This window comes from Salminus brasiliensis, chromosome 13 (genome assembly GCF_030463535.1).
Source record: "Salminus brasiliensis chromosome 13, fSalBra1.hap2, whole genome shotgun sequence".
Taxonomy (NCBI): Eukaryota; Metazoa; Chordata; class Actinopteri; order Characiformes; family Bryconidae; genus Salminus; species Salminus brasiliensis.
Genome location: NC_132890.1, coordinates 27,002,966 through 27,065,078, shown reverse-complemented (window position 1 = coordinate 27,065,078; position 62,113 = coordinate 27,002,966). Strand labels below are relative to the sequence as shown.

At 37.8% G+C, this 62,113-nt stretch overlaps 3 protein-coding genes and 2 pseudogenes across 4 annotated transcripts; all 5 read right to left on the bottom strand.

The window, feature by feature from the left end:
• Positions 1 to 1,727: 1,727 nt before the first annotated feature.
• On the bottom strand, positions 1,728 to 7,589 carry LOC140574966 (UDP-glucuronosyltransferase 2B31 pseudogene; annotated as a pseudogene).
• Positions 7,590 to 8,954: 1,365 nt separating this feature from the next.
• LOC140574743 (UDP-glucuronosyltransferase 2B13 pseudogene) lies at positions 8,955 to 13,191 on the bottom strand (annotated as a pseudogene).
• A 483-nt stretch (positions 13,192 to 13,674) lies between these two features.
• Positions 13,675 to 15,840, bottom strand: LOC140574836 (UDP-glucuronosyltransferase 2A2-like). Of its 2 annotated transcripts, XM_072694857.1 has the most exons (2): positions 14,308 to 15,782; positions 13,675 to 13,690 (listed from the first exon to the last, which is right to left on the bottom strand). In XM_072694857.1, the coding sequence occupies exons 1-2, from the start codon at positions 15,714 to 15,716 to the stop codon at positions 13,675 to 13,677; spliced, it is 1,425 nt and encodes a 474-aa protein (XP_072550958.1). In that variant the 5' UTR covers positions 15,717 to 15,782. The 2 variants fall into 2 exon arrangements, with proteins under 2 accessions (XP_072550958.1, XP_072550959.1); XM_072694858.1 differs by lacking the exon at positions 13,675 to 13,690 and having other exon boundaries at positions 14,247 to 15,840.
• A 4,651-nt stretch (positions 15,841 to 20,491) lies between these two features.
• On the bottom strand, positions 20,492 to 22,827 carry LOC140575522 (UDP-glucuronosyltransferase 2C1-like). Its single transcript, XM_072695881.1, has 2 exons — positions 22,670 to 22,827; positions 20,492 to 22,105 (listed from the first exon to the last, which is right to left on the bottom strand). Exons 1-2 carry the CDS (start codon positions 22,719 to 22,721, stop codon positions 20,496 to 20,498), a joined length of 1,662 nt encoding a protein of 553 aa, XP_072551982.1. The 5' UTR covers positions 22,722 to 22,827; the 3' UTR covers positions 20,492 to 20,495.
• A 989-nt stretch (positions 22,828 to 23,816) lies between these two features.
• Positions 23,817 to 36,603, bottom strand: chrna5 (cholinergic receptor, nicotinic, alpha 5). The gene is made up of 9 exons (XM_072695886.1): positions 36,455 to 36,603; positions 35,710 to 35,850; positions 29,148 to 29,299; positions 28,962 to 29,006; positions 27,553 to 27,662; positions 26,380 to 26,557; positions 25,906 to 26,238; positions 25,252 to 25,614; positions 23,817 to 24,587 (listed from the first exon to the last, which is right to left on the bottom strand). The coding sequence occupies exons 2-9, from the start codon at positions 35,774 to 35,776 to the stop codon at positions 24,429 to 24,431; spliced, it is 1,407 nt and encodes a 468-aa protein (XP_072551987.1). The 5' UTR covers positions 35,777 to 35,850; positions 36,455 to 36,603; the 3' UTR covers positions 23,817 to 24,428.
• Between the last annotated feature and the right edge of the window lie 25,510 nt (positions 36,604 to 62,113).

Below are 62,113 nucleotides of genomic sequence, written 5' to 3'. Positions count from 1 at the left end.
ACCTATTATCAGAAGCTGATAAAGCATTACATTCTAGTTGTGTAGTGATAATAAAATGTATTTTATTGCACCATAACGTATTGGGTTGCTTAGAGGGGCAATTCACAAAATTGAGAATTCACTTAATAGGGTGGTGTCTATGTTCAACACATTTTTCCATTATACAGTATTTACAATAATACACTAGTCACTGTATTAGCCCCATGCTAATATACACTTACAAGGATTTTGTAATTATATGCTGCTATGCAAAACAGGCCTAGCTTGTTAAATGTTGTACTTTATGATGTGCTATAGTGCTCTATTAATAATTATTAATATGTCAAATCGTATTCGCAAAAAGCCAGCATGGCCTCAGGGTTTCAGTCTAGACAACCAGCAGCACACCTGATTCCACTTGTGAAATCACTTGGTCGGTCATCAAACAACTGAGCACATGTGCTTCTTCTTGGCCGGCCCTTTGCGGATACCGTATGACACCCCTGGTTTAAACATTTTAGACTAAGCATTGCAGTGCATTCACACCTGCCATAGTCTTTACTGGTGTATTGCTGATGTAAGCAGCCAAACCACCAAACAAGATGTGTCAATGTCAGGACAAAAGCAACAAAGCACAATGCTACTAACCCGCTAAGTGTCCCCCTTTAGCAGAGCCCACCCTAAATCTTTGTAGCTACGACTGAGTGTGTGTAACTGACTGTAGTGTGAATGCAGCAGTAAATATGACCTGCACATTACACTGTTATAAATAAAAGGCAGATTTGATCTGTTGTTGCTCTGTAAGTATCAAATGCTGTAAGCTATATTGTTGCCTTTTATATCTATATCTATATATATATTATTAGTGGCTATTATTATATGTCAAATAAAAAGTGAATGAGAGAGTGAATGAGTTAACACCTGTCTAATACCTGTCTGTCACCAAACATGCAGTCACCACATAAACAGGTAAATGGAGTTATAAAATAACTTAGGTTAGATGTTAGAAGGACCACGCTACCCCTTCTCATGGCGAAAATGTACACCCTGCCACCACCCCAGATCCTCCTTCTTTCTCTGGCTTCAGTTTTCAGCTGAAGCCGTCCAGAACTCCAGTCCAAGTCTCTTGAGTTCCCCTCCCATGCCTCAGCTCACAGTGAGTGTGGTCTGTACTTCACAAATTATTATTTAAAGTTAAAAAATGTATTACAATTTATTCATGTGTCAATATTTTTCTACATCAGTACAATTAACACAGTGGTAACAAACCTGATCATTGACCTGAGCAGACATCTTTACATGCATGCAACATAAAAGACAAGACAACTCCACTTCTTCATTTGTGTTGGACACAGATGGAATTTGGCCTCCGCCATGCAGTTTCCATGCAGTGAACACACACATACTCACTAGTGATCAAACACACACAGTGACAGTGAGCACACATGGTGGGCCGTTGGGGCTCAGAGGTTAGAGCGCCGGGTTATCGATAACAGGGTTGTGGGTTCCATTCCTGGGCTTGGCAAGCTGCCACTGTTGGGCCCTTGAGCCTTTACCCTCTCTGCTCCCCGGGTGCTGGAGTTGGCTGCCCACCGCTCTGGGTGTGTGTGTACTCACTGCCCCTAGTTCACTAGTGTGTGAGTGTGTGGGTTTAATGCGGAGGACACATTTCGCTGTGCACTGTACAGTGACAAATACGTGCACCTGTACATGCCCAGAGCGGTGGGCAGCCATCTCTGCAGCATCCGGGGAGCAGAGTGTGTGAAGGTCCTTGCTCAAGGGCCCAACAGTGGCAGCTGGCCAAACCTGGGAATCAAACCCACAACCCTGTTGTACGAATTTGTGTTACTATGGTCAGGGTCCAGAAGCAGTTTTACAATTTATAACCCTACAATTTGTCCCCAGAATTAAATGCCCTGTTTTTCCTTTTATGGTGGGCTCAAGAATAGTTTAATGAGCTTTCCTCTGATTGGCTGATTAACAGCATGGAACTGAGACACTATCATCATTTAGATTTTAGCACTGTAACATTGTGATTATGTTTTTGGAATTTTTGCTCCTTTCAGATTATGCTGCTCTTCTGCCCGGCTAGCTGAATGGTCTTAACTGCAATGCTGCTATTCTAGGGTTAGCTTTTAGTCTTACCAGGAGACCCGCTCGCTTCCCACATTTTCACTCCGTCACGCACCAGTACTGACATCACGAAGAGTCTCTGCCACAAGGCCTGGTTCTCGTAGCAACCCAAGGTTGTCTGTTTTACAATACCTAGCTAGTAGTCTAGTGGTGATTACTGATCATCAGTGTTACTTATGTCTTTGACTAGGGCAAGAACACTGGGGACGTAAATAAAGGAGTCATGAAAAAGTTATGAAACAGTTTGGGGTTATAGAATTAGCATGTTTACCATCCTCTTTTGCTTATGTAGGGTTTACATTTACACAAAAACAGACAACAGTGATTGAGGTTCACAGAATGTCACATGGCCAAGATAAATACAGGTTTCCATTCTATGTCACCTTTAACCCCTTAAAAAGCCTATGGCGAAGTTCTATCACCAAGGCATGTACAGTGTAGAAAGTACAGAAGTCTCTGTAGTTACTGAGTAATACGCATACAAAGTGTGTAATAAGCCTTCGAGTGTTAAGTGGGTCATATGTATTTACATTCTAATCATGTACACTCCTGTACCAGACTGTTCAGCAAACAGGCCCAGAAATCACACTTCTTTCAGAGTTGCATATTGCAACTAGTGGATAAACAGGCAGAATATTATGGGATATGAGCTGTGTGCACAAAGTGCAGCATTTAAAACACATTTTAAATCAGTAATTTGCGAGAAACACTCCAACATAATCCCTCAAGAGTTCCAAATTCCAAACTAGCTTTTAAAGCTGCATCTAGTGCCATTAAAAATTAACTGCTTATATTGTAACAGCAGTCCTTCTGCAAGGAGTTCTGTGGTATCTATTCTTATTCATTTGTCCACTGACAGTCAGAATCAGTCCTGTTTAGTTCGCGTAGTCATAAATGCTCTGCGACAAACGTATCGGATAACAACAAAGGTCAGGAGAACTGTGACTAACAGAACCAAGAGTAAGAGTGCTATCACATCAATGCTGTGGTAGGCATACCAAGGCATTTTATAGGACTCGGTTCGGAGATGAGCAGCACCTTTGTGCCTCATAACAAACTCAATCCAGAAGATGGCGCTGTCAAGTGGAGGCACTGGCTTGTCTCTTTCAAGCTTAGAGAGTCTCAGCATGTTTATCTTGTAGCTTGGCTTATTTATGACTTCCTGCAAAGCCTCTAGTAACACATACCTATTTATGGTGGCTATATCCAGGACCTTTGCTACACCTCTATATTCCATTCTTGAGAGATTGTCGTGCTGATCAAAAATTAGTGGTAAGCCGACTATTGGAATGGCGTGGTAAATTGCCTCCAAAATCCCATTTGTGCCTCCATGGCTCACAAAAGCTCTAGTCTTGGGGTGTCCCAGAAGATCATTCTGTGGCAACCAGTCGACCAGCATTGTATTGTCGCCAAGGGTGGATGGTCTTTTTCCAGTGTGTCGCCAAATCACTTTTTGTGGGAGCTCAGCTAGAGCAGCAGCTATTTCGTCATCTATGTCAGGTGGCAGCTCGCCAACCAGAGTTCCCAAAGACATGATAAGTACACCATGCTTTCCAGAACTTTGAACAAAGTCTTCTAGGTCAGCCGGAAGGGGTTTTGGTGGCTTGCAGTGGAAGCAACCGATGTAAACGATGTTGGGCATGGTTGGGCGTGGGAATTCAAACACAAAATCAACTCTCATAAGCCAAATGTCTGCTGCTTGAAATAATTCAAAATAGTCTAAATCAGGACCAAAGTAACGGTTACACAAAGCACTGTAATGAAGACCTACAGTGCGCCTGTAGAGGAAAAGCCTTACGGTGTAGAAAAGCATGTTATACACCCTTTGAAAAAATGTCATCTTGTCTTGTAGCATAGCCAGAGGGAAGGGAACATATGACAAAGGTGAAGGAGCAATTCCGAAATGTGCCTCTCCGTGAACTGTCCAACGGACATTGAAAACCAGTGGTAACGCGAGATAATGTGCAAGCACAACCCCCCCACCATTCGCAGGGTCCGTTAACATCAGGTCGTACTTGGCTTCTCTGAGAGAACTGATCATCTTTGGATCCTCGATTATATGGATGACCATTTCACATATCTTTTCGTGCATCTCTGAAAACCTGCTTTTCAGTTCCATGTCCAAACTGAACCTAGTCCAAACAGGGCTTCTTTCCCGTCGAATCTGCAGCTGCCTGGAAACAAAGACGTTGAAGAATGCCTCATCGCCACCCGCTGCAAAGTCAACAGTGATAGAGTCGTAGTGGGGGGAGTGCTCTTTGATGTACCAGCTATCAGCGGCTCGAATGACCGTAATGTGGTGACCCTTGTTGTGCAGCTCCTTTATCAAAACATTCATGTTAACCCAGTGGCTGCCATCATGTGGAAACACCAGGATCCTTCCACAGTCAACAGAGATGGTCAGGATGATGACGAGTGCAAAAGCTGATAGGAACATCTTTTAAGAGGGTTCCATCTGAAGTATGCAGATCACAGTCTGAAAATTAAATACAGAAATACATTCATAATTGTTGTTTAATGCAAAATTAAAATCAATGAATTAGTTAATGCACTATTACATCCAAAAAAACAATTGTTCCCTGTACACTATTTGGGCAAAAGTTTTGGGACACCTGTTAATTCATTGTTTTCTTCTTTTTTACTTCCGTTGGAGTAACTGTATCTACTGTCCAGGAAAGGCTTTCTACTAGATTTTGGAGGATTGCTGTGAGAATTTGATTGCATTCAGCAACAAGAGCCTTCATGAGAACTGTTATAATATGTTGGATGATCCCCATTTCACCTCATTCCCAAAAGTATTGGATGGCGCTTCAACCATCATTCTAGAGAACACAGTGCCACTGCTCCACAGTTTAACACTTGACGAGGGGGGAGGCCTTTATATTCCTCTAACCCACATCTGGCATGGGCTAGAGGTTTATCTGCTCTAGAGAGTCCTGTTTCACTCACAGTACTTCTCTACAGGCATTTGGACACAAAGTGTATCTTCATAATTTTCCCCTTTTCTGGCAGTTCTTTACTTTGTGTCAGTTGTTTTGTACTTATTTATTTTTTTTACTTAGACTTCCATTGAAAGTTAAGAAGTCTTTTTCTTTCTCCTTAATAAAGTTAATATTTTAATGTTTTTATGTGATGGCAACAACTTACTAGACCTGGCAACAGTAATGCCGGTTTAGCACTTTCATCATTCACAAATCACTATATGAACACTGTGAAAGAATATGTGAGTTTGTAAACATAGCATTTTTAAAAGGGTAAATCATCTACTCTTCAAAACATCAGCATTTGATAATACTTCTGTAACTATGATCAAATATAAGACTTTGGCCCAGCCAATCATTTGTGGAATAATTAGTGGAAACTGAGACCTGGTACAAATAGCAGGACTAGGTGTTCTTGCCGGTTGTGTTACTCAACATGTGTAAGATGAAACCAAACCAAACCATTTATGGAGTTATGTAATAACTAAAAGTTTGGTAAAAGGACCACGCCCAAACTCCTCCCCTCCTTTACTACACACTATAAAACCGTTCCTCTCCCTTCTTGTTCTCGTGACGAAAACTTGCACCCCACCATCGCCCCTGCTCCTCCTTATCATCCAATCATACTCCACCTCTACCTGGCAAGGGGGGTCTGGCTTCGGGTCCCATCAGCTCAAAGCCCCCCCAGAACTCCATCCCAAATTTCTCGAGTTCTCCTCCTTGCCTCAGCTAGCATGGTCCGCATTCGCAAAAGCCAAGTAAACCAATGCAGTACAGAAACTTCTGTTTAGGAACAAATGGTCATATTGTAAAAGGCCTGGTTTACAGTAAATAATAAAACTATATATTTAATCAGAAAACCAATCTGGCCGCCTATAGATGACTATCACCATGACACCATTTTTGGATATTTTAAACCTCAGGAAATGTAACAGGCTTAAAATAGGTCTGTTGGGAGTACCTTTATTGGACCTAAACAACTCATATCATTCCACATTATGTTCTGTGATTAACTCAAAGACAAAATGAACCCACAGGCCACAGGTTAGCATCATGAACATCCTGAAATCAGCATCTGGGCCACAATTTGTCTTTAGTCCCTTCTGGTCAAACAACATTCCATACAGTGCTTAAGCATATACAACATGTTCTCAACTGTCCCAGTACAAATCTGTTTTTATCAGTGAAGCAAGATCCCATATGTGGGGTGTGGAGTGTATCCCACTAGCAACCTTCTTGAACTTGCAGTGTCCTTCAACCTTACACTGTAATCCAACTGCGGCTTCATTTTATGGCCAACACAACAGACTATCTGAGCAGAAACTTTACAATGCTGGTGCAGACATCAAACTGTCTAGTTTTAGTGTCGTAATTCATTTCTTACAACATCATTTATTCTTCTTCTATCTTCTATCTTCTACAACTGCTATCTTCTCTATCTTCTGAAACATCTACAGATTTTAATCTGTCTACATAAGGTCGTAGGGCTTCATTCTTCATTCTTGTTCATCTAGAGCTGAGCAAATAGAGCTTGCTGAAGAAGACTGTATAATAATAAGGTATGCCCAATGTCCAAAAGTATCCAGACACTCCTTCTGAGAAGTGAATTCAGCGTTGTTGTTGTTTTTGACACATTCAGTTGTGGCCACTCACGGCTAGTGTAATCTCGCAGAACACAGTGGAGCAGCTCAAGGTAAAGCTGGAGGAGTATGGAGCTCCCAGTATTGAGCTGGGGTACTCTGGAGTAATCCTGCTCCACCCAATACCCCTTAAATGAGCTGGCATATGTGACCAGAAACTAATCATCCAACATTAGTAGACTATTTGACCCCTAATGTTCTTGTCCTAAAAGCCTTCCCAGAAGAGTGCAGGCTGTCAGTCTATACTAATACACTGTAGAAAAGGCGTTGAATGAGTAGGTGTCCACAAACTTTTAAAATGGTTAGGGCTGATGTGTTTTTAACCACCACTCCTTATCCAAATTATGTCATCATCATTTTTGAGATATATCAGGGCTAAAAAAGCAAAGTAAGGTAATTAAATGATGTAAATTAATTCAGATGATGATCCAGCCTATCAATGATCCCTTTGATTTTTTATGTCTTTCATTTTTGTCGGATCGAGCGATTTGTGGAAGGGTTCTCCTGTCGTGAGCAACAGTTATCTCCTATCTGTGTCTGTTGTGAAATTGAAAGCTGAAGAACTGCTCAGAGAGCCAAAACACGGAAGGCTGAGGCTGTATGGAGCTGTATGGCGGCTAATTCCGGGTTCGCTGTGTTAAACCGACACGAAGACGAAGACGGGCGACTTACGTGTTTTTCACGAAGACTGGAGGTTGTGCTGGAGGTGAGAAGATCAGGAAATGAGAGATGAACGGCAAAGCTCGTGTTTCTCCAGCGGGGTATTTGTGCAGCTGAGGGTTTCACTGCCCACCGCCTAGAGGAGGCGGCGTTACACCGCCATCCACAGTCCACAGGAACACACAGAAGTTTGGGCTGCCATGTTCAAATGACATTTGTGCTATTTTGTGGATTTTCTAATTGAAAACAAGTGAATAAAATTAATTTAGAGCACAATTTCTAGCAAATTTCATGTATCTTCTGCTGAAGATCCAGTCTGAGAGCAGCTTTTGCTGGGAACTGGTGTCATATGGTCTGTGCTCCTACGCCCTTGATGGTCAGGGTGGTGGAAAAGCTGGTTAAGCTGTTTCTAATTTGAGTTTAATTAACTAGCTGGTCTATCACATGACAAACTGGACCCTTCATCTGGTGGACCAGGCTGGTCAGGCTGGTCATACTGATGGTCGACCAGCTTGGACTAGTCAGGCTGTTTATGCTGGTAGGCCAGCCGACTCCCATACAATCGAACCCTGTGCTGGTCAAGAGCTTGCCAAAGACTGAGCTGGCCAGACCCCTTTTTTGGGGGGGATTTTTTTCAGCATTACTTTTGCACATGCTTAATTTTATGTTGTTTGGATGTTGGAGTGATGAGTAAGCATGCTTTAGAATGTGCAGAATATGACCATAAACATTTGCATAAGCATAATACTGTTCATTTTTAATTTGTATTTATGTTAGTTTTATTCTATTTTTTTAACAGTATAACAACACTTCATTAAATCAAACAGATCATCGACTAAACCCTGATTAGATGAAATGAACTTACTCACCACTTTGTAGTTCTGTAATTCCAGACTGTAGTCCACCTGTTTCTCTACATACTGTTAACCCCCTTTCACCCTGTTCTACAATGGTCAGGACCCCAAAGGACCACCACAGAGCAGGGTGGTGGGTCATTCCTAGAACTGCAGTGACACTGTCATGGTGCTGGTATGAGTGGATCAGACACAGCAGTGCTGCTGGAGTTTTTAAACACCTCAGCGTCACTGCTGTACTGAGAGTTGTCCACCAACCAGAAATACCCCGCACTGATGAAGGACTAGAGGATGACCAACACAAACTGTGCAGCAACAGATGATCTTTTGTCTCTAACTTTACATCTACAAGGTGGACCAACTAGGTCGGAGTGTCTAATAGAGTGGACAGTGAGTGGACACAGTGTTTAAACACTTCAGCAGCACTGCTGTGTCTGATCCACTCGTAACGAATAACCCCCAAATGACTCACCACCCAAATACCACCTGCTCTGTGGTGGTTCGGTGGGGTCCTGACCATTGAAGAACAGGGTAAAAGGAGACCAACAAAGTATGTAGAGAAACAGATGGACTACAAAACTACAAAGAGCTCCTATATGGGCAGATATAATGAGCTTACTCCAAACCAGGGTTGGTCAGGTGTGTGTGCATATATCATCAGCTGTTATTCAAAAACCTAATATCTCCAAAATGGCAACCAAAAAAACTTGTTTTTGATTACATAAATCACACTTTACTCAACTTCAAGAGCTACACTGAAGGGATTGAATGTAAACATGTATTAATGTCTACCACTAGAGGACACTGTAAGATCAGTTAACCATACATATTCATATGATAAAGGAAAGTTCTAACACGTGGATGCATGGACTCTTACTTTTGATGTTCAACGATTATTGTTAGAAATTATATAAATCTTAGACAGCTGTAATCTTAGACATACCCTTTCAAATCTACAAACAATGTATGCTCTCACTGCAAGAAGACAACATTATACCTTACAAAGTTCTTAACATTTCCCATTGCAAGATGTGAGAAGTTCAAGTCAAGTTATAATTACTTATTACTTATATAAATACAGAAGTACGAGGGGGCTCATAAACTTGTAAACATCACTGGTTCCTATTAGACTCTGAACATCATACTAATATGTTGAGAGAATGGTGATAGGTGGAGTGGAACAAGGTAAGTATCTGAGATATTGAACGATTTGTACCAAGAGACATACAGTGATGTCAACGACCCTGTTTATACCTGGTCAATTCATATGACTAGCATCTGGATTGCTAAGATTTTAGCGACATGCGTTCACACTGGGTAGTCAAATGTGCCTCTGGTTAGTCAGACTGAAATCCGATTGTTGAGTGGGAAAGAATTTGCAAATTCGCTCTTCAGCAATTCTTGCTGGTGTTTCAGTTGTACTGAGAGGGGTTTGGGTTGTCAAATGTGTCTTGGAGACATGGATGTGTTTACACAGCTGTAACATGTGGCTCAACTACATCTCAGACCATCTCTTGGAGTAGTTGGAGTAATCGGATGCGTGTCTTTGTATCATTTTAAATTCGTCCTGGGTGCACTTGCATTTTTATGTGACCAGGTGTAACCGGGATCAAAGTGTATCAATCCCACTTTGGCTTTCTCTTCCATAACAGTCTCCACACACACCTCATCATGGCAAACATCATCCCAAACACGAGACACACAGCAAGCAGTAGGAAAGCTATTACATCAACACTGTGGTAGATATACCAAGGCATTCTGTAGGACTCTGATTTCAGGTGAGCAGCACCTTTATGCCTCATAACAAACTCAATCCAGAAGAGGGCACTGTCCACTGGTTTCATTGGTTTGTCTCGGTGAAGTTTGGAGAGTCTGTGCATGTTCTCTCTATAGGCCGGGTCGTGAAGAACATCTTGTAAACTCTCAAGAAAGACATTCCTGTCTAGTGTGCCCAGGGAGAGAAGTTTTGCACCTCCTCTGTCTCTCAGGCGAAGCAGGTTGTCATACTGGTCAAAAAACAGGGGAAGACCAACAACAGGAACTCCATGAAACAAAGCTTCCTGAATTCCATTAGTTCCTCCATGTCCCACAAAAGCTCTTATCTTGGGATGTCCTAGAAGATCATTCTGTGGCATCCAGTCCACCAACAATGTGTTGTTCCCCAGAGAAGACGGTCTTTCTCCTTCGTGTTTCCAGATGACCTTTTGAGGGAGCTGAGCAAAAGCAGCAGCAACTTCTTCTGCAATGTAACTCGGCAGTTCAGCAATGAAAGTTCCCAAAGACATAACGATAACTCCATGCTCACCAGAACTTTGCACAAAGTCCTCCAGATCTTGTGGAAGGGGTTTGGCTTCCTTGCACTGGAAGCCGCCGATGTAGATGACATTAGGCATAGTTGGACGAGGAAATTCAAAAACGTAATCAACTCTCATTAACCAAATATCTGCTCCCTGTAAGAGAGCATGAAAGTCAACATGTGGCCCTAAATACTTGTCGCAAACAGCCTGGTAAGCTGGCTTTACTTGTAACCTGTATTGAACCTCTGTTGCAAAATAGAAAAATACATTTTTGACCCTCTGTATGAACGTCATTCTGTCCGAATGCCCTGATCCCATCATTGGGACATAAGATAAGGGTGATGGCGCGATTAAAAGATGGCCTTCTCCACCTGCAGTCCACCTTACGTTGTAGACCACAGGCAGGTTGAGGTAGTGAGCTAAGATAACACCAGTACCCCATACAGGGTCTGTGAGCACCAGATCATAGTTCATCTCCTTCAGCATCTTCATTGTGTTCTCATCTTCAAAAATAGTTGCAGTCATATTACTAACAGAATGTGCTAGCGTCTTCATAAGACTAAAAGCTTCCAGTTGTGCCTTGATGAAATTTAACAAAGAGCTTTTGCCCCTTTCTATATCAAATAAAGTCCATAAATAATTTTTAATGAATTTTTCATCAAAACCTTCAGTCACAGACACCGTTATGGCATTATAGTAGGCAGATTGGTCCTTGATGTACCAGCTCCTACTTGAACGTACCACATCGACTGTATGTCCATGTTGGTGCAGGGCTTGGATGAGGATGTCCATGTTCAGCCAGTGGCTTCCATCAAGTGGGACCACCAGTATTTTGCCACCTTGGCAGACAGGCCCGAAGGTTGCCAGGATTGTTGTTAAGAAGAAATATCTGATATAATTTGTGTATGAACATGTTATCATTTTCCCACTCCCTGCAAAGAAAATCACAAGATCAGAAATATAAACGCACAAAATTAATCTTTTTTGTTAATTTTTGTATGTCTTTTGACTTATACATGTAATTTGGCCTGATTTGGCCTGATTTGGCCTGATTTGTGGTTTATATGTACACAAAAGAGTTAGCTAGGGCACTCCTGCTCAAAATATATTAGTGAGCGGTGACCTGATTTCCAACAGGTACAACTATTTAACCAGGATTTCTATTTTTCTCTCTCTTTTAAAGCTTCAAAATAACTAAACAAGCCAAAAGTTTGGGTACCCTGTATGGTACACCCCTAATTCACATATTGCTATCTCCCAATGTTGACGTATTGAGGAACTTAACCTCCTACACCTAAACCTAATCGTAACCCTTATTCCTAACCTTAACCAGTGAAGTGAAATGAGGAATCTCTACCGTTTCTACTTTGACGTGCATCCATTAAATTATTGTTTTATAAACTCCAAAAATCTCCAGCGCTATTTTTTCCAATTCTTCCTCGAGTTTCTGACAGACTGGTTGCATGTGTTTTCTGCTAAACAGCGCTACCACGACCAAAAGTCACTCTGACCAAAAGTTTTTGGACGTTTCTATTTGTGCACATGTTGATTCAGTCACACACACACACACACACACACAGTCCAATGTCAAGGGGGCCGACACGATTTCCAGCACTGTGTGCACTTCTTGTGCATGTTCTTCACGTGCTAATGTAGCTAGATGTACCGATCATTAGCACACCCGGCTAACGTGTGCTAGTGGGACAGTTGCAGGCTGACTGACAAATGACGACTTTCTGTAAAAACACACAACTAGGCCACTGACTAACACTGAATCTCAGCTCTACCTACAGCCTCAGTCTCAGCTGTAACATGATCACACAATCCCATAAACCTGATGATGAACAGCGCCAGTGCTCAGTGTTCATTTAACCCCAGCTTAAATAGCGAACACCCAAAAGCTCTATCACAAAATAAAAGATGCCCCCCCTTATTGTGTAATGGAGAACAAGATGGATAAAGGCTAAAATCGGTGTGCTGGACACTGCCAAATTAAATAGTTCTCAATAGTTTGTTGGTTATTTGTCTAGATTAGGATAGTACAGCGCCTGGGTTCTGGACCCAGGCCTCAATCTGCCTATTAGTGACCTCTGATGCAGCGAGATGGCAGGGTAAAATCACAGCAGATTGTGAGATGTCCCAGTATGCAGGAGAGGTCCTAGTACCCCAGGAGTAAAATGTAGAAATGTCGCTTAGCTGCTTTTATATATGTATTTATACAGCTTTGCAACTAACAAGGTTATTAAGTCTGAGAATCTGGTAAAAGAAATCTGAGAGGTCAAATATCTTGTGCTTCCAAAACCTTTGCTTGCTTAAATCTAACAAGAATGTTTTACCTTTAACTTTATACCTTTTAGAAATCAGTTCATCTTCTGCTCACTTAACTCTCTATTGTAACAGAAATCTTGAACAGCGGTGCCCAAACCCGTGCATCAGGTGATTTCCTAAAGCCACTTATGCTGGTCAATGTGATGTAAATAATTAAGCTGTGATTTAATGGCACTTCCGAACCAGTACTCACAATAAACTTACCAAAAAGTCTAATATTTGCATTTTAGGATAACCGTAATGAAATACACTCACTTGTGTTCCAGTGTGGAGCTGCAGAAGGCCTCCTCTGGTGTGGTTTATGTATTGTGTGCTTTTGCTCCACTTCCTTTTCTGATATGATTACCCTGTTGTTAAAGTGATCCAACAGCACGATCCCCGTATGCATACTCAAGACTGTGCAGTGGTAATACTGTACTGTACTGTTCCTTTAACTGATCAGTTAATGTATTTCTAAATGTTGCTCTTTGCACTTGGCAAATAATCAGACCTCAGCCCTGTGGAACACATTTTTGCTAGCACTGTATTCTCCTATCAGCTATATATATATATATATATATATATATTAATTATATATAAATATTTATAATAAGTAGAATTATTGCCAATAATAATAACCTCACCCCAAACTTATATATATCCCCCCAGTTATGTAGAGAGATCACACTTTTCTCAACTGCAGGATAAATTGAAATGATTGAAAAGTAAATACTTACTAAATCCTATCACTAGAGGATACAATATGACTTGTTAACCGTATTTATTAATATTAAAGAATAAAGGGAAGTACTGAGAAATGTTTCTAACTGAATGACGTTCTCGGTTTTTGCAAATTAAACACTGAAAGACGGCTAAAATAACGTCTTACACACGCTCTTTATTTTCTTTACATCTACTGATCACAGTCTGAAGGTGGCAGCATAAAAAACGCCCTAGTTACTGAGTAACTTATTAAACAACATTTTACCACAGTCAGCATCTATCAAACTTGTTAAACTCTATGACCCCATTTACACCTAGTCACTTCATGCATCTTAAGTAGCAGGATTTTATCTGGAAAAGGCCAAACCACATAAAAATGCAAGACGTCTCCAATACGGATTTCACAAAAAATAAATACGTATTTTTTAAGTATGTACATACAGATTTCTGTCCTTGCAAATACACCAGAGTAGAAGATTAATTAAAAATTCTATATAAGATACAGAATAAAGTACGTGTGCTCATAAAACTGTAAACATCACTAGTTCCTATTAAACGCTGAACATCATTGTAATACGTTGGCAGAATGGTGATTAGGGGAGCAGAACAGGGTAAATATATGTGAGAATTTAAAGGTTTGTATCAAGAGACATACAGTAATATCAAAGTGTGTCAATCCTGTTTAGGCTTTCTCTTACAGAACGTTCTCCACACACACTTCATGAGGACAAACATCATCCCAAACACGAGACACACAGCAAACAGTAGGAAAGCTATTACATCAACACTGTGGTAGATGTACCAAGGCATTCTGTAGGACTCTGATTTCAGGTGAGCAGCACCTTTATGCCTCATAACAAACTCAATCCAGAAGAGGGCACTGTCCATTGGTTTCATTGGTTTGTCTCGGTGAAGTTTGGAGAGTCTTTGCATGTTCTCTCTATAGGCCGGGTCGTGAAGAACGTCTTGTAAACTCTCAAGAAAGACATTCCTGTCTAGTGTGCCCAGGGAGAGAAGTTTTGCACCTCCTCTGTCTCTCAGGCGAAGCAGGTTGTCATACTGGTCAAAATACAGGGGAAGACCAACAACAGGAACGCCATGGAACAAAGCTTCCTGGACCCCATTAGTTCCTCCATGTGCCACAAATGCTCTTATCTTGGGATGTCCTAGAAGATCATTCTGTGGCATCCAGTCCACCAACAATGTGTTGTTCCCCAGAGAAGACGGTCTTTCTCCTTTGTGTCTCCAGATGACCTTTTGAGGGAGCTGAGCAAAAGCAGCAGCAACTTCTTCTGCGCGCTCACTTGGCAGCTCATCAACAAAAGTTCCTATAGACATGATGATAAATCCATGCTCACCAGAACTTTGCACAAAGTCCTCCAGATCTTGTGGAAGGGGTTTGGCTTCCTGGCACTGGAAGCCGCCGACGTAGATGACATTAGGCATAGTTGGACGAGGGAATTCAAAAACGTAATCAACTCTCATTAACCAAATATCTGCTCCCTGTAAGAGAGCATGAAAGTCAACATGTGGCCCTAAATACCTGTCGCAAACAGCTTTGTATGCTGGATATGTAAAGAGCCTGTATTGTACCTCCATTACTAAGTAGATAATGACATTTTTGACCCTCTGTATGAACGTCATTCTATTCGAGTGTCCTGATCCTGTCATTGGGACGTAAGATAAGGGTGATGGTGCGATTTCAAGATGTCCTTCTCCACTTGGAATCCACCTTACGTTGTAGACCACAGGCAGGTTGAGGTAATGAGCCAACATAACACCAATACCCCAAGCAGGGTCTGTGAGCATCAGATCATAGTTCTTCTCCTTCAGCATCTTCATCATGTTCTCATCTTCAAAAATGGTTGCAGTCATGTTACTGATAAAATTTGCTAATGTCTTTAGGAGACCAATAAGTTTCAGTTGTGCCTTGATTAAATTTAGACCAGAGATTTTGCCAGTTTCTATATCAAATACAAGCGATAACATGTCCTTCATGAATTTTTTATCAAAACCTTCAGTCACAGACACCGTTATGGCATTGTAGTAGGCAGATTCCTCCTTGATGTACCAGCTCTTACTAGAACGTACCACATCAATTGTATGTCCGTGTTTGTGCAGGGCTTGGATGAGGATGTCCATGTGCAGCCAGTGGCTTCCATCAGTCGTGACTACCAGTATTTTGCCACCCTGGCAAACAGGCCAGAAGTTTGCCAGGATTGTTATTAAGATTAAATATCTGATATAATTTGTGTATGAACATGTTATCATTTTCTCACTCCCTGCAAAGAAAATCACATGATCAGAAATATGAATGCACAAAATCCATCTTCTCAAAAATGTAAAAAATTCCTATGTACATCTTTAAAGGAATTGCTCATTTATACATGGCCAGAGGAGTCTTTATATACTTGTGTATGGTGTATATACATAAACGCAAAAGTTAAGACAACCTTGCTTAAAATATCTGTTATTAAGTGACTAAAAGCGACGTCTAAAAGGCACATTTTAAGTAAGATTTCCATAGTTTATAGTTTCAAAATAGCAAAACTAGGAACAGGTCCCAAACCAAACGTCTGCATAGTCTTTACTTAGTAACATCCCTCACAGCTGAACAGTGCACCACCACTCCACGGTCTGCTTCTTCCCGATCTTTCGGAAGATCTTTTGCAATCAAACAGGTGTTTGATTTGCCTTCATAGCAATCCCATGAGCAGCTCTCTGAAGGTTTTCTTGGGTTTCCAGACCTCATCATGACCTCCACAGTTCCTGTTAACTATTTCCTGTTTGCTATTTCTTTACTACAGCACAAACTGTGAAAACAACTACCTGACAACCTTTAGCTATCGTCTGACAGACATTACCAGCTAATTTTGAGAAGACTAAGCAACTGCTTAGAGAAGCCTATTGCTGTTTATTGTTGGCACAAGCATTGAGATTGAGTCCAAGTATTCATACAACTTTTTACATTACCAAGCCATTCCTAACAGTGATTATGAACAATCCAAAGCTGTAACATGCTAATTAGGTCTGAGAACTTGGTAAAAGATATCTGAGAGTTCAATGTTTAAATTTTATACCTTGTAGAGATCAGTTCATCTGCTACTCACTTAACTCTCCATTGTAACAGAAATCTTGAACAGCGGTGCCCAAACCTGTGCTTGGCACTGTATATGTTCTTACATGTTCAGGTTATTTTCTAAGATCACTTCTATTGGTCCATGTAACGAGTTTCTGGGATTTCAGTTGAGATACGGTGGTGGTTCTGAACTTTACTCACAAAAAACTTACCAAAAAGTCTAAGATTTGCATTTTAGGATAATCACACTGAAATACACTCACTTGTGTTCCAGTGTGGAGCTGCAGAAGGCCTCCTCTGGTGTGGTTTATGTATTGTGTGCTTTTGCTCCACTTCCTTTTCTGATATGATTACCCTGTTGTTAAAAGAGATCCAACAGCACGATCCTCGTATGCGTACTCCGGACTGTGCAGTGGTGATACTGTACTGTACTGTTGCTTTAACTGGGCAGTTAATGGGTTGTTAAATCTTGCTCTACAGCACTTAGCAAACAATCAGACTCCAGCCCAGTTTAATACATTTTATTACAGAACTGGTTCTTTATGGAACCAAACGTGGTTCTTCAATAGCATCAACCCTTTGTAGCACCTTTATTTATACTGGGTGTATTATATATATCATATATACTTTTTTTTAAGCAGCATGTTTTAGATTGCTAATAAAGGATCACCTATCATTAGCACGTCTGGCAGTGTCTGTTACTGGTAAAAGACAACTGGGGCACTGACGGACTGACTGAGTGACTGACTGAGTGACTGAGTGACTGACTGATTGACTGACTGACTGAGTGACTGACTGATTGAGTGACTGACTGACTGAGTGACTGACAGAGTGACTGACTGACTGAGTGACTGACTGACTGAGTGACTGACTAACTGACTGAGTGACTGACTGACTGAGTGACTGACTAATTGACTGAGTGACTGACTGACTGACTGAGTGACTGACTGACTGACTGAGTGACTGACTGACTGACTGAGTGACTGACTGACTGAGTGACTGACTGAGTGACTGATTGACTGACTAACTGACTGAGTGACTGACTGACTGACTGAGTGACTGAGTGACTGATTGACTGACTGAGTGACTGACTGACTGAGTGACTGATTGACTGACTGAGTGACTGACTGACTGAGTGACTGACTGATTGACTGACTGACTGAGTGACTGACTGACTGACTGAGTGACTGAGTGACTGACTGACTGACTGAGTGAAGCCTCAGTCTCAGCTGTAAAACAGTAACACACAGTAATACAAACCTGTGGCTGAACAGGCTGAACATTTTTTTTGTACCCTGCAGAAAAATCCCACAGTGATCTAACTGTGCTAGCGAACACATCTGGAGAACATCAGGATCTCTCTCTTTACTGGTAGCAGTTTAACCCACTGTCGAGGGACATCTAGTACCCCCCGCCACGTGTGTTAATATTAGTGTAAGACTCGCAGTGAAACCGTGTACCGGATTAATGGACTGCTGTGCTTCTCTCTGAAACAGGCTGCTGTCACTGTTTGAGAGAAGTTCCGCCTCACCGGAAATACAGATTCTGATTTTTTTTTTTTTTTTTTTACTACACATCGGTTTAGGGACAGGGGATTTATTTTAAGAAGCGGGTAAACTCTGTAAAATAGTCTCCTAAAGTGTAACCTGAATTTTAATATTAGTTTATGAATCGCAGTTTAAAAAAAAAAAAAAAACGTTTACCGGATTAGTGAGCTGGAGAAGTTCTCTGGTGGAAATAAACTGGTTTTACAACGTTTGTTAAAAAATCCCGCCCCTCCCAAAATAGCGATTCTGATTGGTTCTCCTGCTGTGTTTGACACTGTTGCCCCGCCCGCAGGCAAAATAGCGATTCTGATTGGTTCTCCTGTGGCGTTAGACTTTGTTGTCCAGCCCTCAGATGAAATAACAATTCTGATTGGTTCTCCTGTGGCGTTAGACTTTGTTGTCCCGCCCTCAGATGAAATAGCGATTCTGATTGGTTCTCCTGCTGTGTTTGACACTGTTGCCCCGCCCGCAGGCAAAATAGCGATTCTGATTGGTTCTCCTGTGGCGTTAGACTTTGTTGTCCCGCCCTCAGATGAAATAGCGATTCTGATTGGTTCTCCTGCTGTGTTTGACACTGTTGCCCCGCCCGCAGGCAAAATAGCGATTCTGATTGGTTCTCCTGTGGCGTTAGACTTTGTTGTCCAGCCCTCAGATGAAATAGCGATTCTGATTGGTTCTCCTGCTGTGTTTGACACTGTTGCCCCGCCCGCAGGCAAAATAGCGATTATGATTGGTTCTCCTGTGGCGTTAGACTTTGTTGTCCAGCCCTCAGATTAAATAACGATTCTGATTGGTTCTCCTGTGGCGTTAGACTTTGTTGTCCCGCCCTCAGATGAAATAGCGATTCTGATTGGTTCTCCTGCTGTGTTTGACACTGTTGCCCCGCCCGCAGGCAAAATAGCGATTCTGATTGGTTCTCCTGTGGCGTTAGACTTTGTTGTCCCGCCCTCAGATTAAATAGCGATTCTGATTGGTTCTCCTGTGGCGTTAGACTTTGTTGTCCCGCCCTCAGATTAAATAACGATTCTGATTGGTTCTCCTGCTGTGTTTGACTTTGTTGTCCCGCCCTCAGATGAAATAGCGATTCTGATTGGTTCTCCTGCTGTGTTTGACACTGTTGCCCCGCCCGCAGGCAAAATAGCGATTATGATTGGTTCTCCTGTGGCGTTTGACTTTGTTGTCCCGCCCTCAGATGAAATAGCGATTCTGATTGGTTCTCCTGTGACGTTTGACTTTGTTGTCCAGCCCTCAACTTTTCTCTTCTCAAGCCGGCTCGATGCTTAACGATTTGGGTAAATATCTTGCTTTCAGGCCCAGCCGTGCTTCAGTTTCTCTCAGACAGATGATTCTGTTTCGTTGTCAGTTAGGTCATATATACATAGGTCATATATTTCAGTATGAATCCAGAGCTACCTTACTACTACTGTCTATATCTATACTACTATATCTAGGCTAACTATACTACTATATGCCAGCATCACCCTCATGGTAAAAGCCAGTCATGTGGTGGGCAAGGTAAAATGGGGAAATTTCTAACAATTGATTATTTTTATGAATGACATAAAAATCTCAGTCCTCGATTTTGGTACATGCTTAAATTAAACACTGAGGAATCTTTATTTTCTTTGTCAGTCAGTGTCATTGTAATACAGAATTTACATTTGGTCTTCATTGTAATTACAGAAATCTCCTATCAGTTATCAGCTGCAGTCTAACGCAGCCTTTCACACACATACTATGCACTCACTGTAAGAAGACATTGCATTATACATTAAATTAATATTTAACATTTCTCACTGTAAGATGTTAAAACAGCATTTAATAAGAGTTAGTTATAACTGATTGTATTGTTACAAGTCTGAAACTAGCAGCATTAAGAAATCCGTAAGTACTGAGCACTACATTCAGCATCTATCAGCACAGAAACTGAACTGTGTTAGACTGTTAATTTTATGAAATGAAAAAATACTGTGTGTGTGGCCAATCACATAGCAGTAGAGATGCAGTCACTATAATTCAACATAATTTAGTTAAACACAAAAAGTTATTAGTATCTAAAACCAAAAAACAGAATTTACTGAATCCAAATACATTCCTGGTCTTGCAAATATACCTGAGTTAAAGTAAAGTTAGGATTAGAGAAAGTAAGTACAGTACAGATTTTAAATGTGTAAATGTCACTAGTTTCTATCAACCTCTGAGCAATACAGTAATTTAACAAAATGGTTATTAGGGGAGCAGAACAGGGTAAAACTACATGAGCTTTTGAATGTTTGTTTAGGATGTCAAAGTGTGTCAATCCCACTTTGGCTTTCTCTTCCATAACAGTCTCCACACACACCTCATCATGGCAAACATCATCCCAAACACGAGACATACAGCAAGCAGTAGGAAAGCTATTACATCAACACTGTGGTAGATGTACCAAGGCATTCTGTAGGACTCTGATTTCAGGTGAGCAGCACCTTTATGCCTCATAACAAACTCAATCCAGAAGAGGGCACTGTCCACTGGTTTCATTGGTTTGTCTCGGTGAAGTTTGGAGAGTCTTTGCATGTTCTCTCTATAGGCCGGGTCGTGAAGAACATCTTGTAAACTCTCAAGAAAGACATTCCTGTCTAGTGTGCCCAGGGAGAGAAGTTTTGCACCTCCTCTGTCTCTCAGGCGAAGCAGGTTGTCATACTGGTCATAAAATAGGGGAAGACCAACAACAGGAACGCCATGAAACAAAGCCTCCTGAATTCCATTAGTTCCTCCATGTGCCACAAAAGCTCTTATCTTGGGATGTCCTAGAAGATCATTCTGTGGCATCCAGTCCACCAACAATGTGTTGTTCCCCAGAGAAGACGGTCTTTCTCCTTTGTGTCTCCAGATGACCTTTTGAGGGAGCTGAGCAAAAGCAGCAGCAACTTCTTCTGTAAGGTCACTCGGCAGTGCATTAACAAAAGTTCCCAAAGACATGATGATAACTCCATGCTCACCAGAACTTTGCACAAAGTCCTCCAGATCTTGTGGAAGGGGTTTGGCTTCCTGGCACTGGAAGCCGCCGATGTAGATGACATTAGGCATAGTTGGACGAGGGAATTCAAAAACGTAATCAACTCTCATTAACCAAATATCTGCTCCTTTTAGGAGAGCATGAAAGTCAACATGTGGCCCTAAATACCTGTCGCAAACATCCTGGTAAGCTGGATTTATAAGGAGCCTGTACTGAACCTCTGTTGCTAAGTACAAAAGAACATTTTTGACCCTCTGTATGAACGTCATTCTGTCCAAGTGTCCTGATCCTGTCATTGGGACGTAAGATAAGGGTGATGGTGCGATTTCAAGATGTCCTTCTCCACTTGGAATCCACCTTACGTTGTAGACCACAGGCAGGTCGAGGTAGTGAGCTAACAGAACACCTGTACCCCAAGCAGGGTCTGTGAGCACCAGATCATAGTTCTTCTCCTTCAGCATCTTCATCATGTTCTCATCTTCAAGCATGGTTGCAGTCATGTTACTGACAAAATGTGATACTTTCTTCATGACCCTAAAAGCTTCCAGTTGAGCATTGATGAAATTTAGACCAGAGATTTTGCCCCTTTCTATATCAAATATAATCCATAAAATGTCCTTCATGAATTTTTCATCAAAACCTTCAGTCACAGACACCGTTATGGCATTGTAGTAGGCAGATTCCTCCTTGATGTACCAGCTCTTACTAGAACGTACCACATCGACTGTATGTCCGTGTTTGTGCAGGGCTTGGATGAGGATGTCCATGTTCACCCAGTGGCTTCCATCAAGTGGGACCACCAGTATTCTGCCACCCTGGCAGACAGGCCCCAAGGTTGCCAGGATTGTTATCAAGACGAAATATCTGATATAATTTGTGTATGAACATGTTATCATTTTCTCACTCCCTGCAAAGAAAATCACAAGATCAGAAATATGAATGGATAAAATCCATCTTCTCAAAAATGTCATTTGACCAGGAAAGCTTGTGCAGAACCTTGTTAGATCCTATGTACCTAATCACATAATGTAATACTGTTTATCTTGTCAAGTGTTTTGTAAAACACCAGTTCATGTTGCAGCAGATGCAGGTAAACATAAATACAGTAAAAAGTAACAGTAGTTGAGATCTTGTGTGCTAGTCTGAAGAACTAAGCTTGGTTCCAGATTTCTCCTGGTCTGCCCTAGTCAGCATATGAAGGTGTTCAATTCCATCAGCTGCTCAGCTGATTTAACATCATTAGGCAGTGCTTCATCAAACCAGATGTTGGATGATAACTAATATTATGATAACTAAATAATACTCCCATTAGAAGAGCTCTAATGAACATGGAGATACATGTTTGGTGACGACATGATGATTATTTTGAAATCTCACAATACATTAAGCAAAAACGAAATTGATCAAAAATGTAATATTCACATAAGGAACAAAGCCTTAATTAAATTAATGAATAATGAAATACACTCACTTGTGTTCCAGTGTAAACCTGCAGAAGGCCTCCTCTTGTGTGATTTTTGCATTGTGTGCTTTTGCTCCACTTCTTTTTCTGAAACGATTACCTTGTTGTTAAAGAGATCCAACAGCACGATACCCGTCTGCGTACTCAGAACCGTTAAGTGGTGAGACTGCACTGTACTGTTGCTTTAACTGATCAGTTAATGTATTGCTAAATGTTGCTCTTTGCACTTGGCAAATAATCAGACTTTAGCCCTGCTGAATACATTTTTGCCAGCACATTTACTATAAACAGAAAAATTATTTGTTATATTGAATAGATTTACATTGCACAGATATATCTTTATATCTATTGTATATTTTTTGTATGTTACTTTGTAGTACAAAAAAAAGTACATATGTCATATTTAGATGTATTGCTAAAAATAATAACTTGGCCCTAAACCCAACCCTAACCTTAACCTCAACCCAAAACCTAATCCTAATCCAACACTAACCACAACATCAAGCAGTAAACATGGAGATACTCTATAAGTAAACATGTAGATGATTCTCATTCTACTTCTAGTGTTAGTCTATGGTAGGGGTGGGCAATTCCAGTCCTGGAGGGCCGGATTCCTGCAGTTTTGTGCTTTTCCTGCTCGAGCACACCTGATTCAACTCATGCATTACTTGCCAAGTTTAGTAGGTCTGTTAGAGCTGGACTCCAGCCTTGTTCCCCACCCCAGGTCTATAGAGATGCATGTAGACTTGATTTTATGCACCTGGTAGAAATGGGTGTGAATTAGTTAAACTCACTTAAATAAAAGTAGTGTCCACAAACATGTTGCTATGTAGTGTAAATCCATTAATTGACTTTGGAATTATAATAATTAATAATATAGTTATAATATATAATCTTTATTACAATAAATCAATAATAAGATAATACAATAATGATATTATTATAAAATAATGGGTTAATAGGTATGTTCTTGTTAATGTTTCTGAGCCAGTCAGTTGTGTACCATGGTTGTGTTGTAAAGTGTGGATGTATTGTGTGTACATATATGTGTGTGTGTGTGTTTGTGTGAGTGTGAGTGTGTGAGTATTTTAACCAAAAAAAAGAACAGACTTGATTTTATTATGCAATCCATAACATCGAAAGCAAAGCAAATATATTCAGTAAAATAGTTTTAATATGTATTTAAAGACCAAGCATAAATGCAAGTACATAGAATATAGAATACAATATTTTTTGTTTTTTTAATATTTTATGTATTTTTGTGTTTTCTTAAAACCTCATATAAAGACAATCAATGGACAATAATTACAGCCTTGTGCGGTTCATTCTGTTGTTTTCCTTAATAACAGTTATTTCATGATTTATTATAGTAACTGAGCAGTATGTTCAGAATCAAAAATACCACAAAACAAATGACTAAAGCTGCTTATATTTGTAATGTAAAACTGTATTCTCTGAAAACTGGCAATCATGAATCCATCCTTTCACTTGCCATAAGTGTTTAAACTGTTAATCCAAATATGAAAATGTAAATAAACTTCATCTTTCTATTCAAAACCTCTATGTTGTTTATTCCATTTCAACCTGAATATCCTCAGTTCCTGCAGTGTTTTCAAATGCTGCATTGATCATGTAGAATATCTTACATCATATCGAAGACAGAACACTAGAAAATAGCCTTGCTGTAGAAGAAGGTGAAGAAGTTGCTGTGCTTTTCTCCTCGTGATTTTCGAAGTTTGTACACTCTAGTGTGAGTAATCTCCCTGGCTTAGCTACTGCTACCAACATAGTTTGGAACAACAATGTTGGCCCATTTGTAAATAACAGGAATGAAGAGCAGAGCAGATCCTAGCACAGAAACCAGCAGGAATGCCCACAGGAACACCCGGTCTAGCACTTGAGCCACAAACTTCCAGTCCTGAACAACCTGGTGAGAGATACAAGCACATAAGTCACCTCTTGGTGTGACCTGCAGCTTGTAGCCTGAGACGCAGTAAATGGACTTGGCTTAGTGGAAGCTGTGAAAAGTCCTACCACACTCAGAAAGGACTGCAAATGAGCATATTTCCCCAAATAACATCATTAGTTCAAACTTAAAAAGTGCAGAGAGAAGCAAAAGACGTCCAGCTGATGTTCATAGGCTAATTTGCAACAACTCAACATTGGAAACCCATTTAATGAAGACCCTGGTGTTCAGTTCTTGAGCTGATTTTGCTTTCAGAAGCGGTTTCGACAGAGGATAGGTGTTTTTTGTGTGATAGACACTTGGTGTCCCCCTCTCTCGGAGTTTACATGGTTAGTGACTCCTGGCAGAGCTGTTGTTGCTCCTAAATGCTTCCGTTTTACAACAATACAGTTACAGTTGACTGGGGTAGCTCTAGCCAGGCAGGACTTTGACAAACTGACTTGTAGACTTGTAGAAAAGGTGGGTGTGGCTAAAACAACACTAAAATCTTAGTAATTAGGTGGCATACTTTCATCCATATAATATTTATCTCAAGGACCACGGTAGTTTAAGTCTTGCATAACAACATTCTTGCTTTTGTTCTGAAATAACAGTAGAAAACTCAGAGTGCCATTCTTCTTCTTACCTCTCTGACTTCATTCTCCTTGACCACGTGGAGGGTGATGTAACGAATGGAATCTAGTGCTGCTTGCAGGTTGTATCTTGAATTCAGCTCTTGTGTGAAGCCCTTTCCATAGCTTAACCCTCCTGTTCGTTCAGCATGTGCTCCTCTCTGACTCCCCCCAGTGGTGGCATAGCGGTCAACGTGACTACGCATGCACAGTAGCTTAGGCAGCCTGTGCAGGAAGATGCGGCGAACCCAGGGTGCCATGCCATGGTGCGTGGACGAGGAGCGGTGGTGAATGTTGATGGCAAAGACTGTGATGACAATGGAGAGTGTGACGAAGATCATGGTGAAGACCAAATACTCGCCAATGAGCGGGATCACCTGTGGAGAGGATCGTTCAACTGATTCATGTGGTAAAGCAAAGCAATACAGGCAAACAAAAAGTAGTTCAGGTTGTCAAGTACATCTTTCTAAAAAGTTGTGGTTTGGACACCTGCTCAGCCAATGTTTCTTCCAAAATCAATATAAGTTGTTCATTGGCAATGCTTCTCTACTAGACGAGCTGTGTGTGTCTGTGTGTTGCACATTTGTGTCAGCAATGGGTCTTGAATGCATTCATAAAAAGGGGTGTCTATAAACTTTTGGACATGTAGAGCATTATGTTAACCCTACCTTGGAAGAAGATGGGATGATCTCCTCTATCACCAGGAGAAAGACAGTGAGAGAGACGAGAACAGAGGTACAAAGAGAGATCTTTTCTCCACAGTTAGAAGGAAGGTAGAAGACCAGCACAGTCAAGAAGGACAGACCAATGCAAGGAACGATGAGGAAGAGCGTATAAAAGAGAGGGAGACGCCGGATGATGAAGGAGTATGTGATGAAGGGATATGAGCAGGCACTGTCCATCCTCAAACCCCGGCTGCCAGTAGCTGTTACGATCTCCCACTCGCCATTGTCAAAGTAGTCTCGCTTATCCACATGGACGTCCTCCAGTAGAATGTCCACCTGAGAGACACAGTGCTGCAAGTTATTCCATCTTATAAAACAGCTGTGAGAAGATTATGGGTAAAGTACATATCGTATAGGTGAAGTACATATAAAGCTTTTCAGGCTGTGCGGTACATATAACAGTTTGTGAAAATTAACCTGTGAGCCATCGTAGGTCCAGGAGCCAAACTTCATGGAGCAATTCTGAAGATCGAAGGGGAAGAAGGTCACGTCTATTGTGCAGGCAGATTTGTAGTTAGCAGGTGGCGTCCAGGAGATGGTGCCATCATACTTCACCACAGCTTTAGTAACTGTGGCCTCAAAATGACCATCTGCACTATTGAAGGACATAATTCATCACATTAGGGCAGACCTTAGCAGCAGAGATAATTACTGTAAAGCTGAAAAATGGCACATTAATTACTCAAGAACATTTATAATTTATCTGGTTAATGAATTTGTAGAGTTTAGTAGGTAGTTATTGTTACTAATCTACAAGCAATCAAATACTTAAGTAATTTTGAAGAATTTGTTAAATAGATTTACTTCAAATGATACTCATTCTTTTCATGCTAGTGTTTATTTTAAGACTGCATTGTGTCTAAGAAACTTTAGTTTATATTATGATATAAGCTTTCTTATCAGCAAATTTTATTTAGTTTGCTTTTTAAACATAAAATGCAACTCACAATAATACAAAATGGGAAAAAGGAAGGGAAATAATAAAGTAAACAAACAGAACATACAATATAATAAATATAATTAACACAAATATGGTCAGCCTAATGTGCAACTAACTAATATAGTCAAAGAAAAAAGTCAACAAGAACTTTCACCCTAGGTCAGTCGGTCTGGTCAAAGGATTTCCGATTTGTTACTTAGTATGTAATCATATCTAGAGATACACACTGATTAAATTCTGAAATCCACATTTGGAAAGGATATTGGCCTGAAGTTACAAAAATTTAGCTGCTATTAACAGGATTTCAGTGAGACTTATAGCACAACCCTTTTTAGGGTTAAAATTGGTAAAATTGCTGAATTGTCAAACTTCTGGATCTAGTTGAAAAGAGATTATTAATATCAAATAATGTGTTGCAAATTCTCTGCCAGAAATGAAAAAAGAACATTAACTTAACATATATTAACAAGTCCCACTGCAGTTCTTTAAGCTAATGGCAAACATAGTTTTCCTTGAGCTGATTTCACAGTGCTTTTACATTAACCTACTTGGTACACTCTGCACAGAAGGAGTGTGTTGATATTATTGTCAGATCTCTCTAATAGTTTTACTAGCCATTCTGAGGGTATGATATTGATAGTTGGGCTTACTTGTCATAAAGTACAATGTCTGGGATCCAGATGGAGTCAGATGGCACTCTGATAGATGTAATTCCAAGGTAGTGCTCTGGGTTCCATCGCAGCTTCATGTCGATCCATTCCTAAGCACAATAGATTTTCTCAGTTGTCGAAAAACATTGCATTTACTGAACATTGATTAGCTTAGTTGCTGTATGGTACAGGCCTTGTTCATCAAATGTCTTGGAAAATATTGATGATTGAAGCCCTATGTATTTAGCTCCAGTCCCCAAACACTTCTGAGGCATTAAAGGTAAGGTAAAGATGCAAGTATTTGTAGCTGGACAGTGCATTTGACCCATCCGTGGTAGTAAACACACACACACACACACGCACAATCACACTAGTGCACTAGGGGCAGTGAGCACACACACCCGTAGTGGTGGACAGCCAACTCCAGCTCCTTGCTCAAGGGCACTTCAGCCGTGGATTGAGGGAGAAGACAGCCTTCATTCCCCCCCCACCCCCAAATCTTATCTGCCGGTAGGATTTGAACTGGTGACCTTCCGGTCTTAAGCCCACTTCTCTAACCTGTTACTGTACTCTCTAACAAGCATAGTATAAGGGTGCTTTAGGTAGACAGTCAACAAAAACAACAAAAACAGTGCCTTTAAAAGGTAGACAATCAACAGCTTCAATATGTTCAATTTATGGACTAATCTTGGTTGGTCATGCTGAAAAACTAAGACACTGCTTTGAAAATTGATAAAATCTTGTTTCTTCAGGCAAGTGGCTTTCTTACGTCTTGTTATTTGCTGTGAGAGGTGTTGTTTGGGTGGTGTGAGAATGCTAGAGCTACCCTGATATTAGCCTGCAGCTAGATATGATGCAAATATCTGCAAGCTTCCAACACAAAATGCATATATTAGCTATGCAGCAAGCTTATCTTTCACCACAATAAATATTGTCTAAAGAAATATTCTAATATGTTCTATTGCTTATATTTTCTTCTTCTTTTTGCTTTTTGTGGCTGCTCAGTTTCAGTAGTTTTTGCCACATTCTTAATCTGGGGCCCTTGATAACCATCTTCATGTAGGGGCATTTAGTAAGCAATAGTGATGCCTTTGACCAAAGTCATTTTCTTTGTGTCCCTGTAAGCCCTGTCAGTCCTTGCTTTGGGCATCTTATGACCCACTGACCCCTTATGGAGCAATGGAGCTCCAGCTGTATTGAGTAAAAGCTATTCCCACTGAAGATATATAGCTGTCAGGGGCTCAGCCGAAGCACATAGAGACAGAGGATCGATTTGTGGTCCAGGATTGAAAGAGGCGAAGGAGAAAGGAAAAGAGGTGATCTCTTTGCTAAATTCCATCAGGAGGACTTGTGTGTATCAGACTTCTACAAAACTTACATATATATATAAGACTATAACAATATGTTACCTGCTTCATCCACACATTGGTGGTCATCAGTTGGTTCTTCTCATCCTTCAGGAACATTAGAAAATGTTATTTGCAGATATTTGCAAATGGAATGAGTAACCTCATTTTACCACATAAATGTCTACATCAATTATTTGTTAAAAACTAATAACGTGTAATGTTTAAAAAACACTAATGACTTCTCACCACATCCACCAGCTGAGAGATAGCCAGTCCAAATTTGACCCGCACAGTACCATTCAGATCTTCCACTGGTCTCACCCACTTCTGGTAGTTGCTGAATAGATGTTTGAACAGCTTGTCCTCAGTTTTGGCGTAGGAAGATAGCTTAGGGGGAGCTAAGGCAAAACAAAACACCATGTAAATCCACATCTTTCCATCCACATCAAGATTGTCTGGCCAAGAGCAAAAATCCTGAATTATAAGTGAAACTGCAAGAACATATTTCTCCCCCGGAACAGCGTTTTCAGAGATTTATGGGTGTCTGAGCTGATGCTTCGTCAATAACACCCTTAATCTTGTACTGAACATAATGCAAATCACCTGACGCTTTTAGTGTCTACATGCCGCTTACTCTACCTAAACCTCAATGCTGCAGATTCTTATTCGTAAAACATCACTGTTTTGTTTTTGTCCATTCCAATTTAGGAGATATTGTGAAAAATCGAGTATCAGTAATTTGCTTAGTTAAGTATGGCAATCTCTAATCTGACCGTATCAGATGATATTTACATATGCATTAATATAGTTGATGAACCCATGCTTTCTGAGTGCAGTTACACAGTGTGCTACAAAGATAATAAACAAAATTGTCAACATTTTGATGTAACTCATTGGCCTACTAATGATCATATTCTTCCCTGCTGCACACAAACACACCCACAGTGGTTGAATGCATCAACAGAAAATAGACCCCCACAAGCTACGGCTGACCAGATCTTACCGCACAACACATCGCTGGTCTACATATTCATTACATTTTACTGTCAGTATAGTAATTTAGTCTGGACCCTAATCAGCCAGCCTTCATGCACACATGTGAACATGCACATATTTGTATTTGTATATTGTTGTATTGATTGTATTTATTGTCATTGTACTTGTTGTCTATATACCCTGTCTGGTGTCTTATGTATGGCCCTTGCACTATTGTATCATTTCCTACTTATTCTGCACCGAATACCTGTTGTCCTGTACAAGCCTGTATGTTTGTTGACCGCAAAGGTATAAGGCAGGAGTATCTAATGAACTGGAAACTCAGTGTACGAATCTGAGCAAATCTTTATTACTTACAAACTTGTATATTTTGCTATGCTCCACTTCTCTTACAGTTACACCAAAGGGATCCTTACACAGTACTGAAATGTTAAAAGACAGAAATCACATTTACAGAACTTGCTGTTTAGTTCGTTTCTTACTGTTTTGTAAGTATTTTCTTGCACAAACAATCTGAATCACCCATCAAATTACAATTTGTGCAGATAACCTCTCAATTATTACACATATTACTCAGTAACTACAGAAACGTCTGTACAAACTGGTGAGGCCATTTTTTTCTGCCATTTTTTGGGCCATACACTGTTTAAAGGGGTTAATCAATAAAATGAGATCAATTAGAAATACATTAATACAATTAAAATGTGTAAAATTCCTAAAAATCTATATATCAACAACACCTATACACACACACACACACACATATATATATATATATATATATATATATATATATATATATATATATATATATATATATATATATATACAAATATAAACAATATCACCCAGTACTATGAAATGAACAGCATTTCACAAGACAATAAAACTGAACATACAGAATACACATCAATATGAAGACCAGATCTGGCAAAGTGTCTCCTTTCTAAAATGCTTCCAGAAAAACTGATCAATCATATGTTAATAATGCACACATCTAAATCAAGTAGATTCAGTGCATCACTTTATTCAGGGAGAAACTGTTCACTGCCTCAGTGAAAGTGACTCCAGGTTCTTTGAGAGGTGTAATTGAGATACTGGGTACGAGCACTAATGAAGGTGATTTGTTTTGTTTTGTGAAACCAGAGCCACCGTTAGAGGCATCCTCGCCTATCTAATTTTGCCCCCAGGGGCTGCAAACAGTGAGCAATGGAGGAAGGTCCAACATGATTTACTCAACTGAAGTCCATTACTAAAGCAGCAGATTGAGTTATGAATTGAGATTTATGAGCGCTGGAGATACAGAATTGGTTTAGAGGGCCTCTCCTGACATCAGAAGATGTTGTGGTAAGACACTGAACGTTATAAACCTTCTGACTAGGTTCAAAACTATTCATTTTGTACCTGTATGTAATCAGACACCATTGTTGTGTCCCAGTGTAATTCAATTCAAAGTACTGATCAGCCTGAACATGTCACTTAATATGAGCTAATCCAATTACAGTTTGAGGTCAGGCTACAGTCTGGAATTGCTGAATTAGTGTTGTGATTTTCACAGAGCATAGGGTATGTTACTGACTGAGAGCTAACTGTAGTGACTAGTGAGGTACACTGCAGTCATTTCTCATTTTACTCATTTTAAATGCGAGCCAGCCTTACAGACAGACATGTTGTGGCTGGTTTCTGCAGTAGATATTGGGCGAATAGCAGAGTGTTCACCTTATTGACTTGTGTTTAGTATTGTCTTAACTTGAATTTGAACTTGAATTTTAGCCTATTCAAACTAGCTGAGGTTATTCTTAAGTAAATAGCAAAGCACTTTTGTAAGTCGCTCTGGATAAGAGCGTCTGCTAAATGCCTTAAATGTAAATGTAGATATGCACCAGATCTCATCCACACATACATTCATGTTCTGTTACCGTACTGAGTTGACATAATTTGTTTTTTAAATCATTTAACTTTTAACTTCTCCTTAAAAGTGTATCTTTATATAAGTAAATAACACAATAAGCTGATCATTTATATAGTTCCTTTTGTTTAATTCACAGCATATATAGATTGTCTCCCAGATGGAACAGCCGTCTAAAGTGTTTGTCTTATCATAAGGAGAACTGGAAGGTAGCACATTCAGCTGTCTAGTGAGATTACATTATCTGCAGTATGAAAAAATGTGGTGGGAAATAAATGGGGACTTTCATTGGTTACGGAGTCATTGGTAGTGCTAAAGGCCTGACAGAAGAAGCAACCAATTGTGATCTGATTGACCAGTTTTGTCAAACCCACTCTGGGCCTTGTGCAACTTCTAGAGATGTAACCTTACCAGGATTCAGTTATTTCTGTAAAACATCTGCATTTCTGTGGCAGAACAGATTTGTTACTGAAAGAGACACTGTTATTCAAACAGCTACATACATGGAAAAACAGATATTGTAAACAAACAGATGTCTGTCATGTCTCACAAGCTTCAAATGTTGTGGTCTGTAGCAACTAAAAAAAGTGTTTTCCTCTTTTGTGACTGGGCTTTGGGATTTGTGGCCTGAACTAAAGGAACTTAGGTCTAAAAGTCACAGTTTGCCTACTTTTCTATAACCAACATGCAGCACACCAACTACTCTGTGTACAGTTTTAAACACCAGGGGATGTTTGAGATTATCTCACTTTTCTCCATCCTGTCTTGCTATATTTTTTTTTATAAATGGTTATTGTTATTTATCCATCGTTTCTGAGAAAAGGTCTTTGTGGAAATTAAATGCATGAATGATAGATAGAACAGCTTGATCTGCTGTGTTCTTTCAATATGCCTTAGAAGTCCATTTCTATGGGACAATAAATCTCATTATTAAATGACTGGCCAGACTTGCAGTCAACCCTCCACTATCAGCTCATGCAGCCACAGATCAATAACTGTGTTTCTGGTACTCCTGAGTCGATGGGGGACTGATTAACAAATATATCTTCCTTGCAGGCTCTGTCACAGGCAGTCTTACATAGCACAACCAGGGATATTGAAGAATTTGATAGTATAGGCCGAACATACCGCATTGTTTAACTGCTATTTACATTATTATTCATTTTTAAATGGAACCAGTCTTTGAGGCAGTTTTAAAAACTGCACCAAATATCACATTATCAATGAGAAATAAAATTGTGAGAACGAAGTTTGTCTGCAATGTTTATAGTGACATTTGGCAGTTTGACAGCTTAAATTAGACAAACCCAACTTCATACATATGTGAAAAAGCTTGTATCTTCAAAATGGCTTTACAGGAGGAGGAAAACCCTTCTTAACTCTTATAGGAAGTCAATGTAGAAGTATTTTATTTATACATTATATTGTATTATTATATATTATTAAATCATTTATGGTTCAATTCTGGCACAGTGTAAAGAGCAACTGTCAGAGTATGTCCAAGAGTAAACAACGACACAAATAGATACATGTTTTTTAGCATGACAGCAATACACTACACACACAGTACACTAAAAACCTACATTTTTGGAATCACTTTTGATAATATCATAATAATATTTGTACATGCAATAACTCAAATGCAAGTTTAAATAATGTAAACAAAAAATATACTTTCTGATACCATGGTCCGTATTTTAAAAAAATGTTGTGGAAAGAACTGTCTGTTAAAAATTGTAATAGTTTACTGTAGTTACCTATTCATAAGACTTTTTTCTCAAGTTATCTGCCCGTATTTGCATATTGCGTACTTGCATATTGTCTACATTTCTGTTATGACTTCATGCAGTGATTTCATTAATTAATTAATTAATTCATTCATTCATTCATTCATTCATTCATACCCCACCAAAAATCACTGTTTGCAGAACTCTGAGTAATAATGAAAGTATATCAAAGTAAGTCAGTAATTCTGAATGATAAAACAATGGACCTTTTGTTCATGCTGTTTGTAGTACAATTCATCTTTACTTCCATCCTTAAGTTGTTTTCTTTTAAAGAGGCTCCAACCATGAACACTGATCTAGGAACAAATTCCCTACTGACTGCATACACCTAAGGCTTAAATGTCAAAACTAGTCCAAAAATGGCCCTTTCTGCACTCAGTGTTCCTGCAGCTCCAAAGATATGAGTCAGTGGATTAATTATCCCCTGAGGCCCAATAAAAGATACAACATTGAAGGACAAGATAAATTTAATACACAAGCTATATTGATATGCACCTTCATAGCACAGCTCAGTTAAAAATACTGACCCACTGAAATGAAGCCAACACTACAGGGAACATCTATTTGCTCAGCTTCTTAACTAAAAAACATTTCAGCCTGTCTTATGAAAACACAGAACAATGCAATGCAGTTCAAATAGAAGCTAGTCAAATACAAATGCCTGCAGCCTTGAGGGAACGGCTCAAAGACTTTGAGACTCTGTGTTCTTTGCTTGTCATGAATATGACTGAATGTACACTACTGTGTAAACGCCATTGAGGTTATGTTGAAGACAATCACTATTTACATGCTCATTAGATTGTCCAAAACTATCACCGCAAAGCAAGTGAAACTTTAACAAACAACAAATTCAACAACCGTGCTGAGAACTTTAAAACTCTACAATTAAAAACCTAAAGAAAAGAAAAGAAAAGAAACTGACATACCCAAAACAGAGCTAATTTCAAAGCCAATTTCAAAACCTCAAAACTGTTTAATAGTCTTGAACTATTATATTTACACCCCCGGAACTGACACACACCCAACCCATTAGCGAAAGCTCTGGTAAAAACGGGCAAACACTAAAATGCAGCAGCTACTTTGGGACAGTATGGGACAGTTGTTGATGCTGGACAGCAGCGCATCACGTCCAGACTTTGCTAGTTATGGGAATATAGATTTCTAAACCAGACCTTGTGACTGTGTTTTTTCTTGTGCCATTGTTTGCAGAAAAGGAGCTCAAACTCAGCAGGTGATGAAGCAAAATCAAATGAGGATCAGTACTAGGCTAAAAGCAACCGCTAGCCAGCTTTTACCATCTCTTTTCTTCAACATCTGCTTCCTCAAAAACAAACGACTACATCAGCTGACAATCAAACTGGAGCTAAACATACATCAGAATGGGAAGTACTGGCTTATTTTTTAGTGGTAAGCATCAGGGAGAATTGGGGCAAGGCTAAAAGCTAACCGGCTACAATCTCAAGAGCACATAACGCTGAGAATACACAGCAAGAGGAAAGCAATACTATCTGGTATGATTATCAGACTATATATTTATAGTATATAGTCTGATAGTAAAGGAAACAGGCATGTGAAAGCTCATTTTGGCATTTTTGAACCAAACCAACGTCACTATTATACACCAGTTACTTCTATACACCAATGAACAACTTAAAATACTCAATAAGTTTACATTTTTGTTCTCATTTTGGTTCTTAGTGGTTTTGTAAATGTGGCTTAAGGTAAGATATGTTATTTTGTATGCTACTAATGGGTTGTTAGAGACAGTGACTCCAACAAAAGCAAGATACACTCTTTTAAGAAGAAAGAACTGATTTCAGTGGAAACAATGAATGAGCAGGTGTCCCATTACTTTTGTCCATGCTTTGTATATATTTATCCCTTTGCAGTCTGCCAAACAGCCAGATTAATTTCTGCTGTAAAACAAAGACAGATGGGAATCTGTTAAATACTGCGATGCTATCTCCATCTGCCATCACCATGGATCTGACCTTTAGTTTTGCATGCAGATTAGGTGTGTGTGTGTGTGAGAGAGAGAGAGAAAGAGAGAGAGAGAGAGTAAAATAGAGAGAATAAGAGAGATATAATGCATGGAGGCAAGGTCATTTGAACTTACCTAGCGTGGAGCAGAAGAGACAACAGCAGGCTAACAGAATCACGCATGAGCTCCGAACTGGTAGCATGATGCCAGTACTGGTCACACCAGGGCAGCAAAGTGGACCTTTAGGGCACCATGGACAGTACTGAGCTGGACATACTGCATACAAATAGAGGGGTTTCTTAGTTTCTAGCATACAGGATTGCATGTGTACTGGCAAGAATTACAAAACCATTGGACATGTAACAAGCAATGTGCATAAAATAGTGCACACATGCATGACTGCAGACACAGCATATAGGCTACAGTATGATCAAAAACACAATGATTGTTGGGCATGGAAGTATTACATTCCACAGATTATCAGATGTATGAACAGGTTCCATATCAGTAAACCATTGCACACATACATGCCCTTAGGTTATATATGCAATACCACTGTATTATCAATATAGATTACACAACACATAATGTAAAATTATGCATGCATTTTTGCACAGTTGCAGTGCAGTAGTCCATTCATTAACATATTCCACATGGATACATCATGAAAACATCACACATACATATCTACACATAGCTGGTCATGAACATAAAAATCATACATCACATAAAAAACACATGCATTTCTGCACAGATGTTGCACCCACTACAGTAGGCCATGCATGAGCAGGTTCCACACTGACATATTCAGCATGCATGTTACACACGGACACATGCATGTCCACATTCACTGTCTCCTCCCATGCCCCCTCCATCTAACCTGGCCGTGTGGAGGAGAAGAACAGGCTACAGGTCTTCAGAATTCTGCTCTCCTCTCTTTAGCTGCCGTGAGCCCATGCCTGTCTCCCAGTACGCTGCGGTTCACATCCATACATACCACACACATGCCGTGATTCTCTCCTCCCCACTCTCCTCCCCCCTCACCTCCTACTCTGCAAAAGAAACCCTGCCCTCTTTCCCATGTGGGTCTCTGCTCCCCCCCATACACACAAAGGAGAAGACAGCCAATCAGAATTATAGACTTTTGTTGGTCTGGAAAAGCCTGCCACCTGATGGTGGACTGTCTAGACTAGTATTACAGTCATTGACTTTATGCACAGTGCTTTACACATTAATGGATAAATGCATTTGTATGTATATATATATATATATTTATTTATTACTCTATTGTTATGCATATTTTACACATATCAAGGTCAAATGTCTATGAGCACAGTATGATCAAAGCTTGGAGTTTGAAAATAATAAATAATAAGAATTAAATCAATCTTTTGCTTCTGCATTTTTTAATCTCCGTTCTGCTGATCTCTCACCCAGTTAAATTATCCATTCATCTTCTTTTTCACTTCTTTCTGGTCAGGATTGCTCGGGGTCCGGATTCCTACCTGGAATCCTTGGACGCAGGGCAGGAACGCACCCTGGACAGCGCACCAGTCCATCAGAGGGTACCACACATCATCATTTACTCACAGACTCTGACCTAGGGGCTAATCTAGTATAGACAATTCACCTACCATGTGTGATTTGGAGAGGTAGGAGAAAACTGGAGCACACAGAGGAAACCCACGTGCACACAGGGAGAACACACCAAACTCCTTACACACAGAGAGACCTGAGACCAAACCCACAACCCCAGGCCCCTGGAGCTGTGTGTCACATGAGGTGCCACTGTGTCACTCAAAATAAAATGAATTCTAGTCTGAAATATTTTTATTTAATAATTGAATTCCTTGATGTTTTTACTTGATTGAAGTACTGGTTTAGTCTACTGATAGCGTCTCGTTCTAGCGGCAGAGTGAGGCGAAAAATGATCTGCAAAAAGTCACATTCAGGATAAAAACACTTAAAACTAGTAAAATTGTCTAGATAAAAATTCTATAATCTTTAAACAGCAACAATATTATTAATATAGCAATCTTGAAATGAAAAAAGACTAGATAATTTCACTTGCTAATATTGACTTTTTTTATGACCACTCTTTTGTTATCTCACTGCATCTCTTCTTACACTCTGTTTATGCAATGGTGCAGAGATATACATTCTCCAGTGATGTGTGCAGTAACATGATTCATTTATCTGTTCATTGTTGCATCTCAGTTTATGTTTTGTGGACATTATATAACACGTGAGGCCTGGATTTCCCCAACTTATCTACCTGTTACATTTCCTATGTTTAGCTTTATGTGTAAAGGACTGTGCCTCCTTATCATTTCAGTGTAAATGGGTTGAACCTACTGCAGGGTGAATGCAGTGCTTTTTTAGTACACAAAAAAGCACAGAGCATTTTTATAAGGTGTATATATTTTTAAAAAAACAAAAATAGAAGTCTAGAAAACCTTTCTTGGTTTATCATGAAAAAAAAATCTTTCCAAAAGCAATTTATGCAGCTCCAAAAAAAACCCCTACGTACTGAGTTAGTTAGAAATGCTGTGGAACGCCTAGCATCTATTAGCACAGGAACCGAAGTAAATGAGAAAGTTAGACTATGTTCTTTTTGGTAAATTTATATGCTAAGGCTGCTAAGTAAGAGGTCTGTCCAAACATAAAGTAGTCGAGAAACTGTCATCAACACAAAAACATTGTTTAACTAAATGATAAAGACTAAAATGTAACCAATATCAACTAAATTGTAGCTTAATTTAATCATAAATACATATTAATATTATTCATATTTTTAAAATATAATTTAAAAATACTCAAGAAAGTAAAGTGTTGAGTACACATAATTAAGTTAATGCTTCTAGTATCTACCCACCTCTGAAAATAACACACCAACAATGAAAATACATACATACTGATGTAGTAGTTTGATCTGCCCATGTTTATTAGTTATGTGTAGTACAGTGGATTTTCAGATGATTGTTTATTGCTTGTTTGGTTGTCTAGTCTACTTCAGTGTGTTCTCCTGTGGTCGGAAAGTCCGTTCTTTTCTCTGAACAAACAACAGAAAGAGTGATAGAACAGACACCGGACAAGAGAGATAAAACACGTTCATTTAAATATTATTATTGCACTTCTCAACAGTTATGTGTTGTGGTTGGGGGACTGTGCAGCTCCATGTAACTAAGTATGTATGTCTATTTGCATTTTAGCTGCTTGCATGCAGAGGCTTTTGCTATAAAAGGCTACATGTGAAAGATATGTAAGTGTCAGTTGATGACTGTGTGGTATCTAAACACAGTGTTTGCTCCCTCTGCTTAAACATATGGCTATAAGAAGCCACTTACCATGCCGTTGCACAAGGCTGTACACCACCTGGCTTCCACTGCTCAACTTTAAACTGCATCAAAGACAAAAACAGCTCAAGCATCTGTGATTAAGATGTCAGTTCACATCATTTGTCCAGAAACGTGAGAGCAAATTGTTGTTTGATACATAGGCATGGATTACGTTGTCAGGTTTCAAAACTTTCATTTTAACCCATTAATGGCCATATCTGAAATGATTAATTTAGCTTTGCAGATCTGTGAGATTGTGTGAGTAAAAGATCTTTCAGACTGATCAGACTCTATCCCAGGCTTCTTACATTCTAAGGTTTATCGTTCAGTTTTTAAATGGAATGCACTCCAAACTTATGCTGCAATTACAGATATGTTTTATTACATCTAATGAGATGTAGGTGAAATTTAGTCTTTTTGATTTTTAACAAAACAATAGAAAATCCCTAAAACTTCTGTTAGATCCATCAATTTAGCCGAATCAGAAACATTCTTGTGCATTTTTCCTTTTCATATTATAAATTGATTAATTTGTAGTAATTGTTAAATGCAGTGTTCAGATGTTCAGTCACTTACTCTTCTGTATTCCTTTCATTATTTCCTGTTTTGGATGGGAACAAAATATTGCATCAATATTATTATTTATTAAGACATTATTATTAAGACATCATTAATACTACAAGACATCACTGGCAATTATTAAAAGTAATACTAAAAGCCATTTTAAAAAATTATAAGACCGTTTTAAGAAATCACTTTAAAGAATATTTTTAAAAACATTTAAGTGTCATTTTAAAGACATTTTTAGAAAGATATTTTAGTTATTTTAAAAGACTAAAAAACTTAAAAAATATTTTTAAAACATGTTTAGAGAATTAGAGGGAAAAATGTCATTTTAAAAGACATTCTAAAAGACATTTTAAGAGGAAAGTATTGTAAAAGACAAAAAAGACATTACAAAGTCATTTTAAAAGACATCAAATTATTTAAAAATGTGTTAATACAAAAAATTCAGTTACCTCTGCGTTTTTGCACTGTAGCATATTCAACATTTACATTCTGCTCTCTGTTAAAAATAGGGGTAATTATGAAGTTTGTTAAGACCTGCTTCTAGGTATTATTATGTTTATAATTATATTTTGCTCAATGATGTTTTGATAAATAAACAACTTACCGCTGCTGATTTGGATCCACATGGTCATCTAAAAAAGATAAGAAGCAATGTCAGATTTCTTTCATTTAGAGTCAAATGACAAAAGTGGATGAGAAGTAAATACCTGATGTGATTTCACAGTAGTATGGCTCATTGTTTATTGTGGCGCTAAAAAACAGATGACAGTGGACGTGTTAAATTTATTTCTGAATATTTAAATGACTTCCATAGTGGAGGTCTCTGCATAATAATTTGCAGACATGCCTCTTTCTGAACCATCACAGTCACTGGCAGACATGCAGTCAACAGGTTGGTTGTATGGCTGGTGTTGTTGGGTATTATGGTTTAATGGGTGGATTGTTAGATTATTGGATTTTTTTTAACGGAAGGACAGGGAATACGCTGTGCCAGTGCATTAACTATGGAGGCTCTGATCTAGTTGTTTTGCTCCTCTGATGCAATCTGAGTGCCTGGCAGTGTTGGCTTGGGAACTGGGTTATTGACCACATGGTTGTGGGTTTGCCAAGCTGCCACTGTAGGACCCATGAGCAAGGCCCTTTACCCATTGTTCTTCAGAGGGCACGCTAGTATTGCTGACCTTGTTTAATGTTTGATTTATTTAGCCTAAAAGAACACAGAATATTTCTTTTTCCAGCTTTCAATCATTTAATTTGCAGCTGGGTTTATAGAGGTATGACAGATCTTGAGGCTGCTCCAGACCGGAGTGTAATGGCAGATGTATGTGCATGTTCTGTGCCAGTAGTGCAGATTACAGAGGCTAAACGTGGGCAGATGCAGACTATTGACTATAGACCAAAGTAGGTAGGACCATGGCCTGTTGTTTAAGCAGGTGGGGGTGGGCAGGAATGACAATAGAAATACATTTTTGGGTGCGAGCTGTGGTTGAAGCAGGCAGATTTATCAAGCCCTCTATCCCAAAGCTTTTTTGTTGACTTTCCAATTTCTAAAATACATTTTCCAAAATGTCTTAAACATGTTTACAACACCTAGTATCTGGATCCCAGCAAGCTCCTAAAGAAACAAAACATTCATGACTTAGAATTGTATGTACAACGGATGAGGCAAAGCACATGGCACATTTGTTTACAAGCATGAACAGTAATAATGATATTTAACTTACTGAACAAAACAATGTCTTGATGCCAGATATATCCCACAAATGTCAAGGCAACCGCCAGTGCAACAATCACAAATATTATAACATAAGGCTGCACTCCTTCAAACATAATGAACAGGAAAAAAATTACCAACATAGACACACACACACACACACACACACACACACACACACACACACACACACATATATATATATATATATATATATATATATATATATATATATGTATAAGAATTCTTTACCTTGAAAGCTATGTACTTGAATGAAGATGGTGTTTTCTCCAGTCATTCTCACCCCACTGAGAGAGTAATTAGAAGTTGAATACACACAGCTGTAATTGCCAGAGTGGTCTTGTTCAGCATTACTAAGAAGGAACGTTGTGGAAATGGGGTTAAAGCTACAGCTCACTGATCTGATGCTCTTCCCAATTCCATTTAAACACAAGTAAATGTAGACTTCAGAACAGCTTTGATTTACTGTGATGCTGCAAGTCAGCGTCAAGTCGTCTCCCTCTATTAAAGATTGTTGCGTTCCTGTAATCTTTGCTGGCAAGATTTCACCTGAGTGTAAAGATATGTAGATTACCAAAAGCACACTGCACAGTATTCCCTCAGTAATCTAAGATAAGAACACTGTCCTACCTAAAACCTCCAGTGAGACCGAGTTACGTCCTGTTACCTCACAGGTAACATGTTCCTCCACTGAATAAACACAGGTGTATGAGCCTGAATCTTTAACAGTAACTTTCTGAAGGACGAACTTTATATCATCATTACTTTCAGCAAGTTCGTCCTTCTTCACTGTGTGTCCGTCCTTGCAGAGGTAGACATTGACCTTCTTTAGTCTTACATCTTTAATTTGGCACTTAAACATGACTTCATCACCTTCCATCACTTTAGTGTTTGCAAGATAAATGTTAGCTGGATTTAAATCACCAGGATTTTCTAGTTATGAGAAAATATGTAACATATAAATGCATTACAAAAATATAGCAAACATATTAACATGGTCTCAAACTAAACATGTAAAGCGATCAGAGTTACCTTTCTGAAGGGACGTGGACAAAATAATTAAGACTGATAAAACACAAAGAATAAACAATATATAAGCAACTGTTTTCTGAAATGACTGTTTTCTCACAATGTAAAATGTAATGTAAATGATTGCTCTGTTAATATAGCTATGTTTAAAAGGTTTGTAAAACAGTCATTTACAACACATTCAAATTATACAGAAGAACCATGTAAAGAACAACTGAAGAGTTCAAATGGTTCTTTGAATTGTTATTATTTCTATGCAGTTCTTAAAGAAGTAACCCTTTAAGTGGAAATTAGTAAATATTTACACTTACGTGTCATAACTATTAGGGTCTTCATCTTGAACCTATTTAGCTGTGAGTTTCTTTTTATTGGTCAAAGCTAACAAAGCACACTAGCTAGTATGACAAGTGTGGTACAGCAACTCCACTGTTGCAAAAAGGAAAGCCCTGCAAAAGGTGGTGAAGAACGCTTAGTGCTTAATTTGTGAATAGCTCTCTGTCTTCGGAAACATTCACCACCAGCGCAGTGTGTGCAGAGGACTCCTCCCACCCAGCCTATATATATATATATATATATATATATATATATATATATATATATATATATATATGACTTATTAACAGATCTCTGACGAAGCAGACAGGTAGAACAACATCTGGGGTATTATAGATGAATGTTGGCTCACAGACTCACTGTTGCCCTTTTTATTTATGTATTATAATAGGTTTTCTACATTTTTTCATGACCTAATTGATGACCATTATTAACCTCATTTTAAACACTCATAAAGGTGGTCCTAAATGGTACCTTTTTTATTAAATCACCACACAATACAAAAATACACCAGTGTTGGAAAATGTATCATTAATAATATCAATGTTTATAATGCCATTTTCATAACTTAACCCTTCAGCTTTTTGGAATTTTAAAACTGCTGCAAACATAGCTTAATTCATCTGAATTTACATTGGGGGTAAAGAGTGTGGAGGCAGGATAATGAATTAACCTCTGCTGATGTCAAAAAACACAATTGCACATGCAAAAATAATCACTCCAATAGAGGCCAGTGTTCTGATTACATTTATCATCCACAGAGAACCTGAAACAAAACAAATGTTTTAATTAAAAACACAAAAGCAAATCAAAGGTAAATCTTGTATAAAGAAAAGTTACAAAACAATTTACCATGTACTTGAATGAAGATTGTGTTTTCTCCAGTCATTCTCACCCCACTGAGAGAGTAATTAGAAGTTGAATACACACAGCTGTAATTGCCAGAGTGGTCTTGTTCAACATTACTAAGAAGGAACGTTGTGGAAATGGGGTTAAAGCTACAGCTCACTGATCTGATGCTCTTCCCAATTCCATTTAAACACAAGTAAATGTAGACTTCAGAACAGCTTTGATTTACTGTGATGCTGCAAGTCAGCGTCAAGTCATCTCCCTCTCTTAAAGATCGTTGCAATCTTGTAATTGTTGCTGACCAGATTTCAACTGAGTGTAAAAATATGTAGATTACCATAAACATACTGCACAGTATTCACTCAGTAATCTAAGATAAGAACACTGTCCTACCTAAAACCTCCAGTGAGACCGAGTTACGTCCTGTTACCTCACAGGTAACATGTTCCTCCACTGAATAAACACAGGTGTACAAGCCTGAATCTTTAACAGTAACATTCTGAAGGATGAACTTTATGTCATCATTACTTTCAGCAAGTTCGTCCTTCTTCACTGTGTGTCCGTCCTTGCAGAGGTAGACATTGACCTTCTTTAGTCTTACATCTTTAATTTGGCACTTAAACATGACTTCATCACCTTCCATCACTTTAGTGTTTGCAAGATAAATGTTAGCTGGATTTAAATCACCAGGATTTTCTAGTTATGAGAAGATATGTAACATATAAATGCATTACAAAAATATAGCAAACATATTAACATGGTCTCAAACTAAACATGTAAAGTGATCAGAGTTACCTTTCTGAAGGGACGTGGACAAAATAATTAAGACTGATAAAAGAAAAACAATAAATAATATATAAGCAACTGTTTTATGAAATAATACGTTCACTATATAGTACTACATATTTTACATTACACAGAAGAACCATGTAAAGAACAACCAAGAGAACAACCTTAAGGGAGTGCACATAGACCTTTATTAGTCTAATATCTTTAACTTGGCCTTTAAACCACTTTCTTCACGTTAGTGTTTCCAAAAAAATGTTTGCTGGATGAAAATAGTAGTTTTGAGATATGTAAAATATAAATACATAGAAAAAATATAGCAAATTTAGAAAAAAAGAGAAATATTAACATTGTCTTAAATTAAACATGTAAAGTGATCTGAGTTACTTTTGAAGACAAGTTGACAAAATGAGGCTGATGAAAGTGAAATGATCTGATATTACATCTTCATAATAAGTTACATACCTACCCATACCTTTATATAGAACTTAACTAAACATTCTTATCCAATAGGAATTCTATATAGTACTATATATCGCTTCGGTTAATCTTTACATGTTTCTTCCTTATAATGTAAAAAAAAAACAAAAAAAAAAAAAAAAAAACCCTTCAGTTGATTTTAGAGTGTAGTGGATATTTACACTTACTTGTCATAATCAGTAGGCTCCTCATATTCAATCTACAGTATTTCACTGTGAATTTTATTTTTGCTGGTCAAAGCTAATAAAGCACACTAGCTAGCTAGTATGACAGTGTGGTATGGCAGCACCACTGAGGCTGACAGGAAGGCCCTGAATAAGGTGGTGAAGAATGCTTAGTGTATCATTGGCACTCCCTGCCATCTAAGACATTCACCACCCGAGCATGCAGCATCATCAGAAACTCCTCCCATCCCAACCACACACTGTACAACCTCCTACCATCCAGGAGCAGATACAGGAGCATCAGTAATCTTACATACACATTGTCCTGCAGACATTTTTCATGCAGACAAAATATATCTGACAGAGGCGACTTCTTTCTAAAGCCACTTTCACTTTGACCAAAGAAACAGTGACACACACACACACACACACACACACACACACACACACACACACACACACACACATGTATACACATTTACTGCATAATCGTCTGATGGAAGTATATTTTTGAAGAGGCCTTCATTTAGTTCAGAGATCTGATGTTTGTTTTGCTTTGGTGTGTGTTTGGTCTTCTGTGTGTTTGATTGGTTCCACACATATTCAGTGTCATATAAACTCTAGTGTGTGAGGATATTCATAAAATCATTTGATCATAAAATCATAAGATCAAAAAAATTATTATTAAACAGGGCCAAATAATGCATCTTTAGTCCACTCATCAGTTTAGTAGGGGATTGCATTGGTGACATGCATTTTACATGTCTGTGGCGATAAAGTGATGAAGGGTTTTGATAGAGAGAGTGGTAATTATTCAGATATCCTGCAGCCAATTTATTTGATGTTCAGAATGTGTATACTCTGAAATACACTGAGTATGAACTGAGATTTGCCTGTGTTTTAGGCTAAATATTTACAACAATTATTTTATAATGTATTGAATTAACATTGGCAAACTCTGATTTGAACCTGTTTTGGCACTTCCTTGGCACATGTCTCACATTGTTGCCAAACGTTGTAAACTCTTTCAACATTAAACTTTGGACAAGTTTGGACAAGCTACTAAAAATCAGACATACGCTTTCGCTACTGTGCTGTAAATATAAATACATTTAAAACGTTACAATAAGTCTGTATTATTTAGTGAAACATCATAAGTGTTTAGTGTCAAGGCTTTCTAAGCTTAAGATGTGTTTTAAAAAACATTTAATACACATTCAAATAAATACAGCAAAATACACATTATAAAATACACCCCTGTAGCAGATTTACACCAACTTATTTATTTATTGAAAGCATCCAAACATTGTTTTAAGATTGGTTCTGTAGTTGAATGTCAATTCTAAGAATAGCTTAAAAGTTGTGTTTTTCAAACAATGAGCAATTAGATAGATAAAAATAGATAAAACTATGACATGACTTGTATTCATTTTTGAAGTTGCAATACGGAATACTAAAGCATTATTATTCTTGTCTTTGACTTCGCAACAACCCATGCACAATATTTTAACTGTGATTACTGCTTCTTTCTAATACATAGTCAAAGAGCTAACTTGTCTTGATGTCAAAAAGCACTACGATGCATGCAAAGATAAACACTCCAACTGAGCAGAGGATTCTGTTCAAATTAATCTGCCAATGAGAATCTGAAAAAGAAGGATACAACTATTAACTATAGGTACACTGGTAATAGTCTGACATTTTTCCAGTTTAATTGAGTTATTAGCATATGAAAGAAACTAAAATCTACATCATTTTATATAATATATACTTTTCTGTAGAAATTATAATTCCAAAATAACTTCTTTTGATGGGAAATTAAATGAATGAAATCTCAGACAATTACACAGGGGGAATATGATATAAAAATATAATACAATAACATAATACATTTCACAAGCTATTTCTTACCATGTACTTGAATGATGAGGATGTTTTCTCTAGCCTGTTTCACCTCATTCACAGAGTAATTGAAAGTTGAATACACACAGCTGTAGTTACCAGAGTGTTCTTTTTTAACATTACTAAGAATGAACATTGCAGAAATGGGGTTAATGCTACAGATCACTGTCTTGATCCTTGTCCCAAGTCCATTTAAACACAAGTAAACATAGACTTCTGTACAGCTTTCAATTACTGTGATGCTGCAAGTCAGTGTCAAGTCTTCTCCCTCTCTCAAAGAACTTTGTGGTCCTGTAATTTCTGCTGGCCAGATTTTAGCTGAGTGCAGAAGTTGGTAGATTACCAAAAACATACAGTATGCACTTATTATAAGTAATATAAGATAAGTTTAGGTGTCCTACCAAAAACCTCCAGTGAGACCAAGTTACGTCCTGTTAACTTCATCTGACAGGCAACATGTTCCTCCACAGAATAAACACAGGTGTATGATCCTGAATCTTTTACAGTAACTTTCTGAAGTATAAACATTATATCATCTTTACTTTCTTCAAGTTTACCCTTTGTCACTGTCTCTCCGTTCTTGCAGAGAAACACATTGATCTTTCTTAGTCTTACATCTTTAACTTGGCACTTTAGTTTGACTTCATCACCTTCCATCACTTTAGGGTTTACAATATAAATGTTTGCTGGATGGAAATGACCAGAACTTTCTAGTTAGGAGAAAAGAGTGGTAGAAAAGGAGAAAATAGTAAAAACAGTAGAATGTAAAATGTAGACAATATTGCAAAAAGAGAACACACGTAACACACTCTAAAAATAAAAGGAAGGAAAATGATACTGGTTACCTTTCTGAAGAGATGTGGAAAATAGGATAACGACTGATGAATGAGAAAGATAAACAGCATAACACCATTAAGACTTTTAAGTTTCCAAGTTCTAACTTTTAGTTATTGTTGTAATTGTTGTTTATTTAGAACTACTTTTACATTTCATTAAAGAACCATATTCAAGAAGTCCTCCACCATCATTTTACCTTAAAGCTTAGAGCATTAAACAGATCTTTAAGTTTACATGCTTCAATATTTAAACATTGCATTTCCTAAAGAACCCTTGCAGAACTTCTAAACTTTTAAAGAGTGTAGTGAATATTTATACTTACATGTCACAATTGTCAGAGTCTTCATTTTGAACCGAGTGTGCTGTAAATGTGTTTTTACTGATTAAAGCTACCATATATCGGTCCAGCTTTTTCATTCAGCCAACGTGCTTTAGATACAGTTCGATATGCTAAATGGGTGTGCTCGCACTAAGGCCACTTCCACACTGACAAGTTCAGAATGTTGATGGGAACTTGTGAAGACTCTAATAGGTACAGATTATTTTCTAAACCTGTGTTAGTATTTTGCTTGCTCCATATTTTTTATTTGATTTTAGTTTGCATCCATGTGCACAATTTAACAAAACAATAGCAATTATGCGAAGCACACAGACACAGATGAGTCTATGCTGGGAAGTCAAATGATCAACATTAAATTTAATATGAACATTGCATTGTTAACATCTTAATTGTCTTAACTGACTAAAAATATTACATTTATTAAACATTTGTCTTGTGAAAGACCAGCCTGTATCCAGGCCTACTGCTAATCCCACCTTGGCCACTAGAGGGAAACAAATAAGTGTTTTCAACTGGAGGCTGAGTTGCAATTAGAAACTGGCATAACCTGTGCCTGGCTTTACTGAGCGAGAGCTTCTGGCACCACAGTACTGGAAGCTTAGAGTGGTTGTCTGAAATTGTCTCTCTTGTGGGAGCCTGTTTCAGGAGTAGGACTTAATGGACGGCTGCAATTAGGGACGAAGTATTCCAATTGGGTCTTGAGTCTCTGTTTTCAGAACACCGAGGGGTAATCAGAAACCTAGATTTTCAAATCAGCAATCTACTCAAGACCATAGATCATGTCCAGCTGATTTGCGCATTCCTTCATGTCCTTGGTCACTTGTAAATTTATTTAGCTCCTATTAGTCTTAATTTTAGATCAGGGTCCCCAGTTTGCTGGCTGTTTTTAGAAGGCTTTCTTTCACCTTTTAAGGGCTCTCTGTTAGCTCGCCTGTGTTAGCCTGTAGCTTCCACCCTCATTCTAATGGTCAGTCTTAGGTAAATCACAAAATGTCAATAATTGTTATAAACATTCTTTTGTCCAAAAATTGTTTCACAGTTTTTTTGTTATATTTTTTTGTTTTCTTTTGTTTTCTAATTTACCTTACTTGGTATTTGTACCAAGGACGTCAATAATTATGGAGCCGGCAGTAGAAAGCATAGAATTTATCATCAAAGCATGTATTAATAATGCAGTAAAACTTTTATTATGTGCTGATCTACAACCACACCTCACCAGTTCCAGTATCTCCCTCTTGTGTATCACTGTGTAAGTAAACAAATGTAACTAACACTGGCACTGAACCTTGAACATTTTAGAACATTTCTATTGGTCCATTTATCCAGACTTCTTTACACAATGTACAGAGCAACTACAAAATAGAGATACTTTTCATTTATATATATATATATATATATATATATATATATATATATATATATATATATATATATCAGATATAGAATTTCCACCAACCTTCTGCTTTTCAGGTACGGCCTGTTTCATTTTATTGCCCACTTGACTTTTCACTGATAACTATTTTAATCAGCGAGTCTCTGATACTGAAACAGAGTTTATGTCTTTTTTCCTTCTGTGAACTCTGAACACAGAGCTCAGTACCCAACATACCCAACTACAATTTAGCTTACATACAGTATCCTTGTACCCAACTGCAGGCCTAACTTCACTGTTTGCTGAAGTGCTGAGAAATACTACATACTCATAGGAAGTATCTCTACATATAGAGTTGGTTTAAAGTGTATTTATTTATTAAGGTCATAAAAGTGACATGACAATTGATATTGTGTATTGTACACATGTTTTATTATGGCATTTCATGAATATACAAATTGGCATACATAAGCACACACACACACACACACACACATATATATAAAGATTTATTCACTGTGTAAATCTAGACTCGTTGTAGAATCCAGAGTAGCAGAATTTCACTGCCTTGTTGAGTAGACATCAAAGCCCACTATCAAGCATATAAATATGAGAACTCCAAATGAGCTTATTAATCTTGTCAAATTTATCCACTATTGTGGATCTGAGGAAATCAGAACAAGAACATTTGCTTTTTAGAGACAGTAAATACAGTTTGTATGTCTTGATATTGGTACATTTGTAACGTTTTTCAAATATATATTTAAAAATTAGGCAGAAAAATATGCCCACATAAGACAATGCAGCTAAAATAATAAATAAAAGAAAGGACTGCAAAGGAATATGGCTCTGTTCCCTAATTAAAGACAAAAATAACATTGGACTCTGGTCTTAATGGCACAGACTACATCCAGTTCAAATCCTTTACCACTCATAACCTGGCCAAGACCATCCCTGCAGTGAAGCTGAACTATGTTTTTGGAAACTCACCAAGTTCATTAATATTGTACATAGCATGCCTGATCTATACCACCAATTAGATTTGTCACTATTTAGACTGCCATACTTTAACATGATACTGAAGAAATCATCAATTATATTTCTTACAAATTACTTGGATTCACAGTGGTGCTTCCAATAGTTTGTGCTGGCCAGATTTCTGCAGGATAATCTATTGATTTAAACAGTAAAGCATTACTATATACTCTTTTATTTTTTTCTTACATTTATATACAGTGCATATAATTATCAAGACAGTATTTTAACATACACTATATGTCCAAATGTTCATGCACACCCATTCTAAGTACAGTCAATAGAATAGAACTTTCTGGAGCCGATTAACACAAACCTATTAGCACCATGCCTAATGCCAGGTGTGGGCTAGAGGGGTATATAGAACCCCCCCCCCCCCCCCCCAGCATTGAGCTGTGGAGCAGTAGAATACAATCTGTCAAACATGGTGGAGGCACTGTTATGGCATGAGCGTGTATGGGTAGAGCTTGTACTAATGTTTATTGAGTATGCGATGGCTGATAGAAGTAGAAAGATGAATTCAGACATAAATAAAGATATACTTTCCGTTCAGATTCAATACAGTACTGTACACTCGCTTCACAGCACAATGCTTCACAGCTCAGATGGAAAATGACCACAAAAGTAACTTTTAGGAAATTGAATGTTCTTCAAGTGCAATCTTAAGTTGTGATGAGCAGGCAGAATATCATACTTTGATATGATTATGAGTAAAACATGGGTCATATCACTTACCATTGACTTGGATCTTGATTGAGTTTAGTCCTAACACTGTCACATTCTTCAGAGGATGCACGCTTAATGAATACACAAAGCTGTAGTTTCCAGTGTCCAGCACTGAAACATTTCTCAAATTGAAGATGTGGTAATTTCTCCCCCAAAGTGGTTCCCTCGTCACTCCAACACCATTCTTACACAGGTACATGTTATACTGGCTACTGGGGTCTTTGTTGTCAAAGATTACACATGTTAAGTGTATATTCTCCCCAGTGTTCACAATGGTGTTTCCAAAAATGTGTGCTGGCCAGATTTCCACAGGGTAATCTATCAATTGAAATAATAAAAAAGGCTGAGTTTTATTAGATTCGGGCTAAAGGAACAAATAGATCAGTCAAACAAACATAATAAAGAAATAGTGTTAAATGTTCTAGCATTCTTTGGCATACTTTTTATTACAATTTTATTCTGAGAAAAAATATTTGTCATATCTCTTACTAGTGACTTGGATATGGATTGAGTTTTGTCCTGATGATCTCACTTTCTTTGGAGTATATTTGTTTAATGAGTACACACAACTGTAGTTTCTCGAGTCCAGCACTGAAACGTTTCTCAAAATGAAGTGAAATTCTTGTTTCTTTCCCAGTGGTTCCACCATCACTCCAACACCATTTTTACACAGGAACATGATGTACTGGTTAACTGAATCTTTAACGTGAGAGATGACACACTTAAACTATATATTTCCCCCAGTCTTTACAGTGGTGCTTCCATAAATTTGTGCTGGTTGGAAATCAGGAGGAGGACCATCTGTTGATCAAAAACAATAATATGACAGTTCTAATTAGGGTTCTAAAGATTAATCAGATGTTCCGTTTGAAGTAAAAATGCTATTCTGTATATTTAAGTAAATCAATTAAGGTAATGCAAAATAATGTAATCATTGTAAGAAAAGGAAATATAATACCTTTTGTTGAAAATGCTGATATTGTCATCATGACTGCAATATCTTTACAAAAAAAAAGTAGATCAATGTATTGATAGAATTAAGTTAGAATAAAGTTAATTAGATAACTTGTTCTTGCTGTTATAGAGTAAAATAATTGTTTATTTACTCTTAAAACTTCTTTAAAAGGAATGATTAAGGTTACCTACATACTGTGATGCACCATCATTGAGCAGACCTGTTACATGAACTTCCAACCGCTGTGTGTTACTGTACACCAATGATGCAGATGCTAGGGGGAAACTTTATTTACCACACTGTAATCAGCCCAGTTCTTATTATTAGCCAGTACCAGCTGTTTCAGCACAGACCTGGTTTAGCCACACTCTTTCAGTCAGTCAGTCAGTCAATGTTTGCTGTTGTAAAAGCGTAGTTAAAACCCTGATTCTCATTTATCTAATACATCTACAGCCATTATCAACATAGCATCTATGTTGCCCGTAAGTGAGGGGAAAAAAGATGTATTTAAATGAAAATCTTGTCAACTTCATCGGTATAGTTCTATTTAAGCAGAACATCATTTTTACACAGATACATGTGGAGCTAATGACTTGCTTTGATGAGCACTGGCAGAATGTGGTGATTATCATCTGTTGATCAGTGTAAATCTTTTAGCATGAATACAGAAGATGTGTATATTTAGCATGTGTCTGTCAGAAAATCTCCAGACTCTCTTGCAGGAGAAGGAAAAACATTAACTTTCAACATAGATGATTGTAAAAACATTTTGGACCATTCTATTTGTCCAGCTAAAACTTTCTAAAATGTCAGCAAGTGAAAACAACAAAGCGGCCCAACAGCAACATGGTACAGTATTACAGAGTAAATAAATTGTAACAGTTGATGGTTTATGAGTAATTCTATTAGGTTATCCAAAAGAAGTAAACCAGAGAATGAATGGATGGAAATATATGGAAGTTTTTTAAGGTTTCTTTTAGCTGTGTCACATTTGGTTCCGTATAGAACCATTTTTTTCAGATGTGAAGAACCTCTAGTAAACTAGTAAAAGACAGATTTTTAACACTCACACCTCTCTATTACAAAAACGATTCTTAATGGAACCATGACATCGTATATATGTATATTTTTTAACATGATGAGAAACAGGGGATGAATGTTAGTACTCAGGTGACAACGATCTGTGAAACAGTTTGTGGTTGGCTGATGCAAAACATGTGGTTATTATGTGATTGCCTGTGGGATTCTGGGTAAGTCTGGAGTCTGGTGAAGTGAAGTGGGAGGAATGGGAAGCATGACATAAAAAGTTCCATTGTTAATGAAATCCAGTTTTCAGAAAAAAGCATGTTTCTTATATTAAGAATATCTAGTTGCATACCCTTTGCCATGTAGTAGCTTACTTTCATATTAATATAAACAAGTATATCAATAAAGTTACATAAATAGGCTATTAAAGTGTTTTAAATAAAAAAATTTAATTAAATTTGTTTGAATTAAAAAAAGAATTCTAAAATATATGCTCTCCTTGTTTATTTACAGGACACTCTGCTGGAACGCTCCCATTAGGTAATGGTTCATATACGTTTTAGCCCTGTCATTGACTCCACCCACACTTACCTGCAGGAAGACATTTATATAGGCTGATGTGTTTCAGTATGTTGGTGTAAAGTCCAAACTAACATATCTCTCTATATCAATTATCCAAAATATATGTGGTGACACACATCCTCTAGCCTAGGAAACTAAATACAGCAGAGGCCTGTGTGGTGTGCAATGAATAAGTGAATCACTAGCCTGTTTGAAACCACAGCTGGCACAAACATCCAAGCCATTCTTGTAAAACAGCTGGAGTGTGCTGGCAAAGTTTGCAGAGCATAAGATCACCCTTAACACAAAAGAAGCCACTAATTTGGGAGTGTACTGGTGCATTACCCAAACTAAAGCACACTTCTACACAAGAAATATAAGCTCCTAAAACAGAGAGAGAGAGCTTATGGGTTAGGTTTTTATTATAGAAGATTCAAGGAGAAGCCAATAATAAAGAAGGTTGTTTATTCTGCATTCCACAAACTTGGCAAAAAAAGGCATAAAATGTTCTTTAAAAGAAATGAGTTGCTAAAAATGACTCCCCTTTTGTAGTTTAAAAGATCATCAATAAAGTACACTGGAATAGACTTAATAAACAAAGTTAAGACCCCTAAAAAAAAGTACAAAAAACAATTCAGACACTAATATAGACTACCCAATATATACTCAACTGGTGTGTGTGTGTGTGTGTGTGTGTTTGTGTGTGTGTTTGTGTGTGCGTGTGTGTGTGAAATTGTCCACAGTTTATTTACAAACTTGTCTGTTTAAAAAATTGGGGGCTCATTCCTTCTGCTTTTGTAGTTTTAATATACACTGATCAGCCATAACATTATAACCACTGACAGGTAGAATGAAAAATATTGATTATCTGACTATAATGGCACCTCTTAAAGTGTGAGATGTACTTATTAGGCAGCAAGTAAACAATCAGTTCTTAAAGTTCTTGTGTTTAAAGCATGGTGAATGGGCAAATGTAAATTTAACTGCAGGTATTGTGGGTTTTTTTGCTGGTAGGCAGTGGTCAGTACCTGCCAAAAGTCCTCCAATGAAAGAACAACTGATGAATTGGTGATGGGGATATGGGCACCCAAGCTGATGAGCACCCAAGTTGATGAGCTCCATGGAGGCCCCACCTCACAACTTACAGGACCTGCTGCTAACGTCATGGAACCAGATAACACAGGACGCCTTCAGAGGTCTTGTGCGTTCTGTGCCTCGACGAGGCGATTTTAATGTTATGGCTGATCTGTACATGTTTACATTTCCAAGAATGCTAGCCTACTTGAAATCATCACATTATGTACATTAAGTACCTAAGACACCATTTCTTATGTTCTTTTCTGTTGTTTTCCATAGACTGCAGGAACTGTAGCTGGTTACTTGGTTTCTTTCTTCTTATTTGTAAGTCTTTGTGCTGTGTAAAAAAACAAAACCTTGTATCTCCAAAATAGGTACATTACAGAGAAAAAAAATGAATAACTAATAGAACTTAATGTAAATTCTTTTTTCACATCATTTTGGACCATTTCTGTCAATCTGTTCATCATGAAATTTTCAAGCAAGAGGGGTTCTGGAGTTTTAAACTTTTGCAAGAAAGGAAATTTATAAATATAAACAAAACAGATGGTAGAATGACCGGAAAAGGATTAACCATTTGTACAAGTTGTCACATATCCTTAAACTCAAGAAAAAAGGTATTTCCTGTTCAGTGATATAATGACTGGATGTACTGTGATATATTTATTATTTATTATATATTTATAAAAGTAGACATACACTATACAGACAACTACTACTTCAACTACTACTTCAAGCGAGGATTTCTACTAGAGTTTGGAACATGAACTTGATTGCATTCAGTGACAAGAGCATTAGAGTGTTGGATGATCACCATGCCATCCAACTCATCCCATCCCATCAGCTCAACACTGGGGGTATACCCCTCTAGCTCACATCCAATACCCATCAGCTTAACGCTGCTTTATACCCCTCTAGCCCACATCTAGTAGTAGGCATGGTGCCAATAGGTTCATGTTTGTTTGATCCAGATAGTCCTACTGTATTGTAAATACTTCTCTACTGGGGATACAAGTTTTGTTAGCAATGGGTGCAACTTAAAGTTGCTAAATGCATTTATTCAAAGTGGTGTCCACAAACATTTGGACATATAGTGTACACACCTGTATGCTCTGCTAAACTGTATCTCATTGTTCTGAGTCAGACTATACATTCCACTCTCAGCATTCCTAGCAAGACAAGAGATTATTAAAGACATTTTTGCACTTAAGACTAGACTTAATCTGTATCAAAAAGACCTGCCTACAAAACACTAAGCAGTTACTTACCACACAGTAATAGGACATGTATTACCTGTAAATGAAATTCTATTAAAAATCTGATATAATGTGTTCCTTTACACCAGACATTTTAAATCATTTTATTATTTACTGTGATATCTGAAGAACTGCACCTTTAGCTGATATTTAGCTGACACAGTTCATATTTCCAAATCTCTCAACATGTTCCCACCTCGAAGTAGTAGCTGTTTTTGAAATGTGCATGTATAATTGTACTTGGTGTAAATATCTATACCTCTTGGTCAGAATTACTAATTAAATTATCCATTAAATTAGTTTTCCATAAAGAAGCTGAAATTACAGATAAAGTCATACTAAATTCATATAGTCAGTTATTTGCATTGATTGTATGTAATAATTAATGTTACCTTCTAATTCTGGTATTGTGGAGTATTCATGCATGCTATCATAGTTCTCCTCCCTGTAAAATCTATGAAATAAAATTACATCAAGCTATGGATTATGTTTAAGGCATTTTAGATTTGCAGTCATTTAGAAACATAAAACTTGGAAAAAAAATACAAAATGGAATACCTGCCCACAGACGGTGTCACTTGCTCTGGACCTTGAAAGTGGATAGTAAAATATTATGAATGTAAATGATATGATCAGTTTATGGGTCACAATGAATATAATTCTATATTGAAATTTACCTTCAAAGTAGCCAGTATGATTTTCTCCACTGAGACAGAGAGAATGAAACTATTAGTTTAATTAAAAATGTAAAAATAGCTTTACGTTATAGTTTTTAAGAAGTCTTGCTTCATGTTTGTAGGTGTAGAATAGAATAGGCTATCAACTTTCTTTAGTTAAAGTGGGCGAACTGGAATAAAAAAAAAAAAAACAGTACTGCATTATGCTGCAGACTACATATATGACATACCTTTGGCCTTGAGCTTGGGGCAACTCTACAAAAAAATGTCAGTTTTTACATTTGAACAAATAATGGATATATAATGTTTTAGGGTTGCTTAACAAAAACTGCACAGTTGTCAGCAATACTTACTGTTACATATTTTGATTTTGATCAAATACACTCCAAGAAGAAATATTCCAACCAGGGGCAAGACAGCAAGAACTATCCAGTGCACACCACCACCTAAATTATTAATATCTATAAACACAGGAGCTAGGAATGAGAGTGTGAATCTTACGAAACAGCAAAGACAAAAAAGTAACCAAAAATGATTTTCCCTTTATTTATAAAATTATGACATTTGACCCTACTTCTGTAGGATCTGTGAATTCTGTGAATAATGTTTGTTAATGGTGTCTTAACAGACATTACGGGCACTCTGAACATTGTGGTTAAAAAGAAGAATCAGAACTGGATCAGGATTAAAATATCCTGGATCTTTCCTGATTCTGACCAACTGAACTACACTGGGACATCTCTAGCTGATGTACTACAATAGGTGTTATAGATTCTGAGCAGCATTCATACTTTAACTAGTAATCTTATGGCAAGGGTTAATGGTGCATGGGGCAGTGGTGGCTCAGCGGTTAGAGCGCTGGGCTATCAATAACAGGGTTGTGGGTTCGATTCCCGGGCTCAGCAAGCTGCCCCTGTTGGGACCTTCAGCAAGTTTCAAGTTCCCTTTACCCTCTCTGCTCCCCAGCCACTGGAGTTGGCTGCCCACCACTCTGGGTGTGTGTGTACTCACTGCCCCTAGTTCACTAGTGTGTGTGTGTGTTCACTACCACAGATGGGTTAAATGCAGAGGACATGTGTTGTACAGTGACAAATACGTGCACCTGCACTGTGTATCTATTTCAATTTAGTAAAGCTCACCTAGTTCATTTATATTTTACAGATCACAATTGAACTAAATCAGAAATGAACTTCTTAACAGTTTAAAACGACTGACGTGTTAGTGATTACCAAGGAATATATAGGTCATATTTCTTACCAGTGACTTGAACATAGATTGATGTCAGTCCTATTGAGCTCACATTCTGCACAGTATGTTTTAGTGATGAATATACACAGCTGTAATTTCCTGAGTCCTTCACTGAAACATTTTTCAAAATAAAGATGTGATCCTTCTTATTGTCAAGTAGTTCCATCATCACTCCTACACCATTTTTACACAGGTGCATATGGATCTTCTGACTTGATTTATTTTTGTCAGAGATGCAACACTTTAACCATATATTATCCCCAGCTTTCACAGTGGAGCTTCCATAAATTTCTGCTGGCAAGATATCATGAGGATCTATTCAAAAACATACAATATCAGAGGTCAATTTTCTGAAAATTGAATTTAGTAAGAAATTAAAAAAATAAATAAAATAAAATACCTTTTATTGGAGAAACTGATATTGCCATCACTATCAAAATGTCTATCGAAAAAATGAGCAAAGGAAGAAAACAAAAAGAAAGCACAATGAGAAAGCTGTTACCCAATATTATGCTATATTATTGCTATATTATATGTGATTAATAAAGTATACTTAGAATGAAATGGTTTAAATATAATGAAAATGGTCACTTACATATTGTGAAGCACAGCATCTCCATCTCTGTTCAAACCCATTACCCCAATGCAAACTTGTCTGTTACTGTACACTGATGATTCAGGTGCTGGGTGAAGCTTTGTTTACCACACTGTGCCAACCCAGTTCTTATTGTTGGCTAGTTGCAGTACAGACCTGTTTGAACAACTTTTAGTCAATCTGTACAAAAAAAGTAAAAAATGCTATAAAAGATATATTATGTTATAAAATGTTTAGTCAGTATAACAAATCCAGCACATTATCTTTAAAAAGCTCTTCACCCATTACAGTTAACAGTTTACAGTAAACTACAATACTCTACAGCAAACTGTATGTGGTAGATTAACTCTGTAGCCTTTACATAAATAGTGATTTTAGTATAGTTTTTATTGTTTTCTTTTCTATTTTGCTACATTAGAGTAGCATAATTTAACATTTTCTTCTTTCATCTTAATGATGATTTCTATGATGGAACTTAAATGTTTAAATTGAAAATTATTCACTCATTACCATTCATTGCAGGCATTATTTACATTCATGACATACATGCTCATGTGAGCTATGTACTTAGCAAAACCCAAACCCATGACATTTGTTTTGATTATGCATTATAATACATCCAGTCCATCAGAAAGAGAGAGACACACACTGCAAGTTTGGTTTATTATTCAGTGATGTCTCCTTAAGAAGATCCATGTTATGTTTTTGCATTATTACAACCAGGGAGTCTCATTAGTTAGTTCTTATTAGCATCCACTATCATAAGTTTAATATCATGTTGTTACATAATATCTGAAGTTCATGCATAAACAGATTCCACACTGACATTTTCAGCATGCATGTCACACACAGAAGCATGTATGCCCTCATTCACTGCCTCCTCCCATGCCCCTCTTCAACTCACAAAACACACTCTAATGTAACCTGCTGAGTCTCTTTTCCCCACTGTCCTCCTACTTTGCTAAAAAAAAAAAGCCCTAGGCCTACCAATCAGAATAATAGACTTTGGCCACTTAGTGCATTTGTGTTGCATACATGTAGTATGATTTTCTCCACATTTAAAATAAGATCCTATACAAGCAAGCTATGGACCAAATACATGTTACAAATACTTCAGTGCCATCAGTGTGTTGTTCCCCCAGGCTATTTTCTCTTGTGTATGTGTTTATTCCTAACTTCAACTTTTTTGCTTGTTCATCTAAGTTTTAAGTGAATTTACAGATATGTGTAATAGTAGCATAAATACATGAATCCAAACTTAAGTAAAAGTTTAACTGATTACGGTAAAGTAAAAATATCTTGATATGTACAAACATAGCAACCCAAAAAATGTCTTACTACTACTTACTAAGTAAGTAACTAACTCATAATATTGAGTAGCAATATTACTATGCACTTCTGAATGAAACACATGAACCTTAAGTTGTTATTCAATTTACATTCAAACTAGATCAGTTGAATCTGCCTTTTTTATTAGTTATATTGTGAATGTACAGAAGGTTGTTGATTGCTTGTTTGGTCATCTACTATTTTTCAGCATAGTCTGCTGTAGTCAGCTATCCAGTCATTTTCTCTGAACAAAGAAAAGAAAGAGCTAAAAGACAAACATGAGAAACACATTCCTTTACACATTATTATTGTACTCATACTTCTCAACAGTTGTTATGTGGTTGGAAGACTATGCAGCTCAGTGTAACTATGGCGAGGGTATATATATCTCTATTTGTAGTTTCACTGCTTGCATGTATGGGCTTCTGCTATAAAAGACTGCATGTGAAAGTTATGTATGTGTCAGTTGATGACTGTGTGGTATCTAGCTGCAGTGTTTGCTGTATCTGCTTTAAGATATGACTGTAAGAAGCCACTTACCACACTGCAGCTGTACGAAGCTGTGCACCAAATAGCTACCGCTGTTGGACTTGAAACTGCATGAGACAAAAATTACCTCTGGCATCTGTGATAAAGAACAGCTTCTCTAAAAAGGTCACATTGCTTTTCAGTTAAAGTAAAAACAGATTTTTGTATGACAGAATTCATGTATGACACTGTTTTAAACCTATATTTTAAATGATTTATGATTTTGTGGTCCATAAGATTTCTGTTAACTTTAATCACTTATTACTGTTTTGTCATTTATCAATTGAAATCTTAAGCCATTAAAACCCAGGTGTATTGAAATGTTCGACTTATTATTTAGGATTTACATGGAAAACAATCCAAACACTCAGATACATGTAATAAAAGTTTTATTACATGTAATGCCAATGCCAGTATTTTGATCATGCAGGATAGATGATTTTTAAGAAAACAATAGAAAATGAAGATGGTGAATAGAAGCATAAAAAACAGTTCTAGAGAGGAGAAAAAATGTTACCTCTTTGTTTTTGAACTGTGGCATATAGAGCATTTGCCTCTCTGTTGAAAGTAAGATATTATGGAGTTTATAAGGGCCTGCTTATTGGTAGAACTTCACCTGATCTGAAAAAGTACACCTACACTATCAAACATAAAAGTGCTACAAATGGTTATTCAAGCATTTTTGGCTCCATAAAGAACCATGTTATAGAGATGTGTGAGTGTGAAATAATTGGTAAATAATCCTTACATTAAGTGAAAGGATCTGTAAGCTGTTAAAATGTTCTTCACTCTACAAAAGCGAAACAAAGGTGGTTCTTTTATGGTATCGTTCAGAGAACTATTTATCGCACTTTTTTTAGTAAGAGTGTAATTATGATGTTCTACCAAGAAACATACGACAGCTGATTTTGATCCACATGACCTCAATCTTAAAAAAGGAGAGAAATAGTATCATATCATGTGAATTTCATTTTTAAAAAGATTTAAAAAAAATGAAGAAATGAATACCTCGTGATTTCACATTAGAATGAATCATTGTTTGTAGTGACACTAAAATAAAGATGACAGTGGAGAAGTTTTAATGGTCTTTTGAATTATTCCTGGAGTGGTGGTCTTTACAACAATGTAAAAAAGAAATTGATGTAAAACTTAAAAGCAACATTATAGGCATCATGACGATTAAGAATCTGCATTGGTACACACGTGTACAAAATTGTTGGTACCCTTCGGTTAATGAAAGACCCACAATGGTCACAGAAATAACTTGAATCTGGCAAAAGTAATAATAAATAAAAAATTCAATGAAAATTAACTAATGAAAATCCAACACTGATTTTGAACCATGCTTCAACAGAATTATTTTAAAAAGTAAACTCATGAAACAGGCCTGTACAAAAAAGGTGGTACCCCTGAAAATAATGTGACCAAAGGGACATGTTAAATCAAGGTGTGTCCACTAATTAGCATCACAGGTGTCTACAATCTTGTAATCAGTCAGTGGGCCTATTTATAAGGCTACAGGTAGTCACTGTGGTAGTCTGTTTGGTGACATGGTGTGTACCACACTCAACATGGACCAGAGGAAGCAAAGGAGAGAGTTGTCTCTAGAGATTAGAAAGAAAATTATAGACAAGCATGTTAAAGGCAAAGGTTATAAGATCATCTCCAAGCAGCTTGATGTTCCTGTGACTACAGCTGCACATATTATTCAGAAATTTAAGATCCATGGGACTATAGCCAACCTCCCTGGACGTGCAGGAGGAAAATTGATGACAAATCAAAGAGACAGAT

Bases quoted from the DNA above. Each gene is read 5' to 3' on its own strand.
- LOC140574836 (XM_072694858.1), bottom strand. From the start codon at position 15,716: ATGGACATCCTCATCCAAGCCCTGCACAAACACGGACATACAATTGAT.
- LOC140575522 (XM_072695881.1), bottom strand. From the start codon at position 22,721: ATGCAAAAATCACACAAGAGGAGGCCTTCTGCAGGTTTACACTGGAAC. The intron at 22,106-22,669 runs GTGAGTGTATTT...TTTTCTTTGCAG, and splicing joins AGGTTTACACTGGAACACAA to GGAGTGAGAAAATGATAACA.
- chrna5 (XM_072695886.1), bottom strand. From the start codon at position 35,776: ATGCTACCAGTTCGGAGCTCATGCGTGATTCTGTTAGCCTGCTGTTGT. The intron at 27,663-28,961 runs GTAACATATTGT...TATTGTGCTTAG, and splicing joins CCAATGTGTGGATGAAGCAG to GAATGGATCGACATGAAGCT. The intron at 26,239-26,379 runs GTTAATTTTCAC...TGTGTCTCTCAG, and splicing joins GGACCTACGATGGCTCACAG to GTGGACATTCTACTGGAGGA.